This window comes from Mustela erminea, chromosome 17 (genome assembly GCF_009829155.1).
Source record: "Mustela erminea isolate mMusErm1 chromosome 17, mMusErm1.Pri, whole genome shotgun sequence".
Taxonomy (NCBI): Eukaryota; Metazoa; Chordata; class Mammalia; order Carnivora; family Mustelidae; genus Mustela; species Mustela erminea.
In genome coordinates, this window is record NC_045630.1 from 61,657,728 (window position 1) to 61,718,675 (window position 60,948).

A 60,948-nucleotide genomic window follows, 5' to 3' on the forward strand; every position below is an offset into this window, starting at 1 on the left:
GGGAATGGAACCTCATCCAAGCAGGTGAAGGCCTTAAAAGTGGACTGAAGTTTCCCAAATCAGGAGGAATTTTCCTCAAGAGCACAACGTCGAAACTCTGTCTGAGTTTCCAGCTTGCTGCCCTGCAGAATTTGGATGCAGGACTGCACGTCAATTCTTACTTACTTACGGACTTGAGACTTGCCAGTCCCCGGAACCATGTAAGCCAATTCCTTAACCTCTCTCTCCATCTCTCCCTCTCACTCTGTCTCTATAATGTATCCTATTGGTTCTGTTTCTCCGGGAAACCCCACCTAACAGAACCTCTGTGGTGGAGATGGCCAGCTGTCTCCCCAAATGCATACTCTGCTAACTAACTTGTTAACGAACTATGAGTTGCACTTGGGTATGGCCATGCAACTAACTTCTCCCCACTGGGATGGGAAGAGAAGTGATATGAGACACTCTGATGCCCGACCTACTCCAGCTTCTCGCTCTTTTTCTTTTCCAGATGACTGCCAGGGTGACACGGGGAACATCCTTGGAAGCCATGTGTTGGTGATGGCATCCTGGGTCCTTCAGTAATTCTGGGCAGCAGAGCTCCCTTCTCCCCATCCTGGCCACACAGATCTTGAACATTCTAACCTAGATGTCCCTGGACTGTTAGGCAGCTTGTAAATAAATTTCTACTGTTTGCAAGTTATTGCATTTTGGATTTGTTTAATAAACTAGTTTAACAGAAATTGGTACCTTGAAGTGGAATGCTATTTTAAAAAAACACCTAGGGTGCCTGGGGGGCTCAGTCAATTCAGCATCTGCCTTCAGCTCAGGTCGTGATCCCAGGGTCCTGGGATCGAGCCTCGCATCACATTGGGCTCTCTGCTTGGTGGGAAGTCTGCTTCTTCCTCTACCCCTACCTCCTGCTTGTGATCTCTCTCTCAGCTCTCTCTCTCTCTCTCTCAAATAAATAAATAAAATCTTAAAAAAAAAACAAACTAACATCTAAAGTGTGCCTGGATGGCTCAGTTGTTTAAGCAGTCAGCTCTTGGTTTCAGCTCAGGTCATGATTTCAGGGTCCTGGTGATGTAGGAAAGAATGTTAAGGTTTGAAGTGGATGGCAAGAAAGAACTCTTGAGACATCTTTGGTACAAAGAGGTGACTTTAATAAAGCATGGGGACAGGACCCGTGGGCAGAAAGAGCAGCAGTGGGGTCATGAGAAGTGGCTCATTATATACTTTCAAGTTGGGAAGGGGGTAGGGATAATGTAAGTCTCTAAAGAATTTTGGAAGCAAGGTTTCCAAGGCCTCGAGGAGGCTAGCTGTTGTTGGGAAAAGGTCATTTATTACCGTCTAATAAAACCTTCATCACGAGACCCTTCAGATGTATATCGGTGGACCACATGCTTGGGGGATGATTGCCAGCACTTATCTTGTGGGGGTAGAGATAAAGGAAAGTTCCAAAGGAATTTTTGTGTGTTAAAGTAGATTACCGGGATCCTGGGGTGAGGGGTGATCAAAGCTAAGACAGCCTTTTGCCCTTAGCAAAGTGTCAACATCAAGGCAGTTGAGTCCCTAGAGGAATGTCACATTGCCTGTTTCAAGGACTTGTCAATGGGCTATAGGTAGTAAAGAAATTTAGTAATTTTTCATCTGTCTTTGTTTCCCACATCACTGGGATCAAGCCCTGCTTTGGGGTGCTCAGCGGGGAGTTTGCTCAAGGATTCTCCCTCTCCCTTTTTCCTTTCCACCTGCCCAGGATCTCACGCTCTCTCTCTAAAATAATAAATTAACTTTAAAAGATTTACTTATTTATTTATCAGAGAGAGGAGTATAAGCAGAGGGAGCGGCAGGCAGACGGAGAGCAGACTCTCTGCTGAGCAAGGATCCCAATGTGGGACTCGATCCCAGGACTCTGGGATCACGACCTGAGCTGAAGGCAGACGCTTAATCTACTGAGCCACCCAGGTTCCCCTAAAATAAATAAATCTTTAAAAAATAAGATACACATGGAAAACACAGGCATTGGTTTAGTAGATGCCTAGCAGAAGGTTAGGAAGTGATATTACCAGCTGAAAAGCTGGAGTATCCGCGGTTGCTTAGGTAAAACGTTGGTAGAACCGTTTTTGTGGGGACTTGATAGGCAAATCCAGTTCCTACTGTGGGTGGTACGTCTAGAGTAGGTGTTTGGAATGAGCCAGAAGGTATGAGGTGGCTGCCTTCTGCTGTTCTTAGCTAGGTATTACTAGCAGGAAAGGAGCTCAGGTCAGGCTGCTGGTTTTGAAGCAGAAGAAGGGAACGAAGAGTCCAGAACTGGGGACCCTGGAGATACTGAAGAGCCAACTGCTTCAAGAGCATAAATAGCAAGAGACAAGGCTTGTCTGCTTTGTCTCCGGGGCCTCTCACGAAGACATCTCAGACCAACAAAGGTCTCATCCCAGTCTTGCCCAGTTGTTTCGGGCGGTTCCATGGCAGGTGCTGATAAACTGAGGAAGAGGAGCTTAGGGGCAAGGAAGCCAGTCATGAAGCAGCTTACGGACTCTGTCTGGAAAAGGCTCCCGACGCACAGACTAGATAGAAGCACACAGAGTAAATGCCTTGTATGTTTTTGGAAAGCGTCCCTCAAGAAACCACAGGGAGCCTGGCTGGAAAAAAAAAAAAAAAGTGTTTGTTAAAATAAAACAAATCTTGTGCTCCCAGACTTGCAGACATCAGGCTGTGAAAGTCACATAGTTCTCCAGAAGGCACACTCCTTTGCATCTGTTTGAGGATTTCTATTCACCACAGGTTTCTAGTATTTCAAACAGGATGTGCTTGGCTGTAGCTAATGTTTCTTCTGCTTGAAGTACATCAGACTTCTTGGATTGCTAAACTTATAGTTTTCATGAAAATTGGAAAAATGTTGACCATTATTTCTTTGAACATTTTTCTTTTCACCTCCCAATGCCCCCACTTCTGAAATTCCAGTTACATGAATGTTAGGTCACTAGATAGTGCCCCACAGCCCAGAAATGCTCTGTTTATTGTGTTTTCCAGTCTTTTTTTCTCCTTGTGTTTCACTTTGGAGAATGTCTACTGCTATGTCTCCAAACCCATTACTCTTTTCCTCTGCATAATCCCATTTGGTATGCTTTTAAATTTCAGATATTATGTTTTTCCTCTCCAGAAGTTTGATGCGGGTCTTCTATATATCTTTCCCTCTTCATGATGTTTATTTTTTCCCCTCTACCTTCATAACCATATTGAGTGCTTTTTTTTTTTTTAAAGATTTTATTTATTTATTTGACAGACAGGGATCACAAGCAGGCAGAGAGAGAGAGAGAGAGAGAGAGGGAAGCAGGCTCCCCGCCGAGCAGAGAGCCCGATGCAGGACTCGATCCCAGGACCCTGAGATCACGACCTGAGCCGAAGGCAGCGGCTCAACCCACTGAGCCACCCAGGCACCCAGAGTGCTTTTATAATAACTTTTGATATCCTTGTGTGTTAACTCTGTCATCTGTGTGGGTCTTTCTTTTGATTGATTTCTCTCCTGGTTGTTTGCATGGATGATAATTTTTGGTTGGCTCTGGACATTCTGGATTACACTTTTTTTAGGTGCTAGACATTGTCGTATTCTTTAAATATTTGGGGCTTTTGTTCTGGGGCACAGATGAGTTATTGGAATTGATTAGATCCTTCTGAGCCTGGTAGATAAGCATTGTTACAGCAGACCCAAAGCAGCCACTAGCCTAGGGATAATGTGACCCCACTGTTGAGAAAATATCCTTCTGAGGACCCTACACAATGCCCTCTATTATAAGGTCTTTGTATTCTGGCTGGTGGGAACACAGTTCCCAGTCCCATATGAGCTCAAGGGATATTCCTGTTTATTCCTTTCTGGCAGGTGTTCCCCTTGGCCTTGAGTTGTCTCCTCCCCAGTACTACAGATCAGTACTCAGCCCTCAAACCAAGGGCAGTCTGCTGATCTCCAAAGCTTTTTGTATAGCTCCTTCCTTTTTAGCCCCCTTCACATTCTCAAACTGGAAATTCTGTCTCCTTGTTTGGGAAGACAGCTGGGCTCTACATGGGTTCCTTCTCCCTGCCCTGTGACCTGGACGCTCTTTCTCGGCAGACTGGGCAAGTTGAAGGGCTCACTGAGGACCACTATCCGATGTTACCTGTTGTCCTGTATTTGTAAATTATTGTTTCCTATGTTTAGCCCAGTTTTCTCGTTGTTTGAGACAAGAAGATAAATCTGGTACCTGTTACTCCATCATCATTGGATACAGAAGCGCCAGCACCCACTTCCGATGAGGAGAGCAGATACAAACAGTGCTACAGTTGAAAGACCCCCCCCCCCCCGCCCCCGTCGTTAACTAATTAACTGCTCTTTTGTTGTGTCATAGTACCCCTCCTCCCCTTACAATGAAAAGACCCTTCCCCCAGGGTTGAATTCAATTTAACTGCTCTTTTGCCTTTCTGTAACCGCTTGGCTTTTAGGGCATGACACTTGTCTCCTGTTTGAACAAGATACCTTCTCCTAATAGCCGAGGCATGGTCACGTAGGCAAGGGGGCTGCATGGTCACGTAGGTCAGGTAGACAGGGGGCTGCATAGTCACGTAGACAGGATGCCTTTCTGCTGAGTAATAAGGTCAAACTTCCCCTCTTTGTTTCCCCTTCCCGCCTTTCTCTTCGCGTGCGGGGGTCTTCCAAAGCCAATCCGCAAACACCAAGTATGCCTTTTTTCAAATGTTCAAATTGTCAGCCAATCGGCCCTGTCCCATCCAGGACTTGTATGTACCTGTCTATAAAAATCCTGCACCACCCCAGCCTGGGGTGCTCAGCTAGCAGGAGCTGCTGACCACCCGCAGGCGCCCGCGCTGCAATAAAGAACCTCTTGCTGTTTGCATCCTGTGGCAGTGTTGAATTCTTGGGTAAGGGGATCCGCGGGTCTTTCACAGTCAAGGACTTAACATTGTCCGGGTTCTCTCAGAACTTTTTTCCCACTTCTTATCTTTATTGAGGTATAATTGACAAAAACTGTATGTATTTAGGGTGTACGACCTGGTGTTTGATAGAGGTATACACTGTGAAATAATCACCACCATCAAGCTTATTCACCTGTGCATCTCCTCACGTGGTTCGTTTTGTGTGTGTGTGTGTGTCCATGACCCTGGTGGGTAGCCCCATCCTTCTGTCTAAGCGAGGGACTGACCCGGACCATCTAGGAGCCTAGTCTGCCACAAGTCTCCCAGATCCTACCTGATCACCTGGAGGCCCTTAAGCTGGAGTAGCCCCGGGGTGACCCGCATCCAGTCTCCCTGCCTCGCCGCCCCGCGGACCCGCCCCGCCCCGCCCCGCCCCGCGGATCCGCCCCCGACCAGCGGCCCCGCCCTGAGGGCCGCGCCCCCTGCCAGCCGGTTTCCCCGCGGCCCCGCCCCTCCCCGAACCCCGCCCCTTCCCACCGCCCCCAGGGCTTCGCCCCTCGCCGGGTCTCTCCGCGGCCCCGCCCCTCGCCGCCAGCCCAGCCTCTGCCGGCCCGCCTCTCTTCTCCCGCAGGCCCCGCCCCTCCCCGCAGCCCCAAACCTCTGCTGCTCTGCCGCGCGGGTCCCCCATGTTTCTGCGACTCCGCTCGGCGGCTCTCGCTCCGCTTCTCCGCACCCTTCGGCCTGTTCCTGTTGCGGCCATGAGCACCGGCACTTTCGTTGTGTCGCAGCCGCTCAATTACCGCGGCGGGGCCCGCGTGGAGCCGGCGGACGCCTCGGGCACCGAGAAGGCGTTCGAGCCCGCAACCGGTAACGGGACGGAGAGCGGGCGGCGGGGCCTGCGCGGCGGGTGGCGGGGGCTGCGGCGGTGCAGGGGGGCGGCGGCGGGGCCTGGGCGCGGGTTGGCGCTTCCCCGCCCCACTCTTGGAAGTATTCTGCCCTGAACCTTCATTTAGTGCGTTGGGCAAACGTTTGCTGGGCATACGTGAGTGGAGAACAGAGTTACGTGTGCAGGCAGCTGAGGGCTCCGTGCAAACACGAATGCATCTGGACGGGGACGGGAGGGGAGTCTAGGAAACTGGGACAGCTGGTGAGTTGCGTCTGGGGGCTGAGGGGTCGTGGGTAATGCTACAGCGGCTTGAGAAGAGTCTACAAAGCCAGGGTGCATGGGTTGTGCCCCTGTTCGCTATTAAAGTGTATTCAACTTTGCGCACAGAAGAGAATTAGGATTTCCAGAAGGACGCAGGTGGAAACATCAGTGTGGAGAATGGAGAGGCGTGCGCGGATGACTCTAATGAGCATGAATGAGGACTGTGTTGCCGTCTCCTAGCCTTAAACTATTTCTGTGCATGAATCAGAATTGGGGAAGCGGTAAAAAGGCCAGCTTTTATCCAGTGCTGGAAGTTGCCAAACACTGCTGGGCCCTGGGTTTGCTCTGAGAATTCTGAAGATCACACAGCCAATGAGGAAGAGGTTTTAGTTTTGGATTGTGTTTGTTTTGCTGAGCTTTATGGAATATTTGTGGGGAGAAAAATGTAAATGTTTTGTGCAAACCAGAATGGCCTGTAGCCAGAGGGACAAAACTGGATTGCAAAGAACTGCAGAATTTAGGATTGATCAATCCCACTGAACCACACAGCACTAGTAATCTTAGAGCAGGAAGGAGCCCCAGGGATCCGGGGACTTTGCTGGAGGAAACAGCCCCTCCACCCCCATCCCCATAGGCCTATAGGAGAGAGAAAAATTGCTCTTTATTTTAATTACCATCCTTAGCCACTGCCCTTACCGACTGGTAATTCAAATTTGTAGCAGAAATTGCAGGCTTGTGAAATCTTTCTGGAAAACGCAGAAGTTCTTGGTGGAGGGAAAAGGAACTGCCGATTTGGGGTACTTAAAGAATTCTTGTTGGTGGAGTCAGTCACAAGCCTTGATATGTGAGGTTCATATTTTGCACCGGGATATAGGGAGTAAGGTTGGAGTAAGAAAAGGAGAAACCGGATTTTTTTCCGTTTGAGAAAAATTTTTTCTTGTGTTTAGGGATAAATTTTCCTGATGTTGTTTATTAACCATATTCATGAAGTGTCAGCACTATGATATGATTTATGTAGAATACAGAGCGGAATATAAAATCAGAGTTCAGGGGCGCCTGGTAGCTCAGGTCATGATCTCAGGGTTTTGGCATCCAGCCCCACCTCGGGGCTCTCTGCTCAGCGGGGATCCTGCTTCCCTATCTCTCTCTGCCTCCCTCTCTGCCTACTTGTGATCTCTCTCTGTCAAATAAATAAATAAAATCTTTAAAAAAAATAAAATCAGAGTTCAGAGCCCAGGAGACTAAGGACTTTGAGCTTCAATTTCGCAAGACTCCTGAGATTCTCAAACATTGTTAAGGAGGGTTGCAAAACCCAGCTCAGCTGTGAGATAGGGGAGGACGTAGGATAGGGTTCTTAACCTGAAGTTCATGCTGTGCTTAGGGGCAAGGGACACACTCTCTGTAATTCTCTGATGTGCTGACATATGTTTTTCTAGAGAGACGTCTGCAGCTTTTATTAGATTCTTAAAGGGTTTCGTTGCCTCAGAACAGAGTGAAGAACCGCAGGCATTGGGGTGGTCATGAAGTCAGGCCATAGTTAAAAAACAGGAAGGGGGTCATGAAGTCAGGCCATAGTTAAAAAACAGGAAGGGGGTCGCTACAAGGCAATGTGGATACATAGTACTTCCTTTAAACTTGAGATAACTTGAGATAACTTTAAACTTGAGATAAACTTGAGATAACACTGTATTTCCTGTTACAGGCCGAGTGATAGCCACTTTCACTTGCTCCGGAGAGAAGGAAGTAAATTTGGCTGTCGCAGATGCAAAAGCTGCCTTTAAAATCTGGAGGCAGAAATCCGGCATGGAGCGCTGTCGAATTCTTTTGGAGGCTGCCAGGATAATAAGGGTATGTTTCACTTTCTTTCTCTTTCAGAAATGTCCCCTTGGAGTTGCTCTGAGGGTTCTCTGTGCTGATCTGCCATTAGACTTTGATGCTCTGTTAGGTGATGCTTTTTTTTTTTTTTTTTTAAAGATTTTATTTATTTATTTGACAGAGATCACAAGTAGGCAGAGAGGCAGGGAGAGAGAGAGAGAGAGAGAGGAGGAAGCAGGCTCCCCGCTGAGCAGAGAGCCTGATGCAGGGCTCCATCCCAGGACCCTGGGATCATGACCTGAGCTGAAGGCAGAGGCTTTAACCCGCTGAGCCATTCAGGTGCCCCTGGGTGATGGCTTTTTTGCAGAACTGCAGAACATTTCTGTGTGCTCACCTGGGTATATGGGACATGATTTCTTTAAGTAATTGCTGTCTGGATCTTGGCTCTCTCTGACCTCTCCTTTGGCAGGTTGTTTTCTCTATCTTTGTTCTAACGTGTCCTTTGCAGCTTGTCTCCTTTTTAACTCTTTGTATTTGTTTCCAGTTTCCTTTTTCCTCTGATGACTCTACCACTCTTTTTTCAGGTACATATTCTACCGTAATTGCCTGGGAAGCTTTTGTAAATTTATAGATGTTGCTCTTAAAAAACAAAGTTAGGGTGAACCGGGTGGCTTAGTCAGTTAAGCGGCTGTCTCTCGATTTCAGCTCAGGTTGTGTTCTGGGGATTGTGGATGGAGCTCTGTGTCAGGCTCCGTGCTCAGGGGGGATCTGCTTGAGCGCCTCTCTTGCCCTCTGCCGCACCTCTGTCCTCCCTCCTGCTCACATGCTCTCTCTCTCTCTAAAATAGTGACTGAGTTGGGGCGCCTGGGTGGCTCAGTGGGAAGCCTCTGCCTTCAGCTCAGGTCATGATCTCAGGGTCCTGGGATCGAGTCCCGCATTGGGCTCTCTGCTCAGCAGGGAGCCTGCTTCCTGAACTCTCTCTCTCTGCCTGCCTCTCTGCCTACTGTGATCTCTCTATGTCAAATAAATAAATAAAATCTTTAAAAAAAAATGAATAAAATAAAGACAAAGTTAAAACTTCCTACAGTCTTTTTACAAAATTTTTATTTATTTATTTTGAGTAATCGCTACACCCAACATGGGGTTTGAACTCATGACCCTGAGATCAAGAATTGCATGCTCCACCAATTGAGCCCCTAAACTTTTTAGTCTTTTTTTTTTTTAAAGAATTTATTGAGGGCGCCTGGGTGGCTCAGTGGGTTGAGCCGCTGCCTTCGGCTCGGGTCATGATCTTGGGGTCCTGGGATCGAGTCCCACGTCGGGCTCTCTGCTCGGCGGGGAGTCTGCTTCCTCCTCTCTCTCTCTCTGCCTGCCTCTCTGCCTACTTGTGATCTCTCTCTGTCAAATAAAATAAATAAAATCTTAAAAAAAAAAAGAATTTATTGATTTGACAGAGAGTGAGATAAGGAGACAGAGCACAAGCAGGGGGAGCAGCGGAGGGAGAGGGGGAAGCAGGCTCCCTGTTTAGCAGGGAGCCTGATGTGGGACTCGATCCCAGGACCCTGAGACCATGACCTGAACTGAAGGCAGAAGCTTAACCACTGAACCATCCAGGTGCCCCACCTTTTTACAGTCTTAAAAAGCAGAAGGACTAGAGATGCTCATTACAAACAATTAGAAGTCTCGGAAGCATGTACAGCAAAATATGAATCGTGGCTACCTCTATGAATCATGGCTACCTCTGAGTGGTAGAACTCTGGTGAGTTTTTGTTCTCATAAGTGTGTTAAGTCAGAAACTCTGACATATCTGATAATTACCATATTTGCAAATATATACGTATGTGTGTATATACACACACACATAAATATATACATGTATATAGTGACAGGAGACATGAGTTGCTGGATTAGATAATTTTTTTTTTTTTAGGATTTAATTTATTTATTTGAGAGTGAGAGAGTGCATAAGCAGAGGGGAGGGGCCAAGAGAGAAGGAGGCTCCTCACTGAGCAGGAGTCCAACATGGGGCTGGATCCCAGAACCCTGAGACCATGACCTGAGCTGGAGGCAGACGCCTCACCGACTGAGCCACCCAGGTGCCCTGAGAAGGATACAGTTTGTCACTCACAGCAAAATGCAGCAGTGAGAGTGGTACATTAGCACTAGTTTTCTGAGCTCCAGGCCTCGAGGGGAGAAGCAGTGAGAACCACAGGTTACCCTGTTGCTTGCAGAGTTGCACCCCAGGAGGGGAACCCTCAAGTCCTGAGACCCATTTTAGACAGGAGCTGCTCTCACACCTGTGCCTTCCCTCCCCTGGAGTGAGAGCAGTGACTCACTAAGTACATCTCCGGGGTTCAGGGGGAAGGTGTTACCAGCTTTACTGCCCTGGGAAGTAAGCAGGTATCTTCAGAAACGGGAAGCAGTGAGCTTTGCCTCTGCACTTCCTTCTGGGCACGTCTGTCCTTAGGAAGACACTGTGTCTACCTTCCAAGGCCTTTGTGTCTCTGCTTTCCAGCGTCCTCTGCTCAGAAAGCCTGGGTCACATGGAGATGTGACAGGGTTCATGGAGAAGTGTCGTTAAAAAATTTCTTCTGTCGTTAAAAAATCACTTTTAATAGACCGAAAGTGGTACTCAAGCAGATAATTTATTATTTTAGTTTGTGTTTTAGTTTTCCTAGTGCATAAGCATTTAGGGTTTTGTCCTCTTAAGAATTGGCCCTTTGGGCCCCTGGGTGGCTCAGTCGATGAAGCGTCTGCTTTCGGCTCAGGGCATGATCCTGGGGTCCTGGGATCGAGTCCCGATTCTCCCTCTCGTGCTCCCAATTCCTTTGTGTAGGCCTTGATTTCCATCTGGTGTCATATTTTTTCTGATTGAAGGAATTTCTTTAGCATTTTTTTTTCCTTAAGATTTTATTTATTTGAAAGAAAGAGTGAGTGAGGAGCACACGAGCAGGGGGGAGGGGCAGGGGGCGAGGGGGAAGCAGACTCCCGGCTGAGCAGGGAGCCCGACGCGGGGCTCCATGCCGGGACCCCGGGATCACAGCCAGAGCCGAAGGCAGAGGCTTCACCGACTGAGCTACCCAGACGCCCCATCAAACCGTTCCATTATGGGTCTCAAATTTGTGATGATTAACTGGAGGGGAGGATAGGGCTGCTGTTCACAGCCTTAATAGACGGAAAGTGGTAACTCAAGCAGGTGATTTATTATTTTAGTTTGTGTTTTAGTTTGTGTTTGAGCTTTTTCTCTCTTCCAAATGTAACAGCGCTGCTCCTTTCATTTAAAATGCAAGCTGTTCCCATTTTTAAAAATTGTGCAGTGTATTCTGACTGTTGACTATGGGGAGATGTCCAGTAATATAGATGTCTTTTTTTTTCTTTTTTTCTTTTTTAAAGATTTTATTTATTTATTTGACAGACAGAAATCACAAGTAGGCAGAGAGGAGGCAGGCAGAGAGTTGGGGGGGGGGGAAGCAGACTCCCCGCTGAGCAGAGAGCCCGATGCGGGGCTCGATCCTAGAATCCCGGGATCATGACCTGAGCGGAAGGCAGAGGCTTTTCCCCACTGAGCCACGCGGGCGTCCCTGTATATGTTTTAAATCTAATCTTCGGTTTTACCCAAAGGAACGGAAGGATGAGATCGCCACCGTGGAGACCATCAACAATGGCAAGTCCATCTTCGAGGCCCGCTGGGACATCGACACTTCGTGGCAGTGCCTGGAGTACTACGCCAGCTTGGCGGGCTCCATGGCCGGTGAGCCCTCGCCTGGCCCCGGGGACCGCGGGCGGGCGGGTGGGAGAAGCAGACCCCGGTGGCCCGGGAGACAGACGTGGGGATGAAGACAGCCCTGGGATAACAGTCCTGGGCTTGTCACTCTCCACGTGGGTGACCCTGAGAATGACTTTATCTTTCCTTGTTGAAATTGTCTTCGTGGGTGGGCATGAGGTTCAGTGAGAAAATACACGTAACGCACTCTGCACGGCTCCTGAGCCAAGTGGTTAAAAAAAACAGTTCTTGCAGGAGTCAGTAAACATTACCATGTTTACTAGTTCTGCCTAATGAACAGAAAAGGTTTCGTTTCGTTTTGTTTTTGACTCTGTGAGGTTTGCTGTAGCTGGTGTTGGATGGTCGCCGGCACCCCGCAGGGCTGTGGGAGCCAGAGTCTGGGGTGCGGGTCCGCCAGTCCCCATCTCGTTGCCTTCAGGTTTACCTGCTCGATCCTCTAAGGTTTTAGAGACTTACATTAAGTCGAGTAAACGTGGCTTTGAGGGACGTGTGGGAGGCTTTCTTGGAGAGAATGTGCGGAGGTGCGCACACAAGTCCAGAGTGAGCCTTAGAGTGGAGTCGGGGAGCGCCGGTGTGCCGTGGACAGTGGGAGGCTGGGGACAGCGGGAGGCTGGGGACAGCGGGAGGCTGGGGACAGCGGGAGGCTGGGGACAGCGGGAGGCTGGGGACAGCGGGAAGCTAGAGATAGCGGGAGGCCAGGGACAGCGGGAGGCTGCCAAGGGTGGCACCCAGTGTTGGCGGCGTATCTGGAAAAGCAGTCCTGTGTTCCCTGTGACTACTGCTTCCCTCTTAGGCGAACATATCCAGCTCCCAGGCGGCTCCTTCGGTTATACCAGAAGAGAACCGCTTGGCGTCTGTGTGGGAATCGGTGCCTGGAACTACCCCTTCCAGATCGCCTGCTGGAAGTCTGCGCCCGCCTTAGCCTGTGGTAAGAAAGAAGGTTTCTTCATGTGGGAGCCATCATTCTGGCCCTTTTTTCTACCTCTCACGTCTTCGTGCATGCGTGCCCGTGTGCACATACACATGCACACACTCCTTCACACACTCACACTGCCCGTCAGAAGGGCTGCCTGCCTTGGGGCACCTGAGGCCTCAGAGGACGTGTGTCCCTTGCTGCCATGTTGCTCTGGGACCCGGCAGCGTGGCTTATGCACACGGATTGCGTCTATATTATTCCTGCTCTTACTTTATTTCTTTTTAAGATTTTATTTATTTATTTGAGAGAGAGAGAGTGCAAGCAGGGAGAGAGGCAGAGGGAGAGGAAGAAGCAGGCTCCCCACTGAGCAGGGAGCTGGATGTGGGGCTCGATCCCAGGACCTTGGGATCATGACCTGAGCCGAAGGCAGAGGCTTCACTGATTAAGCTGCCGAGGCGCCCTATTCCCACTTTCTTTATCGAATTTATTTTTGTTACGGAAAAGAAGACCATTAATTTTGGTCTGGGAGGTCTTATTTTTTACTGTCAAATTGATGAAGTTTGGTGCTCCTTCTAAGTTCTCTTCCTTTCTGCCCGAGAATTGTGGGATGAATTTCTGTGGAGGGAGTCACATTCGGGAGTTTGGCTTCACTTAAGAAGCAGAAGGTAAACTTCCTCCTTCATAAGACAAATGATAAACAAGGCTTCTGTTAGAGAAACTTCAGCTGGCTAACCGAAAAAGTTTTCTCATACTATTTAAAGAGGAATCAGTGGGAAAAGATGATTTATTGTATCTCAGGAAGAAAAACCTTGACGTTAAGGAAAGCACTGGAGCTGGGACGCTGTGTGGAAATGCAGCTTTCCTCCTGTCGTGCTTTGTGCCCTTCTGCTTTCTGCAAGTTCCCGTGCGAGGCCGAGGCAGCTGGGACAGGAGGAATAGAGCTGAGTCACTTAGCTTTGGAGACTCATCAGAATTCACCTTTCGGGTCTTCCATTTCAACTTTTGTAAAATGGGAGTGAGCACAGCACTTCCTCCTGCTATGGCCTGCGTTAAATGAGATAATAGATGTGGAAAGGCCTGGAAATGCGAGTGTCAGGTGTTCCTGGTTGAGCCTGGACCAGTGCTGGCCTGGGATCAGCCCATGGCGAGGAGCCAACGTGGGAGGAACAAGCTGGGTTTACTTACTCGTACCGGTGGGGGTCTAGGAGTTGATGGGGGGTTGGGGGGGGGCAGGAAACACTTGGGAGTTGTCTTTGGCTTGTTCTCCTGTCCTGTGCTCAGAGGATCACCAGCCTCAAGAAGTCTTGTGTTCTCGCATCTTGGGCTCGCGCAGGTAACGCCATGGTCTTCAAGCCGTCTCCCTTCACGCCGGTGTCCGTGCTGCTGCTGGCCGAGATCTACGTGGAGGCCGGCGTGCCCCCGGGGCTCTTCAACGTGGTGCAGGGAGGGGCGGCCACGGGCCAGTTTCTGTGTCAGCACCCCGACGTGGCCAAGGTCTCCTTCACTGGGAGTGTGCCCACCGGCTCGAAGGTGAAGATCACACTGGCATCGGGTCCCACAGACGGCGGCGTCGGGCCTGCCCGGAGTCCGCGTGCGAGGCCTCGCTTCCGATCTCACCCGGTCCTGGGAGGGAGGCCGTGGGGATCGGGTCGGAGAGCGGAGAGCGGGCTGTCCGCGTGGGGCGCCGGCAGGGCTGCGGCGGGATGAGGAGAACGGGGGGGGGGGGGGGGGGGGGGGGGGGGGGGGGGGCGGGGGCCTGGCGGCTGGTCCCCGAGTGGATGGAAGTCATCAGCTCCTGCCCGTGCCTCAGAGCGCGGGGTCTGGGCTGCCACTTGGGACCCTGGTGTCTTAGGGCCTCTGTAGCAACCACCGCAGAAGGAAGGGCACTCGCTCAGCTTATTTCTTACTTCTTTTTTAAAAATGATTTTTACTAACATATATGTATTATTTGCCCCAGGGGTACGGGTCTGTGAATCATCAGGCTTCCACACGTCACAGCCCTCAACCAAAGCGGTTTATTTCTGATGTATCGTTTTGACCTTAGCTCTCAGCCTCGAGCACAGTAATAGTAGTGAGAGTTTCCACCTGTGACACCGCATTTTGAAAATGCGTTCCCTCTCCAGAATGTCGGGTGCAGTCCTGTGGACTCTCCTCCATTCTGGAAGAGGATGAGTAGGCCAAGGGCCAAGACCCTGACAGGAGCAAGGCTGCAGGTGGTGCGCAGTCCGAGGGGCCTGGAGGCTGAGGGTCTGGCTGACGCCGTGTGCTGGTTGTACGCGTGACCCTCCTGAGTGTGCGTGTTCTTCTGTCAGATCATGGAGACAGCAGCTAAGGGAATCAAACCCGTTACCTTGGAACTGGGAGGCAAATCGCCCCTGATCATCTTCTCGGATTGTGACATGGAGAACGCTGTGAAGGGGGCGCTGATGGCCAACTTCCTCACGCAGGGCGAGGTATGCACCTGTCCCGGGCAGAGGGGTCAGCGGAATCTCACCCCTTTGTCGAACAGCATGTTTTAAAGCTTTTTGTTCTGAAATAATTTCAGACTCACAGAAGTGTTGCACAGAGAGGGCGAAGAATGCCCTGTACCCTTGAGCCGCCTTTCTCAGATGTTAACATTTTATCACGTTTCCTTTGTCATTCTGTTTCTCTTTTTATACCTATGTATGCATTTATTCTTTTTCTGAAGTGTTTGAAAGTTGCAGACTTAAGATCTGTAACTTCTACATTCCTGTGTGTATTTTCTAGAAACAAGTGCATTCTCTTACGGAAGCACGGTGCACTTAGTACAATCAATGACCTCAGGTAGAGTATCGCACTCTGCAGCCCCATCTACATATTGTCATTTTTTACAAAACATTTTATGTATGTATTAGGGAACACGAGAAGGGGGAGGGGTAGAGGGAGAAGCAGGCTTTCTGCTGAGCAGGGAGCCCAATGTGGGACTCGATTCCAGGACCCTGCGATCATGACCTGAACTGAAGGCAGATGCTTAACCAACTGAGCCACCCAGGCATCCCCACATAATGCCATTTGCTTGATACTAGTCCTTTTAGGAGAAACAAACAAAACAAAATCACAGTTTCTTTTTTCTAGTCCAGGATCGAATCTGGGAAGGAATGTTGCATTTAGTTGTGTCCCCACAGCCTCTTTTATCCTGGAACAGTCAGCTGTTCAATTGTTTTTATTTTTTAGGACCTTGACGTTTTTTTTTTTTAAGATTTTATTTATTTATTTGCCAGAGAGAGAGAGAGAATGAGAGCGCACAGGCGGCAGAGTGGCAGCAGAGGCAGAGGGAAAAGCAGGCTCCCCACAGAGCAAGGAGCCTGATGTAGGACTCCATCCCAGGACGCTGGGATCATGACCTGAGCCGAAGGCAGCCGCTTGACCAACTGAGCCACCCAGGCGTCCTGGACCTTGACATTTTTGAAGAATAGAAGCTATTTATTTTGTAGAATGTCCCTCATTTGGGGTCTGTCTGGTGTTTCCTTTTGCTAAGATTTGGGTTATGGGTTTGAGACAAAAAGCACCTCAGAAGTCATGTTGTGTCCCTCAGTGGTTTGGCTGACTCTGCTGAGGCACATCTTCTCTGGGAAGACGGGTCACAGAGCAGACCGTGCGAGAGGGTTCTGTGCCTCCCCGGGCTCTCCACCACTAGTCATAACTCCCTTGGATGATTTTTGCTGGAAACACTTTCTTTTATGGGGGTTCCCAAATGGTGATTTCCTAGTTCTGTTTTTCTGCATTTATTAGTTCAGTCTCCTCTGTGAGAAGGAACTTTCCCTTCTCCCATATTTTTTCCACTCATTTATTTTTACTATTACGGATTATGGATTCTTCCTTCATTCTATGGATTACAGTCCATTTACTGCCATCATTTATTTTGACCCTCAGATAATTGCAGATTCGACTCATGGCATCTCCTGTGACCTTTTGATATGTCTTCATTGTTCTGTGAACATGGGTACTTGGCTCTGTTTTTGGACTTTGTATCTGCAGTTCTGATAACATTTGAACAGTATTTATGCTCACGTTCTATGGGAGGATCTAAATGGTCATAAATGATTTGTGATTTTAGAGACAGAGAAGTTAGCTGTGAAATGCCTCAGGTTTTCACTAGGTTCAAGCCCTTCGTTTTTGGTCTGTTCTTCCTCTCCCGTCTCCTCCTCCTCTTAAAATACACAGCCCCACCGAGCCTCTGACAGGAGGCGGTAGGAGAACTCGTGGGGGTCTATGAACGGCCTTGAGGAAATGTAAACAAACAAGAAGCTAGAACTTTCCTCCGGAACAGCAGGCGGTTTCTTTGCTGAGAGGGTGGTATGTCCACAATTCCATGGGTAATTCTGCCCAGGACGGGGATAATTTTTAGAGCTGGAACTAACCTTTCAAAAAGGTATACTGTCTCTTTTAAGAGTAAAGCTGTTGGATTCTTCCCTCTGTTCTTTTCCTTCCCTGCACACATACAAATTTGTGTCTGTCCTTCAGGTTTGTTGTAATGGCACAAGAGTATTTGTGCAAAAGGAGATTCTTGATGAATTTACAAGGGAAGTGGTGAAACGGACCGAGAAGATCAAAATCGGAGATCCCCTTCTGGAAGATACGAGGATGGGTCCCCTCATCAACCGCCCGCACCTGCAGCGAGTCCTCGGGTTTGTTAAGCTGGCAAAGGAGCAGGTGCGAAACGGGTGGCGATGGGCTGGGGACGAGGCGGAGGGGAGTCTTTCCATGTTCCGTGCTGGGCGCACTTCCCTGTGCTAATACCCGCTTGGCTCGCGATGTCACAGTGTCCTCGGCTCTGTTCTGTTTTGTCCCTGCAGTGGAATGACTAGGCGCTTGCTCAGGACACACTGAATGTTTCAGGGGTGCATTTCAGGGCTGTACAGCATTGCAGGTGGGGAGGGGCAGAGGGATAGGGAGAAGCAGACTTCCTGCTGAGCAGGGAGCCCAATTTGGGGCTTGAACCCAGGACCCGGAGATCATGTCCTGAGTTGAAGGCAGATGTTTTAACCAGCTGAGCCACCCAGGTGCTCCAGCGTTGTACATTAAGGAGAAAATAAGCATTCTTCTTTTCTTTTCGGGCAGGGTGCTAAAGTGCTATGTGGTGGAGATGTACACGTGCCCGAAGATCCCAAACTGAAGGACGGATATTACATGAGACCTTGTGTACTGAGTACGTCCCCTTCCTGTTTGCTTTTAAATGTTTGAATTAAGTGTCAGAAAAGGATATTTATAAAATATGTATACGGTATACAGCAAGTGTTGGTAAACCACGGCCTCATTACTCAGATTTAAGGAGTAGAAGTTCTTCCTTACCTCCCATGTGGATGGGAGTGTGGATTAGTTTCCTTCCTCTTGGACGGCACCGTGCATTAGTTTACCTGAGACTTAACTGGGTCGACACCTGTTGTTCTGGAAGCAAGGAGCTAAAAAAAAAAGGAATGTCATGTTTGATAAAATAATGAATTTCGTTTCTGAGTAAAGTTGCTGAAGAATATGTTTTTCTTTGAACAATATGTCATCAGTATAATAAAACCAGTTTGTCAGACAGTCTGGCAATATTTTAAAAATTTTGTAATTTAATAATTTTTAGCACGTCCTTTCAATCTTAAACATCTCCTGGTTTGGACAGACAAGTGTGTGGTCGTCCTGCTGTCCTCAACCCTTTTACTTCTCCCCCTACCTCAGAGGTGCCCACTGCTCTAGGTCATGTTGTTGTGCTTTCCTCTGTTATGTTACAATATATCTTATATCCCTATATACAATATATCTTAATGTCCCTGTAAAAATATCAAGTAGTTTCATGGCTGTTCAATGTGGTACTAGAGGTCCTAGCCTCAGCAATCAGACAACACAAATGAAAGGCATCCATATCGTCAAAGAAGAAGTCAAACTCTCACTCTTGGCAGATGGTGTGGTATTCTATGTGGAAACCCAAAAGATTCCACCCCAGAATTGCTAGAACTCATACCGCAAAATGGCAGAATATAAAACCAGTGGACAGAAATTAATTGCATTTCTATACACTAACAATGAGACAGAAGAAAGAGAAATTACAGGGTCGATCGCATTTATGGTTGCACCAAAACCTGAAAGATACCTAGGAATAAACCTACCCAAAGAGGCAAAGAGTCTGTACTCAGAAAACTATACAACACTCAGGAAAGAATTTGAGGAAGCCACAAAGAAATGAAAATATGTTCCATGCTCATGGATTGGAAGAACAAACATTGTTAAAATGTCTATGATACCTGGAGCAATCTACACATTCTGGGCAATCCCTATCAAATACCATCAACTTTTCCCCACAGAAATGGAACAAATAACCCTAACATTTGTATGGAACCAGAAAAGACCCCGAATAGCCAAAGGAATGTTGAAAAAGAAAAGGAAAACTGGTGGCATCACCATCTCAAAGTTCAGGCTCTATTACAAAGTTGTAATCGTTAAGACGGAATGGTACTGGCACAAAAACAGACACACAGATCAGTGAAGTAGAATGAGAACCCAGAAATAGACCCTCAGCTCGATGGTCAACTAATCTTTGACAAAACAGGAAAGAATGTCCATTGGACAAAAGGCAGTCTTTTCAACAAATGGTGTTGGGGAAATTGGTCAGCCACATGCAGAAGAATGAAACTGGACCATTTCCTTACACCACACGAAAATAGACTCAAAATGGATGAAAGACCTCAGTGTGAGACAGGAATCCATCAGAATCCTAGAGGAGAATACAGGCAGCAACCTCTGACTTCAGCCACAGCAACTTCTTGCTAGACACATCCTCAAAGGCAAGGAAAACAAAGGCCGAAATGAACTACTGGGACTTCATCAAGATAAAAAGCTTTTGGACAGCAAAGGAAACAGTCAACAAATCAAAAGACAACTGACAGAATGGGAGAAGATATTTGCAAACAACATATTAGATAAAGGGCTAGTATCCAAAATCTATAAAGAACTTACCAGACTCAGCACCCAAAGAACAAATAATCAAGAAATGGGCAGAAGACAAGAATAGGCATTTCTTCAAAGAAGGCATCCAAATGGCCAACAGACAAGGTGGAAAAAATGTTCCACATCACTTGGAATCAGGGAAATACAAATCAAAACCACAGTGAGAGATCACCTCAAAGCAGTCAGAATGAATTTTAAAAAAACTTTTTAAAAAGATTTTTTTTATTTATTTGACAGACAGATGCAGTGAGAGTGAGTACACAAGCAGGGAAGTGGGAGAGGGAGAAGCAGGCTTCCCACAGAGCAGGGAGCCTGATCTGGGGCTTGATCGCAGGACCCTGGGATCATGACCTGAGCTGAAGGCAGACACTTAATGACTCAGGCACCCCCAGAATGGCTAAAATTAACAACAGCTGTTGGTGAGAATGCAGAGAAAGGGGAACCCCCTTATGCTGTTGGTGGGAATGCAAGCTGGTGCAGCACCTCTGGAAAAAAGTATGGTGGTTCCTCAAAAAGTTGAAAATAGAGCTACCCTATGACCCAGTAACTGCACTACTAGGTATCTACCCCAAAGATACAAATGTAGTGATCTGAAGGAGCCCTGTACCCCGATGTTCATAGCAGCAATGTCCACCACAGCCAAACTATAGAAAGAGCTGAGATGTCCATTGACGAATGAATGGATAAAGAAGATGTATATACATACAATGGAATTCTGTGCAGCCATCGAAAATGAAATCTTGCCATTTGCAATGATGTGGATGGAAGGAGAGGGGATTATGCTGAGTGAAATAAGTCAATCAGAGAAAGACAATTATATATTCTCACTCATATGTGGAATTTAAGAAACAAAACAGGAGGATGCCTGGATGGCTCAGTGGGTTAAAGCCTCTGCTCAGGTGGTGATCCCAGGGTTCTGGGATTGAGCCCTGCATTGGTTTCTCTGCTCAGCAGGGAGCCTCCTTCCTGCCTCTCTGCCTACTTGTGAACTCTCTCTCTGTCAAATAAATAAGATCTTAAAAAAGAAAAAAAAAAAAACAGGAACATAGGGGAGCGGAGGGGAAAAATAAGATGAAATCAGAGAGGGAGACAAAACATAAGAGACTTAACCATAGGAAACAAACTGAGGGTTGCTAGTAGGGGAATGGGGTAACTGGGTGACGGGCATTAGGTGGGTACAGAAGGCATGAACACTGGGTGTTCTCTAAGACTGATCAGTCACTGACCTCTGCCTCTGAAGCTAATAATACACTATACGTTAATTTCAAAGTTAAAAAATAGTAAAAAAAAATCAGTAGTTTCATAAGCTTTAGAAAACTATATACAGATCGAATCATGTTGTGTAATTCCATTCCTTACACCTTGTCTAGAAGACAGACGGAGCGGATCTTTGTCCCTAAGGTTAACAGCGGTTTCCCTTTCCAGCACTTGATTATCTGACCCATTTTAGCCTTAAGCCCTCACACACACAAAAAAGATCTGCTAAGGTTTCAAAGCTGTGAGCCTACCATCCACACCGTGGGTTAGCTTGTACTTGTTAAGTGAATAGGAAAAGCTTACAATATATTTTTAGATATAAATAAAAAATAGCGATTAAACAGTGGTGTGCATGGTATTAGCCCAGATGTATTAAAAAATAAATGTATGCATGGGAGAGAGAAGGAATGGAGTTTGCATCCTGATATTAACTGTGGGTTTCTCTGGTTGCTGGGGATTAGAGGTGATTTTTGTTGTACTTGATGCATTGCTGAATAGGCCACGTTTTTCACAGGGATTATATATTTTACAATGAGGGAAAAAAGTTATGCTTAAACAGGCTGTGAACCTGGGCAAAGAACAGGGAGCTGACCAAACTAAGGTTTATTCCTGTGATTCTGAAAGCCTGGTTTGTGGTCCCTGACGTCCGTGTCACTTGGAGAATGTGTGAAAGGGGCCGATTCCTGCCTCCTGCCCTCAGTATAACTCACAGGGAGTGGGGCCCAGCGATCTGCTTTTTAATAAGCCCCCGGTTCATTTTTATTCGTATTAAAGTGTGGGGGTCACAACAGAGTCTGGGTTAATTTTTGATCCCTTAAGATCTGGGGGCTAAAATACAGTAGATGTTCCGTCTCGAATGGGAACCTGCCTCGCGGCAGCTGCTACTGCAAGCCCGCGTCAGCCCTGACTCTGGGACAGGGAAGTCACTGTGTACAGAGCCACCCGGTGTTACCAACCCGCAGGAGGTGATAAAGTATTTCCTGGGACTCTTGGGTAATTTAATATTCTGGCCAATTGTTTCGCTAAATGTCATATGTGGATTACCGCTTTTCAGAGAATTAGAACATAATGAACTATCCTGAAGCACAGCCTGAGAGTTATTTATTAACTCTTTAAGAGAGTGCAGGTGTCCCCAAAGTAGAGTGTGACATACAGGTGACCAGAGTGCTTTTTGTACTTTGTACACCAAGGTCTGCCACCTCTTGATGCAGACTTGTCATCTTTGTAGATCCGTGAGGAGTCGTTTGCAGACCTCGCGGCTGGGCTGCAGCTGGTGTTTTGAGCAGGGTTCTCAGACGTTCTTAGGGTTGTGTGTTTCATCGTTACTGCAGAGAAGGCGTTTTCAAGCGCCAAGCACGGTAATCCGTCACTGATGTCTGGCTCTGTTACGATGTTTGCAGCTAACTGCAGAGACGACATGACCTGCGTGAAAGAGGAGATCTTTGGACCAGTTATGTCCATTTTACCATTTGACACCGAAGCTGAGGTCCTAGAAAGAGCCAATGATACCACTTTTGGCTTAGCAGCTGGGGTCTTTACCAGGTACGTAGGGAAGGCCACCTCAGACAGCTTTGCAGGAACAGGGGATGTATGCTGGATCTGCCCAGAGAGGCCACTGCTCTCATTTCCTCTCTGGAGTTGACGTTTCATCAGCATTTTCTGTTCTAGGTGAGGTCCAAAGGTGCCGGAGACCTGACCGGCCAGAGCCCCCTGCTGTTGCATTGAAATTGACCTGTAAACAGTGTTGATGAACATTCTGTCCTATTTCATTCATTCATTGAACTAAGGTTAAGATTCTGATCTATGTAAAGCATCAGGTTGGGTGCCTACTGAAAACCTGCATGTCAAGGAATTTAGAAACCTATAAGCATATAAACACTGGGCAGTATTCTCCAAAAAGGTGATTTTTTTCACGACTTTATAGTAGTTACTATTTGGAATGCTTTGCAAAATATGTGGGCCTTTTTTCATTTAGTCTCTTGTTTCCAGTTGTGACTCTCGTAAGTAAAATTGTGATTAGTATCTTATACATAAACATCAACCACTATAATACAAGTAAAAAGTGATTTGGGAGTATAATTTCCTTGAAAATGATTGCAGACGGCTTGACCATATTCAAACTTTGATTAGTCTTTGGCAGTTTTGGGTGGTTCTCTGGGACTGCTTTATACTTTGGAATTATTTTATACTGCTTTATCTTAGAATTATGCTGACTCACTTTTTTTTATAGCTTTGTGGTGAGGAACCTGGGAAAGAAGACCCAGGTCCCCCTGGAGGGTCTAATGAATGAAACAGTGTAGGGGCACCTGGGTGGCTCAGTCAGTAAACTGTCCTCCTTTGGCTCAGGTCATGATCCCCGGGTCCTGGGATCAAGTCCCACACCTGCTTCTCCCTCTCCCCCTCCCCCCTACTTGTCTTCTCTCTCTCTCATTGTCTTTCAAATTAAAAAATCTTAAAAAAAAAAAAAAAAAGAACCTGAAGAAAGAAAAGATTGAGGAGCTGTTGTTTCTTTGTTTGCTTGTTTCTTATATTTGAGTACACTTTATATTTTAGAGTAATTTTAGGTTCAGTGCAAAACCGAGTGGAAAGCGAGGCACAGAGATTTCCCATAAACCCTGCCACCCCCCCCCATCATCAGCGTCCCCGTCCCGAGGGTGCATTGGTTGTAACTGATGAACCTACTTGAACATACTGTAATTACCCCAAGACCACAGTGATGTCAGGGGTCCCTCTCGGTGTTGTCCAGCCCATGGACTTGGACAGCGGGATGCACCCTTACGGGAACTCTCAGAGTCCTGCCCTGCCCTGTCAGGAGCTGCTTTCTTCGTGGCGAGGACTGGCTGGGTTAAGTGTACGCTCTGCTGCCGCAGGCCGGGCAGAGGCTCTCACAGAGGGTGACTCCAGCACACCGCTCCTTTTTTAACAGCTGTGTAGGATTATCTGTACCATATAATTTACCCATTTAAAATGTACAATTCACTGTTTTTTAGTGTATTTACAGGGTTGTGCAGCCGTCACCATAATCTAATTTTAGAACATTTTCAGCATCCCATGAATACGAGCAGTCATTCATTCCTCATCGTGCCCTCCCCCCAGGCCCTGGGCACCACTAACCCACCTGCTCCAGCTGCGGATTTGCTTGTTGTGAATATTGCGTATAAATGGAATCATACAGTACGTGACTTTTTGTGACTGGTTTTTTTATTTCTGGTCTCATTTAAAATTTTATTAATATAATAACACATTTTTATAATGCCTCATATATATTATAGTGTACACATAGTATTTTATGCTTATGTCCGCAAATTTTATGTTATATGTAGCAGGGAGTACATGAAAATTCTCACGAAGGACCTGTATTGCTAACATTAACCAATTTAACTCAACCACTTATATATCACTTTAGCTACCCGAGTTAATTGTAAGTATCAGAGTATTTGGACTGATGGACATAAGTCAGTACAATCACTGATGAAATGTTCCACTTTTCATCTCAGTATTTGATGACACGATATCTTTTTTTTGGTCTACATTAAGATTATTTTAATCCAAATCGTGTTTATGATATACATATTTGCATGGGTTATCAAACTTGGAGTCAGAATAGGTTGAATACTATGTTAACAAAATGCAAAAGATAGAGATTAGATCATAATGTAGATTCTATACCCCACCGATCTATATAATATAGGTCAAAAAACATATAATTAAAAATGTTTTCTTTCTTTTTTTTTTTTTAAAGATTTTATTTATTTATTTGACAGAGAGAGAGAGGAGGAAGCAGGCTCCCCGCCGAGCAGAGAGCCCGATGCGGGACTCGATCCCAGGACCCTGAGATCATGACCTGAGCCGAAGGCAGTGGCTTAACCCACTGAGCCACCCAGGCGCCCCTAAAAATGTTTTCTTTTGTTCTTTTTTTTTTTTTTTTTTTTTTTGACTGGCTTCCTTGAATGTTTCCAGGGTTCATTTATATTGTAGCAGGTGTCATTACTTCCAGAATACTATGTATGGATACATCTTGTTCATTCACCTGCTGGACATTTGGATTGTTTCTACTGTTTTGCTCTTTTGCATCATGTCTCTGTTGACACTTGTATCTGAGTCTCTGTGTGGTTATGTTTCATTTCTGCCTGGGCTGCATACCTTGGGGCGGAATTGCTGGATCATATGGTGACTCTGCTTGACTCTTTTTGAAGCAGTGCTCAACTGTTCCCCCAAGAGGCAGCGCCGCCTCTTGGGGCAACAGTAATGACATGGGAGGGGCCAGTTTCTCCACATCCGGGGCATCCCATGCTTCTCTCCCCCTTTTTGGTTTCCACCATCCTGGTGGGTGTGAAGTAGTGTTTCAGTTAGGTTTTTTTTGTTGTTTTAAGATTTACTTATTTAAGAGTGAGCATGAGCAGGGGGAGAGGGAGAAGCAGACTCCCTGCTGTGCAGGGAGCCTGATGTGGGACTCGATCCCAGGATCCCGGGATCACTACCTGAGCTAATGGCAGATACTTCACCTGGCTGAGTCCCCCAGGCTCCCCCTCAGTGTAGTTTTGACTTGCGTTCTCAGGAGTTGTCTTTTTCACTTTCTTGATAGTCTCCTTTGCAGTACAAAAATTGTAAATTTTGACCAAGTCTCATCCTGTTTCTTTTCTTTTTGTCTGTTACTTTTGGTATCATGTCTCAGAAGGCTTTATCTAACCCAGGGTCCTGGGGACTTATTCTTGTTCTTTTTGAAGAGTTTTATGGTTTTTTCTCTGACATTTTAGGTCTGTGATCTATCTGAGTTCATATTGATGAATTCAGTATAGTATAGAAAGGGATTGACCTTCCTCTTGGTGGACGTCTGGGTCGCCAGCTGTTCCAGCACTGTTTGTTAAAAGGACTCTTTTTCTCCCAAAGTGTTTGGCCCCCTTGTTGCTGCGACCTATAGATGCTTTCAGATGAGACTGTAAAGCTCAGGTCCTTCTCTCTTTTGCAGGGCTGCCACAAGATTTTAAAACACAGTGAAGAAACGAGAACTTGGCAATTCTTTGAGACCTTTAGAACTGGTAGCCTAACTTTTCCTGTTGGAGCAGGAGCAAAGCTATGAATAAGCAGCTTGTTCTGTTGCGTTTCACAGGGACATCCAGCGCGCACACAGAGTGGTGGCCGAGCTGCAGGCCGGAATGTGCTTCATCAACAACTACAACGTCAGCCCTGTGGAGCTGCCCTTTGGAGGATACAAGAAGTCAGGTGAGGAGCCGGCGAGTGCGAAAGCAAACCGGGCCTCTCAGGATACTGGTTGTCATTCAGGCCCTACGGGCCAGCTTCCCAAACCGGGATCCAAACATACTATCTGAAAAGTATCCTGATTCCTGGTTCTGCCTAGACCCACCAAAGCAGTCTCTGGGAATGGAAGCCAAGCAGCTTTTTCTCCCCGCAAAAGCCATCCAGAAGGTTCTGACGTGTGTGTAGCCTAGCTTGTGAATGGCTGGTAGACGTCTCGAAGAAGTTTCTCTCATGGGTGGAATTGGTTTTTCTTCCTGGTCTGTGGTCACTGGAGGCGTAAATCCGCTCCGCATGTCCCCTTCTTGGGGTGGTCATTGCCATCCACTGTGGAGTGTATATGGTATTTAAGATTTTATTACTTACTTGAAAGAGACAGAGTGTGTGTGCAAGTAGGGGAAGAGAGGCAGAGGGAGAAGCAGGCTCTCCGCTGAGCAGGGAGCCTGGTGCGGGACTCGATCCCAGGACCCCGAGATCATGACCTGAGCAGAAGGCAGATCCCCAGCTGTGGAGTTTTTAGAGGTCAAGTGGCTCTGACGTCTCCGCAGGCAGCTAACTTGTTTTCAACAGCAGCCAGAGTCACTAGAGTTGACCTGGACGCCATCCAGGAATGCGGTCCCTCAGCTGCCGCCCGTTGCTGACGTGGACGCGGTCAGTCAGGCGCGCGTTACCGTAACAGCATGTGAGGAGGAGCCTCGAGGCGGCCGGGGCAGAGCCCTTCGAGCTTCTCTTGGAGTTTGTTGCCTGTAAATGTTCTCCATAGTCTCCCCACCTTCCCCTGAAGATCGGTTTTGACTGTGGGGGCGCCATGCGAAGAGCCTGAGCCCTGACCTCTTGGCCTGTATCCGTGGCCATGACAGTGTTAGCGACATCCAGAGCCTGAGGAGAGCGGACGAGATGGTGGCTGTTGGGTTTATGTTTTGTTCTTAGCCTGGCATTGCCTCGTCACGCTCCTCTGACCCCCCTCGTCCCTGCGCGGGCCTAGAGGAGCTGCGCACACGGGCACAATATGCAGATGGGGCACCAGATGCTGCTTTATGAAGACGAAGGTCGGTGCAGGGAAAGGTTTGGAATCTGCAGCAGAGGCCTCAGGGCGGTCTGTTAGGCCACCTCTCCCTTCCTCACGTTGGCGTGTTCGGATCCGTGCGCTCAGCTAGTCTACCTGGCATGAGAGAGACTAACATGGCCAGATCGGAGGAGAAGCAACCTGGGCGACCCCACCCAGCTAGCTCCGTGCTCAGGGTGTGGAAGGGGACAAAGGCCAGGGCCACACCTTGCCAGGGCTGTTGTACACATCACCTTTGAACGGTGCCCCTGGAGGCGTGAATGTCCGGGGACGTGGCCTTACCTGTGGAGGCAGACCTGCGTGAGCCTGAGGCTGGGTGCCCCGAGAGGCCAGGGATGCTGGCCCTGTGGCGTGTGACCTAGTGACCGGGCTACCTGCAGAGTCCCCCAGTGTTACGAGTTGGCAGGGTGGGAAAGCAAGCTGCTCTTAACAGATTTGGTGTAAGAAAAGGTTAAAAAATCTCTGTTGTAGAGTCGTCAAGTTTTCAGTGAGCGCCAACTTTTTTTTTTTTCTTACGATGTATTTATTTTAGAGCGAGCTCGTGCACACTAGTGGGGGGAAAGGTAGAGGAAGACAGAATCCCAAGCGGACTCCCTGCATTTTCCACATTTTGTTGCAGAGGTGGCCTTCCCCATTCGGACCTGTGCAGTCAGGTCTGTGCATCTCTGTTTATTTCATAATCTCAGGTTAGTCTATAGGGTTAGCTTTTAAGCAATAGAAGCAATCTTTCTTTTTCTTTTTTTTTGTCTTTGTTTTTTTGGGGATTTGAGAGCGAGGGAGCAGGGTCGGGGGCAGAGGGAGACGGAGAGAGACAGAATCTGAAGCAGATGGCGGGGCTCCCTCTAACGACCCTGAGATCAAGACCGGTGGAGCCAGGCAGGCACCCCAAGTTAGCAGCAGCTTTCGGAGGTATCCGCCGATTGTCGTAGGGACTGTTTTCACACTGAATGGGAAAGCCTGAACGTTTTCAGATCTCAACCTGGAACGGTAGGTATGTAAGTTCAGATTCCTAACGTAGAGATGAGACATGGCTTTTTCCCTGTCCCCTCCCCAAAGGCCAGTGGGTCCCTTTTCCCCCTGCTTCGCTCCATTGCTGATCAGAGCAGCTGAGGACTTCATCCCAAACCTTGTCGGTTCTGTGTTCCTCCCCTGCTGGGGTCAGCTGGGCCTGTCCTTGATGCTCACCGAGGACTTTTCAGTCATGTGGGTCATCCTCACCCCCTCTTCTTTCAGGGTTCGGCAGAGAGAACGGCCGGGTGACAGTCGAGTATTATTCGCAGCTGAAGACTGTGTGCGTGGAGATGGGTGATGTGGAGTCTGCCTTTTGAAAATGGGCGGCGTGGCCGGGGCGGAGCGGGGACCGGATCTCCATGGAACAGGCTTCTCCCAAACTGTGTCTTTTGGGAGAAGAGATTGGCTCAGTGTTCTTCATGTCTCAGTCCCCTTCCTAACTGAAAATGTGCCCAAGTGCCTTTTAGATACTAATCAAGGAAGCTGCGGTTGTGCTCAAAGCACTTGTCTGTGAAATCTTTCACCTCCTTCTGGAGTACAGAGAGAGGGACCAGGATTATCATCCTCCCACAGATCTGAGCCACTGATGATGCTCGGGCTCTGGTTTGCCTTAAAGAGCTATTTCCCAATTAGGCTCCTGGTGGAGTAAGTGGACACGATTTCCTGCTCATTGACATGTTTACGCTCTGGGCCCTTGTCATTTCATTGAGAAAGCCCACGGTCAGGACCGTGATGACAGACAGGGTCACGATCTGACGATGCTTACCTGCCGAGGGAAGCACTTTCCACTTAGTGCTGGTAGAAGAGGTCAGTCCCCGGCCCTCGCAGGACAGATAGCCTGCTCTTTTTTTTATATATACACACTAGCTGTATGCTACTGTAGCACACGAAAAAGAAATAAATTACACGGTTAATCCCTTCAGCTTCGTGTTTTAAAATGAACCCCGTCTCCACCGAATGCTAGTCTGCAGAATAGGGCTGAAGTTCCATATGGAAGGCCAGGGGTTTGTCCTTTGCACTCGGGACACAAGGCTGGGCTTCCGTGGCTGTCATGAATGCTGTGGCCCCGGGGAACTTGAGGCTCCATGTCCTTCCCTGTCCTGACACACAGTGCCTGTCTTTGCAGAGCCGTCAGGCCATGGGAACTTCTCAGCCTGTCGTGGGGGTCCTCGTCCTAGGGAAACAGTTTATGTGTATGAGCTGCGTGAGTCAGGTTGTCCAGAGACACAGCGGAGTAGAAAAGGGAGCAGGCAGGTGGATGTAAGGGAAGATTTATTAGATTTATTAGAAGAATCGGCTCACGTGATCATGGAGGCTGAGAAGGCCCCCCATCTGCCATCTGCAGACCCATGAAAGCGGGGCCTGTGATCCAGTCCGAGTCTGAAGGTCTAACGACCAAGGGGGTGGAGGGTCTAAGTCCAAGTCCCGAGAACCGAGAACCGGGCGCACTGGCGTCCGAGGGCAGAAGACAATGGGTGTCCCAGCTCAAGTAGAAATCAAATTCCCCCTTTCTCCATCTTTTTTGCTCTGTCTGGGTCCCGAACAGATTGGGTGATGCCCACCCACACTGGGGAGAGACATCTGCTTCCCTCAGTTCACCAATTGCTGGTAACTTCTGGAAACCCCCTCCCGGGCAAACCCTGGAGTAGGGGCTCTTGAGAGCCTAAGAGGTTGGTCAGGTTGCCTGGTTGCTGCCTCCTGATGCATGAAGCTTCACCAGCAGGGGGCGCCCGTGCTTCCCACACTGCGTGCTGGACGGGCCTGGGGTGCACCGTGCAGTCTGGCATGCAACGTGCGAGTGCTGTGGTTTGATCTCAAGAACTTTCTGTGGGAAGTGCTATCATTATCCCCATCCAGCCAGGTGAACTGAGGCTAAGGGAGGCTAATAAATCTGTCCCCAGGGCACACAGCTCCCTGCTGCGGGGTCCTCTGCAGTGCAGTGTGGAGTAATTAGACCCGAATGGTTCTCTGTCTCCTACAGCAAAGGCCAGAATCTGTTTCTCCACAGAAATAAACCGACTCTGGGACATACAGTGCTAGACGAGCAGTGAAGGGCAGTACTTACACCAAAAAAAAATTTTTTTTCTCCATGAGACAAAGGAATTGAACAGAAAGTAGCTGGTACTCTCCGCAGCAGAGATGTACACAGCGGATTCAGGCACCCTGGGTGGGGCGCCTGGGGAAGTGGAAAGGCCGAGCTCTGGGCTCCCCTCTTCAATCACAGCATCATTTCCCGTGGTGGGGTTCCCTATAAAACTTCACTGGAGCCCATTCCACAAGAGCAAAATGACAAAGACGGATCACATGACTTTACATCCCATCCAGACTTGCAACAAAGATGAAAACATCCCTTCATGCCCAGGCCACCCCCGTGCTGCTCCCCTGATGCCCAGACTGTGTGATGTGAAAGGAAACCACAAGTTCTCTCATCCGAGGTGCGCTGCTTACGAAAAAATAAACACGAGAAACAAAAACCAAAAAAATGAAACCATAACCCTAGCCTGTTATAAAGTCAGTTTTTCTCAAGTCTGGACCACAAATACCACTCATCATCACTATCCTTTATTATAAAGGACATTTTAATATAAAAAGGATGCAAGTTAAAGCTTTATGAAAACAGCCCTCACTTTCCTCCTTTTGCTCCCAGCCACAGCAAGAGTGTACACTGCTGGCCTCTGGGCGGTCAGGCGGCCACCGCCGACGAGTCCAGTCCCCGAGCAGAGCACTCCAGCCTCAGGTGATGGAGGAGCAGAGTGGAAAACGCATGGATTTGAGAGCCGGGCCTGGGTGCAGACCCCATCTCTAATCCTCACAGGTCAGAGAGGCCTTGAAAGGTGATGAGAACAATTACAGAACTGAGTTTTACTTACATTTTATTTGTCTGAATGTAAACAGCGTATGTGGCTTGTGGCTATAGTACTGAGCAGCACAGGTATAGACGCTACCCCTCCGTGAATTGAGTTCACAGCCACATTCCGTCGGGGGCAGCCCTCATTCTGCCAGCCAGCAGCCTCCTCCAAGTCAACTGAACCTGTTTGGTTTTCCCAATTTTGTGCTGACGGTGTCCTTCCTTGTTTCGACCTACGCTATTGGGTCTTTGTGTCTCTGTGAAGTTTCATAAAATTAGTCTATAACTTGAGATTTTAAGCAATAGAAGCAATCTTTAAAAATTTTTATTTATTTACTTATTTATTTAGAGAGTGGGGCGGTGGACAGAGGGAAAGAAAGAGAAGCTTAAGCAGGCTCCATGCCTAGCACGGAGCCCGATGTGGAGACGGACCTCATGACTGAGATCGTGACCTGAGCCAGGATAGGAGTCGGACACTTAACGGACTGAGCCACCCAGGTGCTGCAGTAGAAGCAATCTTTAATAGAAATTTTCAAAATGGGCTTCTGGGTGCTCAGACGGTGGCACCTGCCTTCAGTCCAGGTCATGATCTCCAGGTCCTGGGATCGAGCCCCACGTCTGGCTCCCAGCTCAGCGGGGAGTCTGCTTCTCCCCGTTTGTGCTCTCTCTCTCAAATGAATAAAATCTTAAATAAATAATCCTTGTTACCGTAGGTGTTAACTGTAAGTGTAAGATATTCTTATATCCCAACTCAGGCTGACAGACTTTCCTTCCTTGGGCCCCAACTTTTCACGGCTGTGGCATGACTATGAACACACTACCACAACCGGATGTTTCCCCAGCTTCACCTCAGTAAACATCTGTGGCAGGGTGAGGAGGGGGCTCAGTACCCACCACCTCTCCCATCCAGTAGAACAGGCTACTTACAACCGGATGTTTCCCCAGCTTCACCTCAGTAAACATCTGTGGCAGGGTGAGGAGGGGGCTCAGTACCCACCACCTCTCCCATCCAGTAGAACAGGCTACTTCTTCTAGAAGGAGACTCGAAAGAAATCAGCAGAGTCCAGTTTAGGTATGAGGCTAAGGCCAGGTAAGTTTTTATTATACTTAGAAAAAAAAAAAAAGTCACTGACAATAAAAGTTAAGTCACTCAAAACGAATGAGTTTTTGAAGACCCTGTAGTTCTTCAATGGCAGCATTTGGACCCACCGCCCAAGCCGGTCTTAACCCAACCGAGGTGCTGGAAGGCAGAGCACACGGTTGTGCCCATGAGGCCAATGAGGGCTATGGAGCCCACGACCCCGCGACTCCGCTTGCTGGGCTCTGAAACAGGAGAGAGAACAGAGGTGACTGGAGGTGCCAGACAGAGGACAATGCCGTCAACACCCACAAGCTATTCTAGCAAGGCATCGGGGGTCGCGCGTCAGACCATCTGGTCCTAAGAGGTCAACCAAGGCCTGGCCTCAGTGGCCAGTAAGTCAGCTATGGCGTGCCAAGAAATGTGTCCCCAGAGTCTTCTCTGGACCCTCAGAGAACTGGGGATAATAATTAGAACAACTGTGCTCCAGGACCTCTGGGGGTGTCCCCACTTTCAAGAGGTAAGTAGAGTCAAGAGTCTCTCCCTGTTCTCTCTAGGGGAACCGTTTATCGTAGTGACTTAGCAGCAGGGGCTCTGGGGTCGGGCTGCCTGGGTTTAAATCCCGGCTTCCCAGTTTACACGAGTAGCTCTGAGCCTCCGTTTTCCATCTATAGCACAGGACACACTATCTGCATCACAGAGATGCTAGCAGGTTAAACAGCATCCACCGGATCTCAGAGCAGCAACGGACACACACGAAGTGCTCAGTACAAATAGTTTTTGTTACTTTTCAAAGGTTAGTAAGAAGGAAGATACCAGAGCTTCCCCCTAAACACCAAAGTACGTCTCCTTTTCTTAAAGCCCCGCTAAGAAGAAAAATACAGTGGCATGGGATTTTTAATTTGTTTCCTTGGCAGATGTCGTGATGTACTCACCTCCTGTGTAATAACCATAAGCATAAAGAACTCGTCCAACAATCCAGGCCAAGCCCAGGCCAGAAGCTACACGCTGCAAGAGAAGGGCTGGATCAGTATCAGCACTGGAAAAACATTAACATCTAAGGCTGAAGACACAATGCTCTCCCCAAACTTCCGTGGATATGGTAAAACACTCTCCCAACAAAGTTAGGGTAGAGGCATGTTATTTGTCTCAGGAAAATCAAAGATCTGTGATTCTTCTATGAACTGCTTGTGGATGGGGAAGGTGAGGGCTGACCTTCCTGGTGGATGGGGTGGAAGGAACCTTCTGGCTTGCCCTGGGGACTGAGGTGTGGGCATATGAGAGAGGGAGAGGCAGGCCGGGGCTGGGGCGTGAAGGGTAAGCCCCAAGAGGACCCTGACCCCAAGGCAGGACTGGCGGAGAAGCCTGGCTGTCTCCGTGGGCCTGCCACTGCATCTCTGAGGCTCCCCCTCACCGTCCCCCAGAAGGGGTCAGAGCAGGCTGTGCTGCGGCCCGCACTTGGGCTGAGGGCTCCGCTAGAAAAAGTGGGCAGAGCGTGTCCTGTTGTCATCCCAGAACATGTGGTCTTGGAGGCAGACGTCTCCCCTTCCATGGCCCTTGAGAAGAGAGAGTAAAGCTCACGTAAGATGACTAGTCCTACGTGAGCGCCATCCTGGGGTGACCGTCTGGTCAAAACCAGTCAGGACAGACTGGGAGGGGGAGCGGGCACATGAAACGTTGCACACCAGTCTTCATGTGCCTTCACCATTCATCAGTGGCTTCCCAAGGGGTAAATTTAGTGCTTTAGGATTTGTTTAGTTGATCTGGGGTAAGGTTAATGATCAGGTGTGTGAAACCACCGAAAATAAAAATCCCGGGCCCCTAAGTCACTATGGGCAACCTGCCAGGCCCTGCTTGGCCGTAATGTTGCACAGTTACCACCAGATGTCCCCAGAGTAGTTCTTTGAGTCTTTTAGAGCCCTAAGCGCAGGAATGGAGTCTAGGGCAGACAGACTGGGAAGGGGATAGGGGTGGACATGGGGATGCCTCACTAGAGGGACTGGCTTGTCGTGCTTTATTTCGGTAAGGTACACCGCAGACCACACTCCAGCCACGAGCCGTCACGGCCTACAAGGCCCTGTGGTCTGCTCCCCACGGAAGCCGTGCCGCCCCACTCACTGTTCACCAGACAGACTGGACGGGCTCTGGCTTCAGGGCCTTGCTCTCGCGCTTTGCCCAAAGACATCTACCACCCGCGACACCTGCTCCCTACCCGTCTGTAACTTTTGCCTCATTGTCACCTTGGCAGCTGCCACAGTCCTCACCTGATGTCCTCCCTCACAGCGGTCCCCCGATCTGGAACCCCAGTCCCCCCCGCCTGCTGGGTTTTCCTCCGTGGCACGCATCGCCTTGTGGCGAACTGCATCATGTACTTATGTGCTAGAGTCAATGACCCTGAGTAAGAGTTAAGCCGGTGTCTGGGTCTGTTTCGTTCACCGCTGTGACCTCAGGTGACCCATCAATGCCTGACTATGACAAAGGAGAAAATCACGGACATGAACCCTGCAGGATCAGACCTGGGTTCAAATTCTTCTATTTTCTACATGGCTATTTGCCCCTGGGATGGTTACATAGTATCCAAGGGGCTTCTCCTGATCTATTAAAAAAATGGGGAAAGTTCTATATGCCTTAAAGAACTTTTTAGCAAGAATGAAATTCTTCTTAATGGGCACTGAAGATGTTCATTCAATATCCATTTCCTGCATTCCTCCCTAATAGCTCAGTGAATTAAGTCCAAACAGACGGGCGCCTGGGTGGCTTAGTCAGTTAAGGGTCTGCCTTTGGCTTGGGTTGTGATCCCAGGACGCTGGGATCCAGTCCCATGTCGGGCTCCTTGGTCAGTGGTTCCCCCTGACTCCCTACCCCCCCACCTTATGCACATACTCTCTAATAAAATCTTTAAAAAAATCCAAATAGATGAAAACTCCTTGGGAAAACTTACCGGGTGGTAAACACCTCCAACAGCTAGGAAAAATAAGAAGGGAGGATACACTTCCAGCCTGGAATAGACAGAGACCTTTTTGTAAAAAGTGCCCATCTGACGTGTGCCCGTACCCCTTAGGCTCTTATTTGCTGAGTCAGACACTGGAGAGTAACACTGAACGCTGAGGGCAGGGAGAAGCCCTACCACTAGGATCCACCCTCTTTCCTCCTGCGTGGGAGCCAAAGTCCACAGCTCTGAATACTCTAACGAGGAAGGTGGTGGCTAATGTCAGCGGATTTCCTTCCAGAGCTCACAGCCACTCCCTCCCCAGGGCTGGGAGATTCAATCTCAGCCTAGACAGGAAGCCTAGCGAATGCTGTTGAAGGCCAATGCAACTTGAAAGACATTTTTGAAGGATTATCCAGAACCCCACTCTTCTAACAACTCTGAATATTCAGTCTGTCCACAGACATATTTTCTAAGACTCTTTTAACTCCCGATCATCATCCCAGCTGCTACTCAGTGAACAGGAGGACCAAAAGCCGAGGTGCTGGGCAGAGGACACACAACACTGCAGACCTCCCCAGGGGCCTGCGGGGCGGACACTCACGTGTTCTGGTGGGCGCGCTGAATGCAGTTGAAAAGGTGCCCATTCTCAGGGTCCGTGCTGTACATGGTGGGATACTGTGAGGACAAAAAGATACCGTGGATCGAATGGTCAAGAGCAGCAGCATTGAGTGTTGAGTTACAGCCAACCTCCAAGATCATCTATCCTCAAGCAACTTCTACTTTACCCTTGACAGGTGATCACTTTCTGCCTGACACTTGCAGTGGGGTCTCAACTCTCAGAAGCAGATTCAATATATTTCTGTTAATATCCAGTCCTAAGAATGTATGTCTGTGCCACAGTCACACAAGGGAGGGAGGCAGCTTGAGCCAGACTCCCTGCCCTTGACATTGTGTCGTGACTGTTGGATTCCCCACACAGCACAAAGACACCCCAGGGGAACATCTCCTTCCCACGAGCTATCAGATGCTGCAACCTTCTAAGATTTTCTTTAATGGGAGAACAGAAATTGAGTGTGAGAACTTTAATGGATGTGTCCATTTAAAAAAAAAAAAAAGGAAAATCCATAGGAAAACTTAAAAAGAAGCTCTAGTCAGAGTCTAACAATAAGTTGCTGAACAGAAGCAGACATTTGAGTTTGCTCACCAGGGACAACCCAGTAATTAGCCCTTTTAGATCAGCAGAAATGAAAGAAGCATTTCACAGACCTCCTTCTTAGGTCTACCATCTAAGCCCAGGCTAACCTCAGACCCAACATTTCTTCACTTGGGAAACAATCACCTTACAACACCATTTTTAAAGTGGCACATGAGGGAAGACTTACCACTTAACTCTATTTAGTTACTTTGTATTACTTATGTTTAAAAATCCAAGTATAATCGACACACATGAGTTTCAGTTGTGTAACGTAATGATTTGATGTATGTGTGTGTGGTGGAGTGATCACAGTAAGTCTAGGTACCACAGTTGCAGCGTTTTCTTTTGATGAGAGCATTTAATATTTGCTCTTAGCAACTTTCAAATATATTAATGGAGAATTATGCATTATGGCTGCCATGCTATACCTTGTAGCTCTTGTTTTTTTAGATTCCCCATGTAAGTGAGGTCATGAAATCTAGGTCTTTCACTGATTTATATCACTTAGGATGATGCCCTCAAGGTCCATCAATGTTGTCACAAATGGCAAGATTTCATTCTTTTCTATGGCTGAGTAATATATATATAATGTGTGTATATATATATATATATATAACACATATATATGTACATAAATACGTATATACGTATATGCACATGTGCGCGCGCGCGCACACACACACACACACACACACACATCTTTATCCACTCATCCACTGATGGACACTTCGGTTACTTCCATGGCTTGGCTACCGTAAATAGTGCTGTTATGAACATGGGGTGCACGTATCTTCTTGAGCCAGTGTTTTCATTTTTTCTTTTTTTGGGGATAAATACCCAGAAGTAAAACTGTTGCATTATACTGTCGTTCTATTTTTAATTTTTTGAAGACCCTCCATTATTTTCCACAGTGGCTGCACCAATTTACATTCCCACCAACAGTGTGTTCCCTTTTCTCCCCCTTCGACAGCTTTGGCTATTTCTTTTCGTTTTGCTCACAGCCATTCCCCGCCGGGCGTGAGGCAGCATCTCACTGTGGTTTGATTTGCATTTCCCTGATGATGAGTGATGGTGAGCACCCTTCCATGTGCCTGCGGGCCGTCTGTATGTGGTCTTTGGAAAAATGGCGTTTGGCTCCTTTGCCCAGTTTCTAAATTTCTAAATTCTAAATTTTTATTATTATTATTATTTTTTTGCTATTGAGTTGTATGAATTACACATTTTGGAAATTAACCCCTTATCAGATGTATGATTTGCACAAATTCCTCCCATGCAGTAGGTGGCACTTTCCATTTTGTTGGCAATCTCCTTTGCTGTGCAGCAGCTTTCTGGTTTGATGTGGTCCTGCCTGTTTACCCTCGCTAGAAAATAACACTCTTCCTGGCACACAGCTCCAGCCAAAGGCCATACCGTTCTCGCCCCAACACAGTTGGTCTTTCTACAAAGAGATCAAGTGAAAACAAGATGGAGATGGCTCCCCAGCAGGTTCCCCCATTTCCTGCCTTCTTCCTGCCTGAAAAGGGCAGGATTTCGAGTGGATGTGGTTCTCAGACTGCTGGCCTCTGGCTTCTCACCTCTCCTTCCACGACTGAAAAGAAGTTCTTGCCTCAACAGATCTAGGATCCCACTCACCTCCACTTTGTACTTCTTTCGGGCCTTGGAAACGTTGATGGCTAGATGAGCTACCATTATGAAGCTGGCGGCACCGGTGAGAACCACAAAACCATATTCCTTAGAGAGGACAGCCATGCTGGCTCTGTGGAAAGGAGACGAGTTAGGATACCACCCAGCACCGCTGGAGCCCACGGCAGGAGGCCCGCAGCTCGGGGCTTCACTCCCTCTGAAGGTCTACCTACAGGTCAGAAAGCTGTGAGTAAACGTGATGCAGACGTCACTGTGTGTCACACAACAGACTCTTATGCAAGTATGCAATGTACATGCAGAAGAGCGTGTGATCATATCACGTGTTCTCTTCCAATGAAGCTGTACCACTGCGGTAGGCATTGCTGGAAGAGGACACAACTGCTGAAAAACCATAGTTTCACACAAAAAAAAAGGTTAACAGGGTTAATAAAAATAATTTTAAAAAAAGGTTAATAAATCCTTTAATAAATGTGAAGGATTTATTAAATTTGAGAGAGAGGAGAGAGGTGGGGGGGGCAAAACAGGATATGAAACAATATACAGTTATTCCAAGTTTTTGCGAGTCTGTTGGCATGGGGGGTGGTCACTGAGGGCAGGCACCCTGGACTCCCTTTGATCCTGGGGCACACGCTGGTCTGGGAGAGGGCAGGAAGCCAGTGGCAGGCGGAGCCCATCACACTGCTAAGAGACTGGGCTCTGGGCAGCTCCGGGGAGCCAGGTCCACTCCTCGAATTCTCACTTCAAAACTAGCCCCAGAAGGTGATCTGACGCCTGCAACTTATCTGAAATGGATCAAGAAAGGACAATACAAACCAACAGAGCCAAGTGTTAACTATGGAAACCAGAAAGTGGCTCTACGGATGGTAAATGTATGATCCTTCCAGCTTTTCTGTATATTCGAAAAATGTCATTATAAAATGGAGAATAAGCGAATCTTAGCATTTTTCAGGGTTCTACCATTTGTGCTATTTTAGTTACTGTTCTGCCCCAGAAGGAAAGGAAAGAGAAGAAACGGACTGGCCAGCAAGAAGAGAACTTGGCAGGTGGGAGGAGGCCCTCATCATCTCACTGTAGGATCAGTGCCGGCCGTCCAACTGCTCTGACTTTGGTCAGCAGACCACTGAGGCAGGCAGGACACGGAGCTCAGCCAGGGTGCTTCCCAAGATCCTCACCTGCCCAGGCACCGCGGGCCAGGCTGCCACAGGCCAGCAGCTCCTGCCTATGTTCTGCATCTGGTTTAAAACATCCACCCTCCTAACTCGCTCATTGCAATCTGTCCTCCAAGCCTAGGTGGGCTCCCCTGCCCCAGAGTGTTTCTGGTTGACCTCACCAACAACCCAGCAAGATGGAATAACCCTATTTCCCAAAGAATACACCGATGGTGAAGGCACATTGCTGGGTCCAAAACAGAAGGCACCAGAGCTGGGATTCACATTTAGATTCTAATCCAGTTCCAATGTTCGCTTTTAATCCCACTTGAAAACAGAGAGCTGCACGGATGCTGGGGTCACAGCGCCTTTCTCAGTGTGGAATCTGGGGCCAGAAAGCAGCTCTGTTCTTCAAAAGTACTCTTCCCTTAAGACTCAAAAGTGACATTTAGTGCTGAAGTCCTAAAGTCTGCACTGCCACCCCTTCACCATCCATAGTAATTCTCCCCAGTTTCTCCTTCTACATTCTTTACCCTGCACGGTATCCCAGGGGTGCTCAGCCCACCTTGCTTGGGTTAGGGAAGGAGGGGACACACTGCAAAGGGTTATTGCCATGACTCCGCACAGGAACGCCTCCTGGACACTCTCTCCCCACCATCAGGTATGCCTGCAGAAAGCAAGCGGTCTCTGGCTGCCCTCCAAACCTTCCTGCCCTCATTCCCTTCTAGAATCAGTTGCTTCCTGAAATGCAGAAAATCAGCTCCAGGAGGTAGCAGTTACCGAGACAAAAATATAAGACGAATCCTGAACACCTCTTTGAAAATAGCAATGGGTGACCCTCCCAACCTATGTGATGTACTTGGGGCTGAATAGCATTTGGCTAGACAGGTCATTTAAAATGAAGCTGTCACTCACTCTGTCAGGACAGTCATTAAGCATAGTTGGCTTAGGTCAGTATTTGCACGCCAAAAGAGTCCTGAAGTGAGAGCCCATTTCCAGACCCCAGTCTCCAGACAGGACGCCAGGCTCCCTGGCAGCATGGGGTCACCTGTGTTTGTGTAGCACTTTTCAGCCACTTTTAACCCCCCTCAAAAATCCCATTAGTTTCACTTCCCAGAAAAGGAAATGGAGGCTCAAGCAGAAGAAAGCAGAACTAAGACCCGAGTGGGTTTTAGAATTCTTCCCCAAATACCCAGGCATGGCAAAATTTCATGGCTTAGTCACCGCCCTTGGTTTTCCTGGTTTGCACCGCCCTGGGGTAGGAGAAGCTAAGTGGCCAGACAAGTACCTCTTGAGTAGATCTTTCTGTTGCAGGCAATGAACACTCAGGTGACTGCTCAAAAAGTTAAAATCTGAAATTAGTATTTACTACTGAGCTCATCTCCCCAAGTGTATATGTAATCTGGGATTCACACTCGAGTGAAAGCTACCCTCCCTCCTCCCTTGCCACAGTGATGGGTATTAGGGAAAAGCAATCTGGGTAGGGGCAAGCAAGCAGAACCAGAAGAACAAGTACCTTTCAAGAGCAGAGAATTTATAGTAAGGGGGACCCAGAGTCCAGTGCTAGAGTGGGTGGTTTGCAAAAGACTGCATAGCGAGCCGTGGGACAGCAAGTGTGCTCACATGGGGGCAAAGTGCCTACCTCCCTGAACCTCTCCCTGCAGGAGCCTGGACACACCTGCAAAGGCACTAGAACAAAGTCCAGGAAGCCAGCTGTAGGATGGGCAGCACAGCCCTCCATGACCCCCTGGTACTCCCGCCAAGTGAGGAGTCCTGCTTCAAACGCCAGAGCAGGGTGTGCTACCCAGCTCCCACAAGGGGTGACTGTGTTTGACATCCTGATGCCAAGCACAGAGTGTGCCTACAGACACCTGTGGAATAAACGAAGCACACCACCGTGCCACCGCTCGACGCGGCTTTTGGGAATGACATCTCCAACCAACAGAATGTTTGTCACCTGGAACTAAGCCTCACATAGAGCAGGCGCCTAAGGAATTTAAGTTCCCTTTTGTTCTCCTTAAAAGTATCTACTAAAACCTCTGAAGCAGAGAAAGACAAGGTCAGGACATGAAAAAAGCTCTGTCACTATCGCTATTGAAAACATAAATCCAACAGGGACTGGAAAATGGTTCAGGTTTGTCCTTTCACAAACTCAGTCCGAGTTCCCCCCACTCCCCCCAAAATTCCCATCACCGGCTGAGTCCTTCTGTTCTGAGGAATGCAGGGCAAAGACATGGATGCTCCCACCCCTTAAAGATTGGCCTTTGTGGGTTCGGGTGCAGGTGTGCGCACTGGTGAAGAGGAGGCAGTGCAGTTGACAGAGGCCCAGCCCTGGCAGCCGCAGCCACAGCCACGCCCGAGGCTGTCCCAGCCCTGGAGCGGGCAGATAGCTTCTCTGGGGCACAGGCTTCCGCACCTCTGGCATGGGCGCTCCCCACGCTGCACATCACACTTTGTTGATTACATACCTGCTCTGCTCACCAGCAACCCTTCCAGCGACCCAAGAGGATAAGGTGCTCTTGGGGGTGGGAGCTCTGTCCTAGACCTGGGTCTTGGACATGGTGCCAGATGCACAGCATGTGGCCTAACAGCCCCTTGGGAGCTCCGTTTCCAAAGCAGGTCTAGAGTCCTCTGCAACCCGCCTGGCTGTACAATGGCATTTGTTAATCATCACCCTGTTTTCGAGGCTGGTTGCACTCCAGCTGCATATATGAGAAGCTATAATCTGTATAAACAGGACAGAATTTAGGTGCCTATTTAAAAGTACCTCATCCGCACGGTTACACAGTGGTGGGGAAGTGCAAAAGCGAACCCTCTGGAGAAGAGCCCTGACAGCGGGAGTGTCCTTTACATCTTTCATACCTTCTGATTCGTTAGTTCACTGGGAAGCTAGCTGGAGGCCATAATCAGAAACTCAGATAGATTTGGTTCAAAGACATTCACCTAAGCACCATTTGTAACAGTAACAACAGCAATGGCACAATGACCAGGGAAAGAGGACTAATTAAAAAAACAAGTGCACCCATAAACAGAATAGTGTATAACCACTAAAATGGCGTGCACACGATTAAAGGTGCTGAAATGGGCTTAACATAAAGCATGTTAGGTTAAAAAATTTCAAAAAGTGTATGTATATACAGAATAATCTTAGTTTTCTCCCTAACAGGAGAAATTTTAAAAGGAAGTATCAAAATTATAAGCTTAATTATTCCCAGACAGGCAAACTGTAGACTTCCTTTGTACTTTCCTGTAATTTCCACGATGAGCAGATACAGACCAAAATGTCAAATGGAAATGGCCTGACAACAGGAATTGAGAAATCAGAGAAATAGAAAATACACGGCTATGGGACCAGTCATATGGGACTTCCAGCCTGAATCTGGGCACTCCCTCAGGATGTTCTGGAATGACACTGAGCTCAGTACCCGGTTGCCACACTTCCTAGCTGTGTGTCCTTGGGGAAATTCTTCACATATTTCAGAGGCCTCAGCCTCCGTATCTCTTAAATGGAGACACTGGTGGTACCCACCCGCCCCTGCAGTTGTTGCAAGGAAGACTCGGGGAGACTCGGGGATGGGGACGCTATCAGCGCCCAGCATGACGACTGGCAGGTGCGGAACACTCAGCAGAAGTTTGGGATTGGGTTGTGTCATGTGTTAATGTGAACGGTCTCTGCCCTGATTCAATTATAAAAGGGGATGTTTGAATGAATGATAATCTACATTTAAGAATTTATTTAGAATGGCTATTTTAACACAGCTCTTATAACTATATATACTCACTTCTTTTTATGAACTCCTAGCCAGCTACGTTCAAGTATCCGAAAAGCAGGAGTGTTCAGGAGGAAGCAGGTTTCCAACGTGGACCTCGGAAACCGGCACTGTGGCCAGAGAGGCCCGAAAGGGGAGGTGAGCACGTGTTCACCTGCTTCTTGCTTGTTCAAGTTTACTGAGCACCTGCTGTGCACCGCTCACTGGGGACCCCCATGCTGGAGATGAAGAGCCCAGACTTGGGTCCCTGCCCTCATGAGGCTCATGTTCTCCTGGGGGAAACAGGCAAACCAGCAACTTGAACACACACCCAGTTCCAGATCTTCCCCTTCAGCGCCATGATCAGGAGCTGGGGACCCATGTACCCTACAAAATGGAAGTGCATGTACTGGGGAAAGGCAGAAACAGCACAGAAGGGTTTCTGTCTCTCCTCCCGTGCTTCAGTTACCTGTTCCCCAGCCGGCCGTCTGGAGATGAGTCACAATTGTTCAGTTGAAAGGATAGTAAGGGGCGCCTGGGTGGCTCAGTGGGTTAAGCCGCGGCCTTCGGCTCAGGTCATGATCTCAGGGTCCTGGGATCGAGTCCCACATCGGGCTCTCTGCTCAGCAGGGAGTCTGCTTCCTCCTCTCTCTCTCTGCCTGCCTCTCTGCCTACTTGTAATCTCTCTGTGTCAAATAAATAAATAAAATCTTTAAAAAAAAAAAAAAAAAAAAAAAAAAAAGAAAGGATAGTAAGTTGAAGGTTTAAAAGAAACTAGATTTTGTATTTAATTTCCTATCACTTATTTAAGAGTAGAGGTCCTTTTGGAAATGTTTTTACTCCTGGCAGACTTGAATACTGTTTTATGATTGGTCTTCTCCTATGCAGAAATCCACAGATACAGAGACAGGAAATCTGGAGTCAGATGGGTTTGTATTTAGATGCTCACTGCCTCTGTGAGTTCGGGAATGTCATCTAATTTCTCTACAGAACAGGAGAATACTAACTACTTATTTCACAGGATGATTTGAGGAATTAAGGAAATAAACTAGGCGTGCCTGGGTGGTCAGAAAAACATCTGGTTTGGGCTCAGGTCGTGCTCTCAGGGTCGTGAGATCGAACCCCACGTTGGGCTCTGTGCACAGCACGGAGTCTGCTTGGGACTCTCTCTCTCCCCCCCTGCTCTTCCTCCCACATGCTCTTTTTCTCTCTAAAATAAATAAATCTTAAAAAAAAAAACAAAAGAAATAAACTAGATAAGCTTCTGGTATGAACAACTTTAATACATGCTGGCCCAAATATGAAGGCATATTGTCAACACTGGTAAGTGTGTGTCTCTGCCCACATAGGTCATACTTCCTAAATAAGGAGACACTGGTTTTCCTACAAATCAGTAAGGTGCTCTGACTCAGAAATTAGGTCTGACTCTGTTGGCAACAGATTCAAATTCAGCAAAACGATGGTCGACTTAGATTCCCAGTGTGGGCAGCATACAGTGTCTAGGGAGAATTAGTTTTCTAGTGTGGACAGCACAATGTACCTAAGAACACTAATTTACTCATTCAACCACAACATGAAAATGCTTACTGTATGCCAGGCATCTGCTGAGGGGTGGGGGACACAGCAGTGGACAGGATGGGGTCCCCATCCTTAAGCCATCGACATTCGAATGAGGACAGAAGTCTGATAACAAACACGCCAAGGCGCTAGCTCGCACTCAACAGCAATCGTACAGCCATATAAATGTCAAAGAAATGTATTATATATTTAAACCCACACGGTACCATATGTCAATTATATCTCAATTAAGACTGGGAAGACTTGGCTGCAGCGACATTCACACCCCCACACAAACAGCACTCAACATTCTGGGCAGAGAATATTCAGGTCAGAGTACACGCCAAGTGCCAAGGCCCCAGGGAAGGAGAAGCCTGGCACACTCGTGGGACAGAAAGGCGGCTGGTGTGGCCAGCCCTCCCCCCACCCCCGCAGATGGTGGGAGCACTAGGAGACAGGGCCAGGGAGGACAGATCCAGATCATGAGAGGGGCTTTTACCCACCACGTAACAGTCAGTACTTGCTGCTTCTCCCCCCAGGGACTAAGAAGAGGGGAAGGGAGGAGGCAAAGGCGCAAGACTTTTGTGTTAGTAGCAGAAATGTTCACTTCCCAAAGGGAAAGGTGTACAACCAAGCAAGCAGCACCACGGTTAGCCAAGATGGCCCTGGGGGAGGACTCAGCTCTTCCGCATGGAAAGAGCTTCCAAGGCATGAAGAAGTGGATCAGTACCGACCCCAAATGGAAAGAAGGAAGAGCTCCAAAGAGGAACTAATGGACACCTGTGCCAAGATGCATGAACAGACCAAGATGTGTTCTTGGCTTTGGTGAGGGCGACCCTTGGACAGCTGGGTTTTGGGGGAAGGGGAGAAGGTGGGAGCCTCTGTGCTGAGGGTTAAGAAACAAGTGCCGCAGGACATCGCGGGCAGCTCCGCCTCCTGTATCCATTCCGCTGGCCCATCCTGCCCATGCTTGGTCCAGTGCCAAGTCCTACCCCTTCCTCCACCATGCCTGTACTCTGCACTGACTGCGTGGGCTGCAGGCGTGCATCTGAATGTGCACATGTGTTCCAGGCTGCTCGCTTAGCTATTCCCACACATACTTGAACGAACACTGATCGATGGAAATAGTACACATTTCCGACCATGCTAGGGGAAGAGAATGTCTCCTGCTTACATTTTCTTTTTTTTTTTTTTTTAAAGATTTTATTTATTTATTTGACAGAGAGAGATCACAAGTAGGCAGAGAGGCAGACAGAGAGAGAAGGAAGCAGGCACCCTGCTGAGCAGAGAGCCCGACGCGGGACTAGATCCCAGGACCCTGAGATCATGACCTGAGCCGAAGGCAGCGGCTTAACCCACTGAGCCACCCAGGCGCCCTCCTGCTTACATTTTCTATAGTAACTTCCAGGAGGACAAAAACACAGTTCGGGGCTGTCCTATGTTCCACATCAATGGTTCTCAAACTTCAGCAGCATCAAGGTCAACTAAATGTTAAAATGCACCCCATTCCCCAGAGTCTCTGATCCTTAATGGGGTTTGGCAATCTGCATTTCTTTCCCTCTCTCTCTCTTCCTTCTTTCCTTCCTTTCTTTAAAGAGAGAATGACCCTTAAGCAGGCTCTACACCCAAACTAACTCCTCACGGAGTTTTCCAGCCCACGTGGCAGAAATAGCAAAATGGGAAATAGTATCTATCACCACTACATCCAGAACACATCCTAGAAGACCTACTACTTCTCCCCCGTCCGGCCCATGGGAGAGTTTACATCAGTTAACAAATCCCCACCGCGATCCTGTGTGGTAGTTACTGTTCTCATCCCTATTGCACAGAGAAGAAAACTGAGGCAAAAGTAGTTCAGCAACTTGTCTAAGGCCCCACATCTAGTGAGTGCAAAGCTGAGGTCTAAACACAAGCCAGCTGACCCCCGGGGTCTACCTCTTTGCTACCACATCCCCCTGTGAAGGGTTTGCCCCTTACCCAGGAGTTAGGTTACTCCTTCCCCCACAGTAGGGAGTGGTGAGGAGACACACCTTTGCAGAACTCCAGCTCCAGAGCAGGATCTGTGGTTTCTAGGCAGGGGTCAAGTGGAGGAACAGAGCAGGAGCACCAGAGCCCAGGAGAAGGGAGAGCCGGATCCGTGGAATGCTTTACATACAGGATTGTGTCATCCGTGGAAGACAGTTTTACTTTTTCCTTTCCGCTGGGAATGCCTTTACTTCTTTTTTCTTGCTAGATCACCCGGACCAGAACCAATATGGTGTTGAACAGAAGTGGCCAGAAAGGACATCTTTATCTTGATCCCCATCTTTGGGGGGAAGTATTCAGTCTTTTATCATTTAATATAATGTTAGCTGTGAGTTTTTTTTTTTTTTTTAATAGATGCCCTTTTGGAAAATACTTTAAAATGTATTACTTCTACATCATATTTTTTAAAACAGCAACACTTCTATTTGTAACTTTTTTTTAAAAAAAGATTTTTATTGGGTGCCTGGGTGGCTCAGTGGGTTAAGCCGCTGCCTTCAGCTCAGGTCATGATCTCAGCGTCCTGGGATGGAGTCCCGCTTCGGGCTCTCTGCTCAGCAGGGAGCCTGCTTCCTCCTCTCTCTCTCTGCCTGCCTCTCTGCCTACTTGTGATCTCTCTCTGTCAAATAAATAAAATAAATAAATAAAATCTTTAAAAAAAAAAGATTTTTATTTATTTATTTGACAGAGATCACAAGCAGGCAGAGAGGCAGGCAGAGAGATGGGGGGGACGCAGGCTCCCCGCTGAGCAGAGAGCCCCATGCAGGGCTCAATCCCAGGACCCTGAGATCATGACCTGAGCGGAAGGCAGAGGCTTAACCCACTGAGCCACCCAGGCACCCCCTATGTGTAACTTTTTTTTTATTTATTAGAGGATTAAATAGCTGAAAATGATTTTTGGAAGACCTCACCTGGGTAAGGAAAGAAACACAGCAGTATTTTGAAGCAGGAGGTGTAGAGGCAACAGACATGGGTTTCCAGGGGGAGACTCGGGCAACTATCTTCAGCCCAGCAGATTTTAAGAAAGCCCCAAGGCACCAGTGCCAAGTGCCCCTTGAGAAGGGACCGAGCTCGGGCTTCAATGAGAAGACACGCTCCATTCCAGTGTCTGAGTTGGCAACACGGATTTTCATTAGGACATCTGCCTAAGGTAGTCCCCCCACCCCCGCCTCAAGAAATTTCACTGACAGGTTCTCTCTGAAAACATCCCACCATAGCGCTTAGGGGCGTTGCTTTGATTCCCTCCAATTCCTGCCTCTGCCACCACTTCCCCTATCTCACTGGGGTAGGGGTTCCTTCAGTTCCAAGGACTACCCAGAACCCTTCCTGAGCCACATTCATCAGAACACCCCAGGGATGAAGCTCTCCTTCAGTATTTACTCAAGTCTCTCTCGGCTGCCAAAAGGAGCTCCCTAGGCTACAATCAACATTGCACAAATGGGAGTAAAAGGCAGGCTTCGTATCTGAGCACTTGCCTCCAATGATCACTTCTGAGCCGTGAAATTACATCAATTTATCTTTTACTAAATGAAATCACTTAGATTATTATTTATTTCTTTTCAATGTAACAGAATTGTTTATGCACCACACCCAGTGCTCCATGCAACACGTGCCCTCCTTAATTCCCACCACGTGGCTCCCCCAACCCCCCACCCCCCGCCCCTTCAAAACCCTCAGACTATTTTTCAGAGTCCATAGTCTCTCATGGTTCATCTCCCCTTCCAATTTCCCTCAATTCCCTTAAATATTTAAAATTTTTATTAACATATAATGTATTATCAGCCCTAGGGGTACAGGTCTGTGAATCGTCAGGCTTACACACTTCACAGCACTCACCATAGCACAGACCTTCCCAACGTCCATAACCCAACCACCCTCTCCCTACCTCTCTCCCACTGGCAACTCTCTGTTTTGTGAGATTAAGAGTCTCTTATGGGTTTGTCTCCCTCCGGATCCCATCTTGTTTCATTTGTTCTTTTCCTACCCCCCAAACCCCCCACATTGCATTTCTACTTCCTCATATCAGGGAGATCATATAATAGTTGTCTTTCTCCGACTGATTTATTTCGCTAAGCATAATACCCTCTAGTTCCATCCACGTCATCACAAAATGGCAAGATTTCATTTCTTTTGATGGCTGCATAGTATTCCATTGTGTATATATACATCTTCTTTATCCATTCATCTGTTGATGGACATCTAGGTTCTTTCCATAGTTTGGACTTATTTTTTTTAAGATTATATTTATTTATTTGACAGACAGAGATCACAAGTAGGCAGAGAGGCAGGCAGAGAGAGAGAGAGAGAGAGAGAAGCAGGCTCCCTGCTGAGCAGAGAGCCCAATGCGGGGCTCCATCCCAGGACCCTGGGATCATGACCTGAGCCGAAGGCAGAGGCTTTAACCCACTGAGCCACCCAGGCATCCCTCAATTGGATTTTTTAAAGGAGAAAGGATTTCAGCTTTCAGCTCTCTCTTCGCCCTCAAATAAGCAGGTAAAAGCCAAGCTGGACAGTGGTCACCCCCTACTTCTACCTGCAGGACTGTTCTCCTCAAACGGTCCTGCCATGTCTCAGCTGTGTCCCTTTTCACACCCCCAGCAATGGGACAATGAAAAACACTCACAGACTGACTTGGACCCATTCTCCCATGTTTCCTTAAAATTCTTATCTGGTTCCCTGTGCTAGTCATCTGACCTTCCTTATACACAGCTGCTTATTTTATGTGGCAAAACCTACCATTCTCACGAGACTAACATAAGGATGGTCACTTAAAGGGCTGGTCTGATCAGTCTCAAAAGGACTTCCGTGAGCCCCCAACATGGAAGGTGGTTCTGAGAACTGAGGTTGTGTCGGGTGTCTACTTAGCCTGCTCACGGCCCCCCCAGGGCAGCTGCCCAGCCTCACTTCTGCCTCTAGATGATTCGACAAATGAACAGTCCTCACAATCATCTCAGGTAGGGTGACCTTCATGAACCCATGTAGAGCTCAAAGGAGAAATTTTAGAGCTTGGAGGGAAGCCACACAAAAGTAATTCCCTGTTTCCATGATGGGAGAGGAAAAAGAATCACAGAATTTCTTTGTGTCCATCCTACATTTTCAAAATGCCAGTTCTGGCCACTTTTGTTTTGTTTAAAAGATTTTATTTATTTGGGGGAGAGAGAGAGAGAGAGTACGAGCAACCACGAGTAGGGGAGAGGGAGAAGCAGACTCCCCACTGAGCAGGGAGCCCCATGTGGGACTCGATCCCAGGACCCCAGGATCATGACCTGAGCCAAAGGCAGACACTTAATGAGTGAGGCGCCCAGGCACCCCCATTCTGGCCACTTCTACATGAAACAGATAACGAGATCTGTCTGAGTGTAAAGTTTCACGGGACAGCTAGATTTTTTTAAAAAGTACGTGGACATTGCAGAGAAGTAATAATCACCCAGGTGAGGAAGAACAACTACTCTCCACCATTGCACTGTACATTTGGTAGGTATTTCTCCAAGGGCTAAAAGTGCAAGTTAGCTGAATAGGCACAGCATCATTTATGCTGCACTTGATCATGAACTCAGTGAGGCGGAACAGCCGAAGCAGGCCAGAGGGTGAACTTCCCCAGCACATTCTGTGATTCCTCATCAGTGTTCCCGGCAGAACACTTGGAAAGTAGAAGCTAATGATCAGAAGGGTAGCAGGTCTGTCCCTTTTAAGAGATAAATGTGTTATAATCCAAATGCATTCAGCTTTAAAGATTCTTTCTCCCTCTCCCTGTCCCTCCCGCTTGCGCTCTCAAAGAAAAAAAAGAGAAACCAAGTTTCCCATGCTGTTTTAATTCCAACACTTCGGGGAACTGTCCGTGCTGCAAACAAACAATACCTAACTGTGTGCATTGGCTGGTGTGGGGGAGGGTGGGGAAGGCGGGGCCAGCATGATGCCCAAGTTCATGGAAATAGTTCTTCCTGAATGGAACAGAGTCTCCCCTGGAAAAAACTGGTAATTCAGCTCCTTAAGATTCTGGGAAGAGTAGACCGTAACAAGACAGAACAACTCCTTCGTTCTCCTCCTGGTGCGATGACAAACTTTCCCAAGGCTCTGTGGGGGTGAGAGGTGTGTTGGCACCTCCCCTAGGAGTCCAGGGCCATGCTGGGCCATCTGGAGCAGGTGTCCCAGGGGATGTGATCCCAGCGAGAGCCTGCAGGACGTTTCCTGTGGTCTGGAGGGACCCACCTCAGAGGGCAGGAGAAAGAATGGCGAGAAGCCATGAGGCGCAGAAGATAAAAATCGCTTTAACAATTAACAATTCACTAAATGGAGCTGATCTGATACAATCAATGCCAGGCAAACCATTTTACCTAAATAGAGTGCCTACCTCAAGCCCGCACCTACTACTATCTTCAGTATCGCTTTGGGGAATGGTTTCTTCCCTGATTTATCCCCCACTCCCTGCCGGGCACCACCTGAGGCAGTGAGATGCGCAAGGCTTCGATGGTCATCCAGGCTGAGAGCCAAGGTCCTAACCCCGCAGAAGACACAGTGATGGGGAGCCAGACAACACAGGAGGACCACGAAACAGGGCCGCAGCCGATTGAGAGAAGGGCTCTGAAGGACATCAAGTGATGGGCAAGAGAGACACAGGGCGAGTCAACAGCGAGGACACAGGAGCCAGGACAGGGCTTTGCTTGTGTAAGGAAGAGAAAGGACATCAGTGTGTCGGAAGGGTAGAGACTAGAAGGGTATGTGCAGTGATACAGATTAGCGTGGTAGGAGAAATCAACTATTAGCGGTAATACCTATTATTAGCCTGTATTATTTAAATGTATGCCAAATACTATTCTAAGTAGCTCACCAGTATTAGCTGCTCAGAGCATACCTACTATAGCATATTACTTTTATTTTGCAGATGAGGAAAAGGTTAAGAGCATCCGAAAGGTTAAGTAATCTGCCCAAGGTCACACAGCCATCACAGAGGAAGCCTGGACTCACACACAGCCAGAGCTGCTGGGCTCCAGAGTCTATGCTTTCGACCCTCGCCCCTACTGCCTCTTCATGAGATTGGAGATCAAGTCTGACCACACCTGACTTCTTTTGGAACTTTTCTATCTCCCCGAACTCTCTCCTGAGCATGAACTATATTAATAGGAATAGAGAGCTAATAATTAACTCCAAGTCTGTGACAGATTAAAGCCTGAGAACTTTCTAGTTGGAAGAAAGAAAAAAACTTGGAAGAGGTCCAAAAAGTAACTTATTTTTAAATTTCTTTTAATGAGTGTCAGCACTGCAGTATGACAAGAGGAAAAATGCTAGGAAGGAAAAACTTCCTCCAGTCTTTCGGGTGTGCAGGTTTGCAAGGAGCAAAGCAACACAGAAATTGGTATTTCTTTTCCCATCATGACTTCCACACAACCTGTGCCTTAACTGACATTACACAGAACTGAAGGTCATGGGGAAACTAAGCCCTGACTTCCACAAGAGGAAAACAAAAATCTCAAATGAGTCACAGTGACAGCACTTGGATTTTCCATCCCAAGAAATGTGGGCAGACCATAGTTAATTCTCAGCAGCTGCTGAGTCCTCACAAGGGTATCGGACATTCTGGATAAATGAACCATGGAGCTGCCTGAAACAGGGTTAGTCTCTTTATGCCTCTCTGTATTTAGGATGAAGCTGAGCCAAAATCATTCACTTTGCTTTGTATGGGAATTAAAATACCATAAATTAAGGGGAAAAAAAAAAAGAGTGAACTAAAGCACCAAAGTATTAGAGAACTGAGTTCAGTTAATGAACAGGTCAACGCTGGCAAGAACTCAGAGGGTCAACAGGGGGACTTAGAAGCCCAAACGATGAAATCCTTAAAAGTATTTGCAAATGTTATTTGGAAAGTACTGCAATTTTTCCCAGCTCCTCATTGATGTTTTTCTCCTCACAAGGGTTAAGTAGGTAGGTAGACACTGAAGAGAAGGTGAGGGAAACAGGAATGCTTTTGTACACAGTAGTATCCTAGCTCAAACTCATAAGTGGTATTGATGAATTCAACTGCAGAAACTGTAGCATTATGTAGATTCTTTTTAAAAAATTGCATAAAAATACTAAATGGCTCACGGTCAGTTGTAGTTGTCAACTGTATTCTGAATCCAGATTCAGAATATTTAAATATTAAATAGGGAATAATAGGTTTAAATACAGCTAACTGTGCAGCAGGTATTAAATTACATCTTGCCGGCTTGATTTGTCATCTACTTCACTGCAAACTGCTCCAGGGGCTTTTCAGCCTGTCTCTGGATAATAGGGTAAAACCCTTCTTTCTTGTACGTTCACTCCCTTTGCTGTCCTCCAAGTCAGGAAATTCCCTTTCATGACTGTCTCTTCAGGGCTCTAAGCCAACAGAAGGAAGTCTAAATTAGGGGGAAGACTGCCCTTCTCCAGTTTTGTTCCTTAATCCAAGGAAGCCCCTGGTGTACACTTTCTATAGCTGGCTACAGTGATCTTTCTAGTGTATCTGTTTTATATATAGTAACATCAGTTCAAGGAAAAAAAAATTGCTTGACAAAGTTTTCTATTTCTGTAACACTGTGTCAGGACAGAAGCAAAATAACGCCTTCCCTGGGGTAAAAGTATTTCTTTGGATTAGAGGCTCGTTTTACTGAACTTGGTTAAATTTAACTCTTGTGAGAATAAACATTCTTGATCCCCTGACCAGGATACTATGCTCTTAATACTGAGTTCACTGAATTAAAACATAGCCTTGTAACTCTGACCGATAACCTTGGGTGCTTCCCACAAACTGCAGGCTCTTGGTGATCTACACATTTCCCAAGAGAAGCCCTTGCGGCAGCTCCCACGCACAGAGGACATCTCAAATCTGCAGCAATTCCACAGGACCACGCCTGGGTCCGCAGCACCTGCAAAAAGCCATCGGTCTGCAAAGCAGTGTCCTTCCCTCTAGGGCTCCCTTTCTCCAGTTGAGAGATTAAAGCCCCAACTGTCACTCCTTTCCAACCCACCCTCTTGTCTCATCTTTTCCTTTATCTCCTGTTCCACACTCACTTGTCCCTTAAGCTACAAAGTAGCTCCTAAACTCCTGGTCGGAAAGGAAAGTAACAGCAGAAGCCACAACTTAGAATGACTCACCAATGAGTCTCCAGCCCCTTCCACCGCCCTGCAGCTGCCCCACCACAGTGGCCCTGGGGCTCCCTGCAGTGACACAGATAAGGAGGAAAACTCTCTCAAATCCAAAGCAGAACCGTACGTTAAGAGTCCTCCTCCCTCGAGGAGTCTCCCGCTCTCCGGCAGAGGTAGGAAATGACCCACATACGGGTTTCAGTACAAACGGACAAACGTTTCTATGAGGCAGCAGGAAAACAAACACAATTCCCTGGGAGGTTCTGCCGGAGGGTTCCTAGCAACACATCCACATCCGCAGCAGGCGCAGGGCTCCCAGGGCACTTGTTACCGATCGGGCCTGCACTGCACACTGCCCCAGCAGGCACTTAGCAAGGTCGGGTGGGCTCCGGGAGGCAGAAACAAGTAGCCGGGTCTGCACAACCCGGAGAGAGGAAGAGAGGAAAGGAAGGTACTTTAGTGTTGACCTTGAGAATCTCCCTGAGTTACAGAGAGCGAGGTGGACCCCATTTCAACGCCCCAAACCCACTCCATCAGGGGGAGGATGCAGGGCAGGTGGGGGGCAAAGGGGATGGAAAGACAGATGGAAGTGTACAGACCAGAAAGGGGAAAGGGAGCGCATCCCTATTCAGCCCGGGATGGCAGAGGTAGGGGTGGTGCCTAGCGCTGGACCAGAAGCGCCCCGAGGCCCACGCTCCGCATTGCCAGTAAGTGCGTGGACTTACCTGGATCACCTCCGCTCGGCTGGTGCAGACCACAGCTCTGCAGTGAAGTGAGGGTGCCGCGCCCTTGGCCACCGGCGGGGCGGGGCGGGGCCCGGATGAGGCCCCGCCCCCGCCCGAGGCAGCGCGAGACCACGCCCCCACGTCGGGCCCTAGGCAGCCTCCACGTCGGGCCCTAGGCAGCCCCCGCGCGCCTTCTGAGTGTTAATTTGCAGTCACTGTTGGGTGGTTGGGCCGCGGAAACTGGATTTCTTCCTCCTTACGGCTGTCCACACTTTACGATTTCTCATCTCAAATCTATGTATCAGTTCCCTTCCGTAAATGCCTCCGTGGCCTCCTAAATTACCCCAGTCTCTTCATACTTTTAGGATCGGGTTTGCACGTCAATAATTTGTCCTTAGCAGGGCCACCGTAGCTTGCTTGTAGGCGCATGCGCGGCTTGCACGACCGGCACGCGGAAGTGGTAGCGCCCCAGCTCCGGGGGACAGGGTGGGTTGGGTTAGTTTTCTCTGCTCTCCTGGGCCGGGAAGCCCGCAGGGTCGCAGCTTGCTGTCCTCGCCAAGTGAGAGGATTTAGAGATGTTGGGGCGTGTCCGTTTCCCCAGCTAATAAGTACTGTTGTAGCCAACTTTGCGGAGAGCCGGAAGGGAGCCCAGCCCGCGAGACGCCCGCACCCACCCTCGCCCGCGGCTCCCGCCGGCCGGCTCACTGGCGCCCGCCTCACGGCTCTTTCCGTGGGAGCGAGTCCGCACCGCCTCGGGGACCCACAGACCTCTGAGAGTGTTCACAAGCCCAGGTACGCCTTCGAGTCCAGCGCTGGAGCGGGCTTGAGGCGGTGAGGTCCTGACGGCGTGCAGGCGGGGTCGGCCTGAGGGGTCGAGCTTGTTTCTGCCGTCCGTAAACTCAGCGGGAAGAGCCAACCCCACGAGGCACCAAGGTCCCCAGTTTTCTCGTGTTTTAAGTGCGTCCCTCTCCCCTTTCCCCTGGGTGCCCTCACGTACTACCGACGGTCGCCACCTCCGGGTCTCCCCTAGGGTCTCTTCGGTGGGGGTACCTCCCCCGGCTGTGAGAGAGGATGCTTGGGAGCCGAATGGTTCCAAGTCAGGCTGTGGAAAGGTTGGAATCTCGATGTCAGAAGGGTTTAGGCTGGATATTTTTTCCTTTTTTTCTGTCTTTTTTTTTTTTATTTAAAAAATTTTTTTCCTTTTCATTGTGTTGGTTTATCCGTACATTTAGAAGTACTTCGACGGCTCATAAATTCATTATCGCTGTCTCAGCAGTGCTCATGTCCCATGCTTTCAGCTTCTCCTTAGGTACAAGAAGGGCTTACGTTTTACAAGTTTCTGGCACGTTGAGTGTAGAGGGCTTGCTTTGATTGGACGCTGAAAGGAAGAAAGCAGGAAAGCCGTTCTGCATTAGTGAGGGGAAAATGCCCCCTCGCTGCTGTAGCCTGTGTCGTCCTAATTCCACTGTTGACATCTAGTCCCTCATGGGAGGATATTTCTTGAGTGGGGCCTTTGGGAGGTGATTAGGCCATGAGGGTGGGGTCCTCATGAAAGGGATTAGTGCCTTTATAACCGAAGACCTTGGACAGCTCCCTTATTAGTCTGTAGGTGAGGACACAGCCCAAAAGACGGCAGTCTGTGAACCAGGAAGCAGGTTCTCATCAGCATCTGTTGGCACCTTGATCTTGACCTTCTCAGCTTCCAGAACTTGGAAAAACGAAAGTTTGCAGTTTAAGCCACAGCAGCCGGAACCCAGTAAGACACTTAATATTTTATAGGAAGAGGCAGCTTGAGGTGGTAAAAGCAATGACTGGAGAACCAGCGGCAGTAATGCGGCCCCTCCCCCAGTTATCTCTGACCACAGAGGAGCACCTCTCCACCGGGGCGGGACCTTTTAAAAATCTCATCACCAGTGAGGCCCCGCTGGGGGAAGAAGGAGGTGGAGCTGGCTTAACCAGGCTTGACTGAAGACCGAAAACCTGTGGGACGAAAGATTAGGAGCAGTGGACTGTAGCAAAAGAAAAGGGAACAAAAAGAAAGGGAAGAGGAGTGTCAGAAGAAGGTGTGAATGATTGGTTCCCGTTGCCCAGCCCTCTGGAACTCCCTGAGTTCCTGACCTTTTTGTGAAACCTTCAGCCTATCACTGAGTCAGTGAGCATCACCCCATTCCCCCAGTCTTCCAAGAAATACCCTTTTCAGCAAGTCAACCAGAGTCCATCTCTGTTTCACGGAGAACCATTTACTGTATTGCAGGCTTCTCACAGGGCATCCAAAGCCACATTCGCTTTCTTTCCCACCACACCTTTATGCATTTAAGTATTACCTGAGCTAGAAATGTGGGCTTGGGAATCAGAATCCCAGAACAGCCATTTATTCAGCTGTGTTTTACCCTTGCATATGCAGGTTTGGTGCACTGCACCTACTCTGCTTGCCTGTTACGAAGATAGCACAGAGTCTGGGCCTACTGTAGACACTTAATGTTATTATTGCTGATTGCTGATGATGAGACCTCAAAAGTCTCCTTACTAGTCCCTCTGCCTTAGTTTAGGCTTCAGTATCGTCTGATCTGGACTATTACAGTAACCTCTGAGCTGGTTTCTCTTTTAGAATCCATCACCCAACTACCTTAGTTGTTACCTTTCTAAAGCAGACCTCTTTGATGGCTCACTAATGCCTTTGAGAGAAGTGCAGACTTTCACACATGGCATCACAAGATCCTTAGCAGTCTAGCCTCAAACCAGTTTTCCAGAATGCTCTCACTTAACGTTAATAAACACAGAAGTGCCTACTAGAGGCCAGGCACTAATAGAGCTTACATTTTAATAGGGGAAACTAGCAATAAAAACAAGGAAATCACAGATCGTGACTGAGATTTCAATGAGGCATGGGAAATTTCTGTCATCTCTTTCCTGCTTCTGCCCCTCCCACTGTGAAAAAAAGAGCATGTTTTGGGAAACCATTGCTTCTTGACTTCGAGTCCCAGAATGAGACACATGGCTTGGCAGATCCAAACCTGCTTTGCAATCGGGAGCTGAACTGGGGTGAACTCAACCAAGGTTAGCGAAGCCTCCTAGCTCAGTCACAGCCAGCCTGCAGGCTTGTGTGTGAGGCATAAATATTTATTGTGACTCACTGTGAGTTTGGGTTTGTTATTTTAGTAAAACTGAATAATAGAGAGAGAACAAAGAGCCCTTGCTTGTGGACTGAATGTGTGGGTAAGGAAAAGAAAGAAATGAAAGCTTCTGTTCTCAGCAGTAGAATGGAGAAAAGCATGAATTATCAAGGTAGAGGAGATGGGTGGGGGAAGGATTTTGGGTAGGAGAGTCGAGTTCAGGTTTGGACATCTCTAGTCTGGGTAGGCTAACTGCTGCTGGGCAAATGACTTTAAAATAGGAATGGCTGAACACAGTAGAGTTTTCTTTTCTTGTTCACAAAACAGTTCAATGTGGGTCTTCAGTGGAAATGTTTTATACATTTATTCATGAATCTAAGCCCTTTCTACTTTTGATCTGCCAGGCTCCATGGCTTCATCTCATTGTGTGGGAAGCTAGGAAATGATTAGCTGGCTGCTTGAGGTGAAGAGGATTTGGGGAACAACTAGCCAGTCTCTCCAGCTGTACCTTATTTGGGGGTGCCCTTTAGATATCTGGAAGATAAAGAGTTGCTGTAAGAGCCTGGCTCCCAGGTCTGAGCTTGAGATACACTTTTGGAAATGGAAGACCTATGGATGGTATTTAAAATCACATGAAGAGAGAATAGAATGAGGTTTAGGACAGAGGTCTCTATCTACTATTGGCTTTTCAACATTTGGAGGTTTTAACAAAGGAGCAGCAGCTAGTAATAGCTCCAACAGCTTTCTCTTCCACCTCTGTTCATACTCCTCACACACCATGACTGCTCTCATTTCGCTCTCCTAGATTTTCCCTAACGTCATCCCCTGCCCTTAGCAGATGACCATGGGTCCCCTCCTTTCCATATCCCTAAAAATCCCAAACAGCAGTCTAGCCAGACTCATTCCTGGCTAGAATGAACATGATCAGAAATGTTTGGCTGCGCATCAGTGGAAGTTCACAGGGACTGTCCAACTACACTATGTTTCTTAAATTCTCTTCTAGTTAGGTTGGCTCTTGTGAGTGAGTTCTCCCTAATGGAATGTAAACGAAAGTGAGGTGTGCTCTCTCCAGACCTGACCTGTGCAACTGCCTGCTGTTGCCTTTCACGCTGCTCGCAAGCTGGAGTGGTGATGACCAGGGTGACCTTGGGTGGCAGACCTACCGTCAGCCTGGGTCCCTGCAGGGCTACATGGAAGAGAGCTTCTTGCCAACCTGGACTAGCTTCTGCAGAAAAGTCCCATGAGCGAGAAGTAAGGATTTACTTTGCTTGAGCCATTTCATTTGGTGTTATAGCATTTTAGACTCTTCTAAATATATAGAAATTAGGACCAGGAGGGGCACCTGATTGGCCCAGTTCATTAAGTGTCTGGTTCTTGGTTCCTGCTCAAGTCATGATTTCAGGGTTGAGAGACTGAGCCACATGTCAGCTCCATGCTGAGTAAGGGACCTGCTTAAGATGCTCTCTCTCCCACTCCCTCCTCCCTTTGCCTTCCACCCCTGCTCATGTGTTCTCCCTCTTAAAAAAAAAAAAAATTAGAACCAGGACTGGCGGGCCGCCATAATAAAAATCCCAAATAAGTAGCATTGGTTTAGCAGTCCGTGAGGTGAATCCCTGCCACAGTGGTGGTGGCAGGGGAGGTAGGGGAGGGAATATAGTTGGTAAAACGCTTCCTGGGAGAACCAGGGAGGTAAACAGAGATTCCTCTTGAGCCTGTAATTATGGGAAAAGTTGGAAAGTTGGAAAGAACTGGAAGAAGAACTTCCAGAAAGAGCTTTCCAACTCCGTCCTAAGTTGGAAAGAACCAGAATTTTAGGGTGAGTTGGCAGCTACTTGCTGCTTTTAGCAAGGTACAGGTCCAAACACTTTGGAGCTAGATGCTTTTGAGGATTCAGGATTTTTCTAAATTTAGAAAGTTAAGAGGGCATATACTGTATAGTACAAAATGCCCCAAATCAAACACATTCCTATTTCTGCAGTGAGATGTCTCATTATTTTCACACTAAGAAGGATAAAGAAATAGCTCACATCAATTTAGGTCAAGTTTCACTACCATAGAGTTACAGAAAACTTTGGTTCTCAGAGCTTTTTGGGCTTCAGATTTATGGATTAAAGGAATTGCAGACCTGAATTAAAAGACATGAGTCCAGGCAAGAGCTAACTCACTTTTTTAAAAAGTTTTTTTTGTATTCATGAGAGACAGAAGTAGAGGGAGAAGCAGGCCCCTTGCAGAGCAAGGATCCTGACCTGGGACTCAATCCCAGGATTCTGGGATCGTGACCTGAGCTGAAGGCAGATGCTTAACTGACTGAGCCACCCAGACTCCCTAGCTAACTTATTTTCAAGCAGACCAGATAGAACAGATAAAATCCAGTATTTGAGTCATCTCTGGATTGTACCTCAAATTGCAAGAGATAAAAACTATCCTTGCTGGGGTGCCTGGATGACTTAGTTGGTGAAGCGTCTGCCTTCAACTCAGGTCATGATCTCAGGGTCCTGAGGTCGAGCCCCCACATTGGCCTCCTTGCTGAGCAGGGAGCCTGCTCCTCCTACTTGTGTGTGTGTGCGCACTCTCTCTCTCAAATAAATAAATAAAATCTTAAACAAAAAAACTGTCCTTGCTCAACCCTGCCCCCCGCAGTTAAATTTCTCACTCCAAAAGAACCCAGCTCTGAGGCAAAGATCAGAATAAGTGTATTGCCTTACTGCTGTGTTTGGTGTTTCAGATGGCCTTGAAGTAGCCTCTGTACGTTAGGAAAGAAAAATCTATGCGTAGCTGCAAATCTGTATTCATCTCTTTATGTAAACTTTTGTTAATACAAAAAGGTTTTTACCGTATGCACAGTTCTTTGTTTTGCTTTTAAAAATTTTTTAAAGAAAAGATTTAATTTATTTATTTATTTGCCAGAGAGAGAGAGAGAGCATAAGTACACAACCAGGGGGAGAAGCAGGCTCTCCGCCGAGCAAAGAGCCTGAATGGGACTCCATCCCAAGACTCTGGAATCATGACCTGAGCTGAAGACAGACACTTATCCGACTGAGGCGCCCAGGTCTGTACCTTTTAAATATTGAAATAAATGACCAGCTTTTCTTCGAGAAAGAGTTCGTGAGTTTACACCTTTACTCCATGACACTATACAAGAATGAGCATGTTTCATACCAGCCACAAAGATAGGGGGCTGTGGTGCCATGCAGCTCTGGAGGGAACCCACGGAGCTCACAGCCTCTGTGGCTCCAAGCTGCTGGCCTGCCTTCCGGTTTCATGGGAGCAACACTGCATTCCCTCATCTTGGCTCTCATTGCTTTACCTTTGTGTAAGCCTGAGAATTATCCATCTACCTTTTTATTTGAATGTTTTGTGTCTACTTCTAAAAGCTTTATGTAAATAAGGATATCAGCAGTTTGCTCTCCTGTACAACAAACATCTTTTTCTTGGTTTGTCAATGCTTTTTAGGCTGTATTGATTGATCAAAGAGAAATTTCATGAATTTATACTTTTGTGTGGTTACATTTATCAAACTTCTGCCTTTAGAGCTTCTTGGCTTGGTGTCCTTCTTGGAAAAGCCTTTTCTGCTCCAGGATCTAATACAAATTACTCACGCTTTATTCACAAATTGTATGGATGTATTTTTAAATTTAAATTTTAATTTATTATTTTTTAGAGAGAGAGTGAGTGTGTATGTGAGTGGGGCGGCAGAGGGAGGGAGAGAGAATTGTAAGTGGACTCTGCACTGAGGGAGGAGCCTGACA

General features: G+C 47.9%; 2 protein-coding genes across 3 annotated transcripts; one reads left to right on the plus strand and one right to left on the minus strand.

Moving 5' to 3' along the window:
* The first annotated feature begins 5,508 nt into the window (after nucleotides 1-5,508).
* ALDH9A1 (aldehyde dehydrogenase 9 family member A1) lies at nucleotides 5,509-29,009 on the plus strand. 2 transcript variants are annotated; one of them, XM_032318328.1, is made up of 11 exons: nucleotides 5,509-5,751; nucleotides 7,734-7,879; nucleotides 11,468-11,597; nucleotides 12,424-12,558; nucleotides 13,880-14,076; nucleotides 14,859-14,999; nucleotides 17,032-17,220; nucleotides 17,629-17,716; nucleotides 22,086-22,296; nucleotides 25,865-25,977; nucleotides 28,310-29,009. In XM_032318328.1, exons 1-11 carry the CDS (start codon nucleotides 5,571-5,573, stop codon nucleotides 28,402-28,404), a joined length of 1,626 nt encoding a protein of 541 aa, XP_032174219.1. In that variant the 5' UTR covers nucleotides 5,509-5,570; the 3' UTR covers nucleotides 28,405-29,009. The 2 variants fall into 2 exon arrangements, with proteins under 2 accessions (XP_032174219.1, XP_032174220.1); XM_032318329.1 differs by having other exon boundaries at nucleotides 5,510-5,751; nucleotides 22,155-22,296.
* A 2,993-nt stretch (nucleotides 29,010-32,002) lies between these two features.
* MGST3 (microsomal glutathione S-transferase 3) lies at nucleotides 32,003-54,213 on the minus strand. The gene is made up of 6 exons (XM_032318249.1): nucleotides 54,087-54,213; nucleotides 37,773-37,896; nucleotides 35,547-35,620; nucleotides 34,955-35,012; nucleotides 32,949-33,021; nucleotides 32,003-32,258 (listed from the first exon to the last, which is right to left on the minus strand). Exons 2-6 carry the CDS (start codon nucleotides 37,887-37,889, stop codon nucleotides 32,122-32,124), a joined length of 459 nt encoding a protein of 152 aa, XP_032174140.1. The 5' UTR covers nucleotides 37,890-37,896; nucleotides 54,087-54,213; the 3' UTR covers nucleotides 32,003-32,121.
* Between the last annotated feature and the right edge of the window lie 6,735 nt (nucleotides 54,214-60,948).

What these genes read in the sequence shown, in the direction of transcription:
- ALDH9A1 (XM_032318328.1), top strand. Translation starts at nt 5,571, where the DNA reads ATGTTTCTGCGACTCCGCTCGGCGGCTCTCGCTCCGCTTCTCCGCACC. An exon ending in GGCGTTCGAGCCCGCAACCG is followed by an intron (nt 5,752 to 7,733) that starts GTAACGGGACGG and finishes TTCCTGTTACAG; the next exon opens with GCCGAGTGATAGCCACTTTC. An exon ending in AGGCTGCCAGGATAATAAGG is followed by an intron (nt 7,880 to 11,467) that starts GTATGTTTCACT and finishes TTTTACCCAAAG; the next exon opens with GAACGGAAGGATGAGATCGC.
- MGST3 (XM_032318249.1), bottom strand. Translation starts at nt 37,889, where the DNA reads ATGGCTGTCCTCTCTAAGGAATATGGTTTTGTGGTTCTCACCGGTGCC. An exon ending in CAGCGCGCCCACCAGAACAC is followed by an intron (nt 35,013 to 35,546) that starts GTGAGTGTCCGC and finishes TGTCTATTCCAG; the next exon opens with GCTGGAAGTGTATCCTCCCT. An exon ending in TTGGAGGTGTTTACCACCCG is followed by an intron (nt 33,022 to 34,954) that starts GTAAGTTTTCCC and finishes CTTCTCTTGCAG; the next exon opens with CGTGTAGCTTCTGGCCTGGG.